This window comes from Lutjanus erythropterus, chromosome 19 (assembly GCF_056507025.1).
Source record: "Lutjanus erythropterus isolate fLutEry1 chromosome 19, fLutEry1.hap2, whole genome shotgun sequence".
NCBI classification, from domain to species: Eukaryota; Metazoa; Chordata; class Actinopteri; order Lutjaniformes; family Lutjanidae; genus Lutjanus; species Lutjanus erythropterus.
The window spans coordinates 22887652-22959740 of record NC_139335.1 but is presented as its reverse complement, the minus strand read 5'-3'; the positions used below and the strand labels follow the sequence as shown (position 1 = coordinate 22959740).

Sequence of the window (72089 nt, the reverse complement as noted above, 5' to 3'; positions counted from 1 at the left end):
AAAATAGATACATCCGTTTCAGATGATGTAATCGTCACCACCCACACACTGCTGAGAAGGAGGCAAAAGTGGAGGCGTAGAGGTGTTGTAGAGATCTGTGCAGCTATCAAACACATCACGACATATGGACAGAGAATTCTGTTCACTGACACATTGACCATGAGCATCATTTCCAGTACTTTCAGACTTTTAAAACTTCTTTGACGTGTCTGGCTTGAACAGTTGGCTACACTGGTACATTTACCCCAAATCTACTGGTGGTACTTCTCTGTTTCATCCATATCCATAAGCTTTCAGAAAAATTTATGTGGACAGACAGACACAAGGCTCCATTCAAATCCGTATCTAATGTTTTGTAATGTACAAAAGTTTACAAAAAGTATGGTTCATTTATACTAAATGTTTTCTGAAAGCTTACAGATATGGTGAACAACACTGTGGCTAATAGTTCAAGTGAGACACAATCACATGACGCACTACAGGATACGATGAGGAAGTTTTATGAATTAAAAAGTATTGGAAATTACATTAATCGTAAATTACTGAGTGTTAAGAATTCTCCATCCACATGTAGTGATGTATTTAATGGCCGCACAAATCAACACTTTTTCAGTCTTCACTGCTGCCTCTGCTTTTGTAGTGCCACCATGTTTGTTGTCAGAAACCTTTGTCTCTTCTTCTTTGAGGTCATTTTCGACTCTTGAGTGGTGCTTTCTAGTGTGTTGCTTAACACAGGGAACAGAAATTAGCCTGTATTATTTGTATATTTGTATATTATTAACATGATATCAATACTTCATTTTCTAGATATCACACTAGTTGTCAATACGGGTATATCGGAAAACCCCTTGTGTGTGTGTGTGTGTGTCTGCATTCAGTATGACCAATCTAATCGCTCCCTTTTACTGTTTCAGACTCCACAAAGAAAAGCCGGTACCAAACCCTTCAAAATACTTCCACACTCTACACTCAGAACACGGAGGAAATCTAAAGGTAAAAATAAATATTCTCCCCTTTTACCACTGCGTCCTACCACAGAGAACATTTTAACACGTACAGAGGCTGCAGGTGTTACAACCAAATGCTATTTATACACACAGGTAACATTCAAGTAGATGATCTGGTCACTTTCACTTCAATATTTATGCTGCTGCTTTATTATCGTAGACAGATTAAAAAATCACTATGCAATCAGTACTGTTGTAAGTCAGAAGTGTAAAAGCTTTATAAGCTTCCTTTCTCACTCAGCGTGGAAACCAGGATGTGACATAGTGTTGCTGACTTTCTAGCCACTGTACAGTAATGTAATGATTTTCCTGAAAATTATGCAAAACTTGACTATCATTACAAGGACTAATGTTTGGCCAAATTATAAAAGGCGCTCTCAAAAGACTGCTATTCACAGCCACTTCAAAGTCATTAATGTATTCACCACAATGCAGTCAATTTGCAGTGACACTGGGTTTGAACACCTGCAACGCCAGAGGGATTTTTTTTGTTTCTAATGTCTCCCCTCTCACAAATGGAGCACCCTAGGGTTTAATGTTTCAACCACTTTTATTCTCATTGTATTATCATTAACGGCTCAGTAATCATACACAAATGTTCCAGTGGGGAAGAAGTACTACAATACTACACTACAGAAATACTCCATTTCACTTTGAAGTCCTGCATGCAATATCTTACTTCAGTCATTTTAGCTTCTGCAAAGTCACTTGTAACTATATCTGCCAAATAAATTTAGTGGGTTAAAAAGTGCAATATTTCTCCCTGTAAAGTAGTATCAAATTCTGAAGTAAAGTATAAGTACCTCAAAATTACACTTCAGTAAAATATGTGAGTAAACATACTTCATTACATTCCAGCACTAAAACATTATTGGTGGAAAAAAAATCAGCTAATTAATGATAATAATATTTTTTAAACATTCATCTGCATTCACAAATTCAGTTGTGCTTCAGTTCTTTACCAAGCAATGTTAAAGGAGCACTCCACCAATTTTACACCATCTTGAGAAGTACTGTACTACTTCTAGTCTATGAAAACAGCAGTATGTTGTCTTCTGAGGCTTTGTCAAAGATGTGACCAGGATTATCTTAGATTGTCTTTGTAGACTACTAATTTATAACAGAAACCCTGTCTTACAAACAGCAAGTGTGTAGTAAGGAGTTAAGGAGATGGGATGTTAACTGTTGCATTATGGGTATTGTAGGGTCCAGATGGTGTAGAAGTTAGGATATCAACTTCTGCTTCAGTTTTAACCAAAATCTGTCTTGTTCGAGCTGCACAACATTATGAAAATGCAATACTACTGCTGTTGTCTTTTACTGGGCCTAAATCCCCTGCAGGCCTCCCTAGCCAAACAAGCCAGAAGGTTGAATGCTAAAGGATGTTGTTGTTACGGGGCCCTCAGCCATTGCCTGACCTCTTTGCCTATTTTCAGTTTGCAGTTCTGGTTCAGGTTAATAAGACGTGAGGGGGTGTCACCACTGATTACCAGTAAAGAGAGAGAGTCTTGCAGCCACAGTCTGTCCCAGATTAGAAAAATCCACTTTTAAACCACATAACAACAGGCCTCTTGGTGTGGTTTGTCTGTTGCATTTATTCCAAGCAAAACTGATAAACAAATTCACACACAGTCTTATACATAGCATTTTCTGAAGCTCAAGTTAGTTAGATACTGTTCACTTATGGTGGCGATGCAGTGCCTGCACCTGCACCTGAATTTGGTACCGTGCAGCGTTGGCTAACACTAGTAAAAATGCTAAGCTAACATAAACCAAGACAGTGAAAGTAGCCTAGTTCTCTCCAACAAAAATATATCCAATGAGCTAATTTATTGCCTGAAAATGTCGGTAAAGTTGTCTATGCTTCATTTAAAGTTTTGTTGTCCGTGGAGGTTTAGGTTAAACTTCTTAGGTGCTAGCTGCACGCATGCTAACATTAGCTGCACACTCTTCAGCTTTAAATATATTTTTTGTTTAGTTAGATGTGTTTCCCTCTCCAACTTTGTAATTCACATTACAAATATTGCAGTAAGTGTTTCACTGAGCTGCAGGGGTAACGCTGCTCTCAGACTTTATCTTTTTCTCCAAGATAGTGTCTCACTCAGAATTTGTTCAGTCCTTTAAAAGTACAGAGTTCAGTACTCTCATAACAGGACATTCATGACTACAAATTTCAGAAACAGATATGTCATTCTGGCGTATTTTCTGCTCTAAATATTTCTATTTCATCCTAGAAATGGCTGAATCCTCTGTCAGCTCCTCAGTCATTCTTCACGGTCCAGCCACGTGACCACATCTCCCCGGTTGAGTTGTGTGACCCCTCTAACTTGGTCCCCTCCAGCTCTCCCTCCTTCAGCTCCACCAGCGCCCTGCTTCACTTCAAGATCTACCCCTCGGCTGGTTCAGACACCAGCAGGGTCGCTGACAGTTCCTCTTCCTCTTCATCCGGCTTCTCTAACATGGGCTACTTCTTGTCCAGCTCCTCCTGCGGCTCAGCTCGAACCGACCCCAATCCTGCCTACTTCATCTATCAGGATGACAAGCTTCGCCTCTCCCTCTTTCCCTCCATCACCACCAACTGTCCAACCTATGAGACCTTGAAGAGGGAGCCGCAGAGCCCAGATTCCGGCTTTGGTGTCGGAAAGGAAGATGAAGAGGACAAGGAGGATAAAAATGTTGTGGATGTGGAAGGGGAAGAGGTTTCGGATGGTCAGCAGACCTCTCCTCTTCTCATCCTCCCTCTTCATCTTCCTTCCCGGATGTGCCCTCCCTCCTCCCCTCCACCACCTCCTAATGCTCCCAGTCTAACTCAGGCTTCCTGTGATGATAGTCAACAGGTGGAGACACCTGAGGCAGCTGCTAGTGATAGCAATGCAGCCTGGCTTGTAGCCGGCGCCATGTGCAGATCCTCCTCCATGCCCGTGGAGCCCTGTAGAACAGGGTATCTGACCCTCAAAGAGCTGCATACAACATTCAGCAATAAATCCATCTGAAAACTGGTCAGGTCTTCCAAAGAATGTACGATCATTTAACACTTAATGCAGTTACATCATAAGCAACCTGACTCGTTGTTTTTTTCTAAATCTGATTGTGGATGCAAGTTAGCTTGGCATCCTCAGACCAGTTTGCAAGTGCAAGAACAAGCTTAACACACATACAGTAACTGTAATGTTATGAAGTGAACAGTTGCCTATTTACACATCCAGCCGACACTGAGTTATAAAGGAATTTAATTTGAGTCACATGATGAATGTAAGTCCAATATTCATTCTTTTTGTTTGCTCTGTTTTGGTCTCCACCAGCTCCAAAGGGAAAAGCTGTCTCTTTAGCTGCAAAATGCTGCACTATGTTCACCAGCTAATCACTAACTTTGTCAGCTGTTTATAAGCTGCTGGACAGCTAGCGTACGGTGGTTTTAATGGAGCGGTTTTGCAGCTGCCACCTGCGGCGGGAAATGTTAATAAGAGCAGTAACGGTGAATCAAATTAGCAAAGTTAGGCTGCAAATCCAAAATAATGAGCGTTTATGTATTCCCAGTTTATGTAGCAGGAATCTGTCTTCTTGGTGTAAGAACAAAAGTGACTAGTTGTGTATAGAGTGTAGAATAGTGTATAATACCTCAGTGTTGAATGTGTACAATACTGTGGGACTCCTAACAAGTAATTTAGAGAGAAAGTTCCAAATCAAAAATGCAGATTTTTCTTCTGGCTCACAGTGCTATTTATCCATCCAGATTGTTTTAGAGATATCATCCATAGAGGTTTAGTGTTCAAAGAACCAATAAAATACTTCTGAAAATGTAACATGAATGCTTCTTTCCAGGAATCATGACAGGATTACACAAAATAATGCACAGACCTTGTTGTCAGTAGTGTCATGAAGGAACTGCTCTCCGTGATAAAGAAAATAGTTCCGGCAGATTTTACTGCAAAAAAAAAGTAGTTCCTACATGAAATTGCTCACAATGAGGTCTGTGGATTATCTTGAGTAACTGAGTCATGATTTTTAGGAAAGACACATTGCCGTTGAACTTTCGGCTCTTTGACCACCACAAGCTAAATGCCATCCAGTTCCTCATATTCAAGCAAAAACAGACATTTCTCAAAAAAAAATCTAGATGATTAAACAGCACTACAGGTCAGAGAGATTTTGGCATGAATTCTTCCTTTAAATGAATTTGTAAAAAATGTTTCTATGCGCTTTCTTTGAAATGGTCTTCAAACATATATGAAATAACAAAGCCAAGACGTTACTTTAAACTAAATGCTACTGTCAGTTACTGATGACACTGTCTTTAAAAAAAAATGCAGTTTTGGAGTTAGCTTTTTATTACTGTAACCTAAACATTACAAATACACGTTGCGAGAGCTCTTTAAAACTACTAATATCATTTCAGAATAGAAAAAATTTCGCAAAAACAAAAATTCTTCATTCCTGCAGGCAGAGCTGTGATTGTGAAAGCAGTGAAACATGATTTAAATGTTTTCTGATTATGTAAATACTAATGACTTACCTTTAATAAAGAGCATGTGAGCATTGCTTTAGAGTTGAATCATGAGGAGATGTAGTGCCTGATGTCTGTTACCGCTCAAACAATCTAAGATGATGCTGAAAGGTATGAAATGAAACAACTCTACAGAGATTCTGAAGCATTATATTTGTTGTTTTTATACTGATTTACTGTCAAACATAAGGCAGCTGGTTTGCCACTGATGTTTTTGTTTGTCAGTCTCATTTGTTTGTACATCTCTATAAATGATTTCATGTTGATTAAGAGGTCAAATCATCATTAATCCTTATTTCAGAAACAGATCATTCATCCTACAACATGGCTGCACCCGGTAAACTTTTTTTTTGAATGTATCATAAAGGTTGTGTGTAGAGTCAAAACTGATTTAATGTAATATGCTCTTGTCTCTACGTATGCAGTATATTTCCGTTGCACTCTGTGACATCTGTGCAGAGACCAAACAAAATAAAACCTCTGGTAGAAATGGGTCACCGTTTGACTTCCTGTGTCGTTGTGAAGTGAAGGCTGAGGGGTGGGCATGTGCGCTGACATGAGAAAAAGTGTAAGAGACAGCCTGAGTGGTGTGTGTGTGTGCGTGATATACGTGTGTGTGTGTGTGTGTGTGTGTGTGTGTGTGTGTGTGTGTGTGTGTGTGTGTGTGTGTGTGTGTGTGCATGTGTGTGAGTGTTTACATGTCCTGTCAGGTGGTCCTGGTGGTGGTGTGTGTGTGTGTGTGTGTGAGTGCGAGCATGTGTATTAGAGTGTGGTTTGACATTTAACTCTGACACAACCAGCAACATCCGTTCACCTCACAGAGAATTTACAATATTTAGCCATGTCAGTAAGAAACCACATAAGATGTTGCTTTTCGTCAGTGTTTCTCCAACTCTGCTTTACTTTTCACAAGAGCTTAACCTGTTTCACACCACACCATAAATTATGTCAACTAACTTCTCTGAATTACACTCAAAGGTAGCATTATTTGTCATAAAGAGAACATTTTTATGTACTTTCTTAGTATGCTGTTACTCAGAATGTATTCTGGTGGCCCAAATTGAAAAATTATGCAATCTAAGCAGAACTTGCATCCGTCCTGCTCTAGTTAAAGCAATGACAAGGAGTTTCAACTCTTATTGCACCTTAACTGGGTACTTTCATGGGTATTTTTCAAGTTTGTAATTTTGCATGTATTTAAATTAATTAAATTAATATCTAAAGCTTTCATCTTCATTCTTGTTGACAAGGCTAAGGCTAAACCAGGACATACAGATGAAAAAGAGGCGCTGAAGTGACTGTGACCACTGAGCAGAACAGTGCAGGAGTTTGGGGCAATTTAGTCTGAAGATTTAGAGAAACTGTATAGATAATGCATCAAACATTAACGGTTAAAATGTAACTAGATGAGTGGTAGAACTTTTACTAAAGTATTTTTAACACCAATAGTTTTACCTGTAGTTGTGTATAAATACAACAATATTACATACAATATTTCACAAAGTATCACTCAGTTAAAACTGATTCACCTTGAGTCAATATAATATAAATGCACTACTACATTGAATGTGTTGGAAACCACTGAGTCACCAGTCAAAGCAAAGACAGAATCACTTAGTCCCAGTGTTAAATTTATTTGTCTGTATTACAGTTGTGTTATTTACCCAGACTAAAATATGATTATTTTGACTCAGTGTGAGACACAACCAGCTCAAGTTTGTCTTGGTTTAGGGTTTTATTTTCTTGTATTCTGTTTTATATTAAGACCTTGTCTTTTGTCTTGTTTCTGCTGTTTTACTTCCTGTGTTTTTCCTCCTTTTTTGAGTACAGATTGTTTTCATTTGCCCCTGATTAGCCTCCCTGTCTCTGTAGTCTGGTGTCTGTCCCTTCTTACTTGTCAGCTTGTCTTTGTCTTCTATGTAAGGTGTTTTTGTGTTTCCCTGAGTATTTTTTAGATTTACCCCTCATTTTGGACTCTTATTATTATTATATTTGGATCTGTTTGCCTGTTAGACTTTTATACCTGTTCCAGTCTGACTCAAAGCTAAACTTTTTCTTCACTGACTCTTTAGTTAATAAATCACTGCACCAGTCTGCCTCCTTTCTGCATTTTGGGTTGATCCATGTGTTTTTCTCTGGTTACTTTGCTTGAATAAATCATACAGGAGTTTAGTTAAATCAAGTCTAGTCTTTTCTCATTAATTTAATGTAAACATAGGCCTAGTTGTTCAAACTTAATATTTCTAGTATTTATTTTCAGAACACCTCAGAATGTATGAAGATGAGTTCTTCTAACATGAAGTCTTTTGACTTGAAACGATGAGGGGATTGAATGTACATTATAGAATTCAACAAGCTCAAAAAGAGAAAATGTAAAAAGAAATTTGTTTGTAAACTTACTGAACATTTTTTCTCAATTAGAGCTGAATTAATATCAAATTTATTTGACAAGAAAAGTTTAATTGTTTTGAATCATCAAATCAAAATGACTTCGACTTGTAGGCAACCGAGACACTATCTTTTTTAACTTTTCTTTTTTTTACTTTTAGCACAGTGCAAAGTTTTACCTTAAAACTCTCACAATTGTTTAGTTATATACAAAACAATGTGCATGTGACAATGAAAACTATGAAGGATACACATTTTAACAATCAGTAACAAATAATGACATGCGAGTTAAAGAAGAAGAGATTGACTAGATTATAACGCTGGGCAAATACACCATATTTTAGTTAGCTGTGTAAAATAATGCAACAGTAGTATTAAAGAGTAGCAGTAACACTGCTACTCAAAATAATCCACTGGGGTGTTTTTCAGCATGATCTTAATTGATTTTTGCAGCATAACATTACTTAGGCTACATAATGCAACAATGCACAAAAATATAATCATATAGATGCCCCGTCCAATCAGGTAAGACTATATTTTCATGAAGTATACAAACACTGATTCATCAGTCTATCTAGCAGATGTAAGTGGTTGTTCATCTTTCACTGCATGGCTATGAAAAAAATCCACTGTCTTTTGTTTGATTAGTGAACAAGTGGTTTACTACTGTCCACCTCAATCTGTAATTTTTTTTAGTGAGAATGACTGTTTCCATTTCTCTTTGGTCCCCGAAGAGATGCAGTGTGGTCATTTAGCCACTAGGTGACATTAGAAAACTGAAGAAGTCTTCCTCTCCTGAGGTCTGTGTTGTGTTAATATAGGCTTATCTGTACAACAGAAAACCTGGCATCTTAATCATTTTACATTCAGTCCCTGAGCCCTGATTGAATAAATATGATCTTTATCTCCTGAGTATGCTGGCAGTGTCCATCAGGCCTTTGTCCAGCTGGATAGCTTCGCAGCCTCAGCCTATTTAGATTTCCTCTGCGCGTTCAGTCAATCACAAGGGAAGCTCTGACCCAGCCTGCCAGAGGAGAAGGAGAGAGGGAGACACAGAGAGAATGAGAAAATACCTTGTAAAATCTGTTGAAAAGCCACAGGGCTTGTTTTGGATCTAACCCACACTGAAACAGGAGGAAGTGGGGTCAGGCTGACTGCCTGTTCACCCAGTTTATGTGGAGTAGAAACAGAGAGAGAGAGAGACCACTGCTCAGGAGGAAGAGACACAGCAGTCACAGCCACCAGGGGGGGCACATCGCTGAGGGCCAACATATGAAAGAGGTTATATCAAAGGAATCAGGATAAACAGGAGACAGATCCATGAACTTGTTCTCAAGTAAGAAGACAACAGCTGTTGTTTTTAGCCATTTAGACAAACCCCAATTCCAAAAAAGGTGGGCCGATGTGTTAAACATGAATAAAAACAGAATGCAATCATGTGCAAAAACTGTCTGATCAATTAAATATAGTACAAATATGAGATAAATGTTCAAACTGATTAACTTAATTGTCTTTTTGTATATATACACTCATTCTGAATTTTAAATATTTGAGAACTGAGGACACTTACTGTTGAAATTTTAAAAGTGAAATTCTTTCTCATTCTTGCAAAAAAAAAACAACTTTTTTTTTTTGAGCATTTTGAGCATTTTATTGAAGTTGCAGGCATCAAATTCAGAAATAGAAGACAGCATTCAGGACGGAGTGCAGATCCAGGCAACAGATAGTGAAGCACCGACTGAAATGCCACCACAATACCAGATGCAACCAGAGCCAGTCAGCCCTATACGCACACTACGCAAGTTGCGTAGGGCCCCACAAGGTACACAAGGGCCCTCACTCTCCCTCGTGTCAAAGCTGGTGTCAGTGTTTACAACTTTGATGAGAGAATAAAGCAGAACTACAGAGAAAATAACATATTGAGAGTGATGTCATTTATTCCCAGTAACGTGTTGTTGATGCTCCTCCGTCTGTCTGTCTGTTTGATGTTAGCTGTGCTGCAGTCTGTCTGTCTGTGTCCTGCTTACAGACACATCCAGGGCTGCTCTCTCTTTGTGTCTGACAGGAGTGAGAATGAAACTATTTTATCACGTTTGATTTGAAGATTCTACACAAAATATTCTATTCAATAAATGTTGTTTTTTGTACCTCATTCTGTTATGTATAGATCTACTTAGTCTTTGACCGACAGTAGGAGCAAACTGTTGATGGAGGAGAGACTGTAGTGGAAGCACTGGGGTGTTAGGTGTGGCTCTCCAGTCAGTTCAGAGGGCCGCTGAGCAGAATTTTGCTGAGAGCCCCATGGAGGTCAGGTCCAGCTGTGGATGCAACCAACAGATTTGCAAAGACTTTGATACGTTTTTATAGGTTCAGCATAGATGTCAAATATGATTGATAATGTGGGACAGCATGCTTTGAGTAATCTGGGACAGTCATTTAAATGGAGGAAACATACCTTTAGGGACTTCCTGTTTTTGTCTTGTTATGCCTTGTTATGACTTTTATGCCTTTTTCTTTTTTCTTGTTACTTTTCCGCCTTTTAATGTTTGTCATGTGTGATATGCAGTGATGGCTACACCAAGAAACTGTCTTTCCTAGGTGTTATTGTTTCATCCATTTAGGTTGAAAACAGGCACGGTGTTAGGAAGGCGGCATGCAATGATATAAAATAAAAAATAATCAATAATTCCCTTAAAATGCATTAAAATAAAGTAACAAGCCTGTTTTGAAAATGTAATGAGTAGGAAGTAGAGATAATTAGGTTAACATGTAGCAAGCAAAAAGTTGTCAAGCACAGTAACTTTGTGCTTAGTTACTTTCCATCTCTGCTAATTAGCACCTTATACCTTGTACATGATTGATGAAAGCCAGGCTACAAACCAGATGTCACTGATAGCTTAATACTTCATTTGATCTAACCTTCTACAACTAAAGTGTAACTATTTGTGAGAGATCGTTATGTTATATCACAAAACTGTGTAAGGCTGCAGGACAAAACACACTTTGAATAGTTAACAATCATATCATTATAAGCCATTTAGGCAAGTGAAATGCATTCAAATTGATACAAATTTGCGACGTGGGAGCAACTGATAATGAAATGTGTGCGTGCAGACAAGGATTTATAACCATTTCATCACTCATGATGTGACCATCAGATTTGTCAGCCAGTACAGCTGTTGAAGACTCTGAATAGTACGCTCGCTGACCAACTGTCCATTCCTGTGTTGAACCATAAGAACGCTTTGAGGTCTGAAATGTCAGCTCTGGTCATACAATGCCCCATGATTATGTCAGCCACTAACGATGTGTTTTCTTGGGGTAAAAAAATGGGGCAGGGTTGTGAAAGGTAAAACTAAATCTCCAGTCATAGTTTATTAGAAAATATCTCTTTCTATTAATTAACTGGGAAATTTAAAGCCAGCCACACTTCCACTCCCTGTCTTCCTCTGAGGTATAAGTCAGTTTTATGAGCTGCTGCAGTCGCCGCACCCACAAGAGCAAATGTCTCACCTGGAGGGTCAAAGGTCAGGGGACTTTTCATTACTCTAAGGTCAGGGAAGGGAAGAATTAGATGTTTGAGATGCTGCTGCTAGAGCCCATAAACCAGATACCAAAGAGAGTGATAAATAAGACTTCTGATTTAAGGCCGCAGTGCTTCCAAATAAAATACCTCCTGAAGAGCACCACAGAGGAGGATTACTGGAGTCAGATCGACCGGGAGCGACGGCAGAATTATGAGCTCCACTGGGAAATGAGCGTCTGATTGCTAAAGACAACAGACAGTAAAGATTTAGGTTGAAGTGGTTTCAGATGAGTCACGTTGATAGTTTACATCAGCTGAAAAACCAGAGGAATGTTCTCCTGATGTAACCGGATAACAGTCAATGAAACCCTTGTGACCCAACAGTGGTGCAGTAATCTTCAACAGCTGTTGCTCATGCTACACGTGTGCACAAAGTCTGCCTCATCCTCCTCTTGTCCTCCAACAGGACGCGTGCTTTCTATATGTAAACAACTGCAGCAGGGAGCCCCCACATTATTAGATGCAGTTATATTGCTTGTACATCTCTGTGTTGTCTGTTTTGTTGATGTTTCGTTCTGCTGTTAAAGTGGAACGGTGTCCACAGATCTTTTTATTGTTGGTCATTTGTGTTTAATTTGTCTGAGTTTTGGCTCTTTTCTGGGTAATTATGTTGAGGCTGTACAGAGAAGGGCCATTGTGTGAGTGACAATCAGTGGTATGTACAGGCTGCAAACTATACAGACTGAATTTATTGTCAGTTTGGACATCAGGTCTAAGTTGCGTGATGTTGTTGCTCTTGTGTTGTTGGACGGGCGTTTAATGCAAACATACTCACAATAATTTCCAAAAGGTAAGGGGTACATTTTAACTGACCTACTGTTTACTTTTTAAAGTCCATTCTCCTTACTTTTCCTTTGTCTATCATTGTTTTCATTGGTCCATTTGCAATCAGATCACATGATTGGCTACAATAGTAAAATGCAGATGAAAGGTTTAGACATGAATTCAAATTGTACTTGGTACTCACCTCTGATTTTAAAAGTACCTATAAATTTGCATTTGTAATGCATACGTTAAAGTACAGAATTTACAAGAACCCCTCCCCCCCACATCACACAAGATTATTTCCCTCAAATGAAGGATATTTTTCTAAATATCTTTACTTTTATATCTTGTTTAATGCCCTTTTTTTTAACAGAGATGTCATTATTTGCATTTGTATCTATTCAACCCACAAAAATATTTGTATGTGTATTAGGATAGTACATTTCCCAAAATGTACTTATGTATGAAATGTACTATTCCTTTAAATCAAAAGCCAAAAAGATTGAGAGCAACTGCCTTAAAGTTACCCCAAAATCAAATATACGTATTTTTCCCATGGCCTGTAGTGCTACTTATTCATCTAGATTGTTTTGGTGTGAGTTGCCAGAGTTTTGGAGATATCATCTGTAGACGTGTCTGCTTTCTCTCCAATATATTAGGACTAATTGGAACTTGGTTTGTTGCTCTCAAAGTGCCAAAAAATACATTTGAAAAACTCAACAGCAAAGTCTCTTTGCAGAAATCACAACCAGTTACACAAGATAATACACAGACCTTCTTGTTAGAAGTACTACTTTCTTTCCAGTAAGAAGAAAGTACAGGTGTTTCATCCTAGTTTCTATCTCGATGGATAAATAGCACTACAGGTCAAGGGGAGAGATACGTGTTTTTGATTTTGTGGAGAACTGTCTCCTTAAAAGATAACACCAGTAAAATGTGACCCATTTGACTGTAAGAGTGAGGAATTCCACAGATTAAAGTGTGTACACCAGACACCACAGGATTGTGCTATACATCTTTTTTTTTGTGCTATACATCTTTTTCTCTACAGTTTCTATGAATATGTCCCTTACACTCTGTCCTATAATCATGTCTTTCTTTTTTTGTGTTTGCCTCTGCAGCACAACATTATAGTCTTAATTTAGATCTTAAAATCTAGAGATTATAGCCTTTCTTTCTTTCTCTCTCTCTTTCTGCAGCTGCAGCAGACAGGAGGAGCGAAGGAATTCAACACAGAGGAAACGCAGACCCCAGGGGGAATGACCAGGAGTTGAGTGACTTTGTGAATAGACGCTGGGGAGTGGTCCATCAGTTAAGCTCCACTGTAAACACTTATTGCTGATGGCGTTATCCAGGCGATTAAATCCAGCGTTACTAAACTTTAAAATCGAGATTGTTGTTTGGTCAGATGTAGGGAGACCAGGGGCAATTGTAATACACTCAGCTCCTCCAATCAGAAACAAGCTAGAGTGGTGACAGTCACTGTGCACACGCTCAGCAGGACTCACTCCCTGCCTGTGGAAAAGAAACAGGATCATTTTCACCTACGCAGAAGTTTTCAACAAAAAGCTGATTTTGAGTTTAAAAAGTTACTTTTTGGATGTACAGTATTTTTCTTCTGTCTAAAATTTAGATGACTGCAATATTTCCGTCCAATGAAATGCTTTCTCACTTATGATTATAAAATATTTTATATAGGTTCACTGGAACATATATAAAATATTTTCTGATGTCCTCTGGCTACTCAGCTTCAACTCTACAGAGTTTGCTGATGGACAGATGGCCTTAGCTTGCTAGTTGCTATAGTAATTGCAACTGTTAGCTGCTATTAGCAGGCGACAGCACCGGGCTCCGCAGCCTCCAAGACCAACAGGAAGTACAGCACCAAAGTCATACCGAGGTGGTTTTTCGGTTAGCTTTGAGGTTCTAGGAATCAAACACAGTAAGAACACCTCCTCAGTACTGTCATCAAACTGGCCTCTGTTTGTCTTAGAGGCTATTTTGGTCCTGGTACGGCTGTGATCCCAGTCAGCTAATGGGACCACTCTCCCTGCCAGTGTTACACCCATAGATCGCCATAGCTGCATGGTTGGAGCACCATAACGCACAGTGCTATAGCTACTGTAAATGCCAATCAATGCCTGCAACAAGTCCCTCCCTAGATGTCTATTCTGCAGGAAACAAATGCTGCTGCTTCATTCTGTTTCATGGAAACTTTAACTCAATTCAAATAATTAAAATGAAGTTATCTTTACAGTAGTTGCCTAATCTCTTAAAAAATATAGAAATAGGATGTTGCTTTGATTACGTGCAATGCAAGACATCTAAAAGATTTTGAAACATATTTAAAAAGTATTATCATACCACAACAAAACATGATTAGGTGTGCTTTTATTTGGTAGAGTGGGTTAATATGACATGTTAATATAAAAGGACCATTTGTAACACTTTGACATCTTGCATTAAATAACAAGTTTATTTTGAATAGTGTTGGAGTTATGAAGGAAAATGTAAAAATGTTACAATTGGCCCTGGTCTCCCCTACTATTTGTTAATTGCTGGTCAGGTTTGGACAAATTTAAGCTTTTCCCATCGCAGACCATGTGCTTTGTATCTTCTGTTCAGAGTCACTGATGTGCCTTTTACATCTCCTAGATGTGTCCTGTCAAATTAATGGACAAACAGACTTGTCGCTCGAGTCTGCGTGAAACTAGGAGTGGTCTTAAGGAAACATCTGAAGACTCACTGACTCCGAGACAGAGAGCGTGCTGCTGACTGTCTCTCCTCCGTCCTCTGTCTCATCCTCAGCGGACTGAAGCGGCTGCAGACACGTGAACGAGGTGAGATTCATTCAGATAAAAAAATCTCGGTGATCAGTCGGCTGAGTGGGAGCCTTGTAATGTCGCGTTATGCAACGATGAACTTCTGATTGCAGCTCCGTCTGCGCTCGAGCGGAGCGGCACCGCGCTGCACGAGACCACAAAGAGAAACAGACACAGAAACACGCGTCTACAGTCTAATGCATGAAAATCTGCTAAATGTGTTGTTTTCACTGTTGCAGCGCGTTGGATATCCCTAATTATTAGTTTCCAAAGTTGTACTTTTAAGATGCTCTGTAGAAATGCAGAATTGCAAGTATGTAGGGGAGACTGGGGACATTTGTAACTTTATTTTACATATTCATTCATAACATATGTGAGAATAATATATATGTGCATTAAAGCTACTACAAGGAGTTTTAATATGTTATGAAACAGTCTGAATTTAATACAGATGCCTCTACTTGACCTACATAAGCAAACTAGACCACCTGGGAGAAAATTGGCTGTATGCGAATAGTTACGTCTGCCACTGATTCTCCTTGAAATCAGATGAAACAGCTAGTTGTGTGTTTGCCAGTTAAATGGAAGCCTAGCTTCGCCTAGTCTACGCCTAACACCTTTAGTCTGGTTACAGTCCTGGTGCCTGGTTTGTGCGGTTCATTTGGGCTGGTGTGAAAGCTGTCAATCAAATCCTGATGCAGAGAAAAAAAAACAAAAAACTGAGACTGCTTGAGAAGGTGGGACTTGTCCCATTTCCAAAATAGACTGGTGTGTTTGAGGTGTGAAAGCAAACAAACCAACTGCAGTATTTAATGACAGCAGATGTGATTTAAGCATGATTTAAAAAACTTAACTACTGATAAATCCATCTGCTGATGGTGAAATCTGATCAGGAGGTGATCATACTTCGTATAATTGATCTGTTTAAGCCATGTTTATATTTATGCTAACCATATGGTAACACCTGTGCACATAAGTGCGGTATTTTTCCTGGTTAATTAGTCAAAAGCTCTTAAAAGTGCTGTGCTTGTATGCTAATCTATGACTTTAGTCATAGTCACTTTGGTGAGTCAATTAAAAGTGTGTGAAGCAGTACAGTACTATGTCACATTCATGAAAAAATCAGATGAAGGGCAGTATTTTTCAGATGCTCTCTCTCTTTTTCTTTCTCTCCCCCTCTCTCACTAACTGAGGGTAAAGGAAAATTACTTTGCTCTCTGGTTTTTTGTTTCTTCTCTTCACAGCTTCTCAGTGTAGAATGATATAGGGCTGGCAGACGTAACGCTGCAGCAGCAACACTGACTCTGTGTGGACACCACATGTGTAAGAGCTGCAGCGGTTCAACAAGGTGGTCATCACATACAGATGTGCAGTGTACTGTAGGCTACAGGACGCCTCCTTTTCACCCTATCTGTACCTATTGCTTATTATTTGTGACACATAGTGATTTGCTAAATAATACTTATAATTTGTTATGTCTTTGTGAGCTCTCTGGGACACCAGAAAATAAAAATAAACACATCAGAGGCTTTAAAGTGCTGAATAAATTTCTACCGGTCACCGGAATTTGATTTCCCCATGTCAGGATGACAATCACCCAAAGTGAATTACCTGTCAGTCCATATAACTTCTGTATAATTCTGGTTCATAAAAAGTCAATGTGAACACAAACTGGACTAAAAACCTAAAATGGAACAAAGTATAACTTTTTTTCCTCTGGTCCAGACTACATGAACCAAACTACATGTGTGAAAGCACCATGAGTTATATTAACCCATGCTATCTCAAATAAAAGCTCAAAGTAATGGTATTATTGCTATAGTATAAGACATTTTTGTATATGGTTCAAATTCTGTTAAATATATCATAATAATAAATATTAGGCATCATATGCATTCAAAGAAAATGTCTACTTTGCAGAAAAATAGGGAATTGGGTTCTAGTGGTAACTACATTTTAATTATTTGAAATTGGGTTAAAAGTAATTTATATTTAAACTAAAAACCTCTGCTGAGCTGAAATGATCCTGCTCCTGGTCCACAGAGAGAGAGTCCTACTGAGCATGTGCAGAGTATGTTGCAATTGGCCCTGGTCTCCCCCAACATATTTACAGTTGCCAGAGGACATTATTCTCTGAATGTAACCAATGAGAAGAGCCTGTGCATCTAGTATAGGCCTCTTTCATGTAGGCCTACAAGTTTCCAGTTTCCAGTAGGATTTTCCAGGAAAACCAGTTATGCAATATCCCTGGTCAGTGATGAGCACATCAGCACTCACTGAATGGTCATCTGCGGTTCGGTGTGGAATCCCACCGGAACCTTCACACAAGCCACAGATTTCCACTGCAAGATGAATTGCGCCAGATGACACACTATTTGGACCAACAATAATATTTTGACACGCAGTACACTGTGCAGACGATATTGCAAAAATTGTGTGATGGATTGTGAGACAACTAGGATTCCCATCCCATCACTCCCATCCTACATCTGAGCAAAGATCCTCAGACAGAAAGAGACACTGAATGGCTACAAAAGACACAGCCATGTTGTTTGTTGTCATTTTGTCTCTTTGTTGTTGTTTTGAATCTCTTCATAGTTGTTTGTGTCTCATTGACAGTGTGTTGTCTCTTTGTATTTGTTTTGAACCCTTTAATATCCTTTTGCATCTCTTTACAATTGTGTCTCTATACAGTCATTTTGTGACTCTTTGTAATTCTTTTGTCTTGTTGACCTTGTTTTGTATTTGTTTTATGTCTCACTGTAGTCATTCTGTGTCTCTTTGTACTTCTGTTGTAACTTTTTATAGTAATTTTGCATCTTTTGGGCGTCTTTTTGTTATTTTGTCCTTTTTTGTGGTTGTTTTGTGTCTCTCTGTAGTCATTTTGTGTCTCTTTGTAGTTGTTCTGCATCCATCTAACTATCTACATCTTCAGGAAGAGTTTTCCATGTATACATTTACTATTTCATGTTGTGTGTAGTTCCAATGCGAGGGAGGACCATCAATGTTTTTTAACATTTAGAATATCTGTGTTTGTGATGTTTTGTGGAGCTTCCATGTCCAGTTGTATATGAAGAATGTAATTGTCGGTATGGACACAGCTGTCCTGTATAAACACAGCAGCACACACTGTTCTAGTTACAGTACACAGAGACGGGCTGATCACTGAGAGTCTGGCAGACAGCCAACACTCTTTCCATTGAAAATTACTCAGTTTGGCTCTCTGTCCAAAAACAACCCACTTTACTGATTTTCTCTGTATAAAATAAACCGTTGTGAGGAGTCAACCCTCTTGAGCCAATAGTGATAAATGGTGAGAAATTAGTAGCTGTGTGCAGGGTAATCTTTCAGTTGATTGATGATCCTTGTTCCCCTGCCCGTTTCCATTATTTGGGAATTTACTTTAGTTTTGGGATTTGGATTAGGAATGCATTAGTGGGTCTTTGAGGCCCCATTTGACCTCTCACAGTCAGCTTGGTGGAAAAATATGGGCAGAAATCTTGTATGGTATTTCATTTAAGGAACCGGTGGAATGACGATGTGAAAGGCAAATATTCTTGTTTTGTTACGAGAAGGCTTCACTGTATCTGTTATTTCCACAATTCCTGACTCCTGTTTCTTTTTAAGGGGGGGAATAAATGTTTTCTCTGGCTCAGAGCTGTGGATTCCTCTTTCACTTTTCCACTGCTTTGAAAATGATGCATAATGATCTTCTTTTCTGAGCAGCCGCTAAACAACTCATATTTAGTTTTATAACTCTATTTTATAACTTTAAAACTATTTGTCCTTGTTTTCAGAATAATTTAAATGTTTTCAAATGTAAAAAAAAAACCAACCGAAATATACCAGTATCTCTACAAAACTGGAAATATTGTAGGGTAACAGAGATGTTTATTGAACTATGTGGTAAAAGGCTCACACAGTCTTTGCTTTAAGTGGGACGCCTCAGTCCACTGTAGGACTGACCCAGATCAAATCACTGTGGGTCAAGTAGAATAAATTGCCAAGTGACCAAGAATTTCTGCTGGTGGAGCTGAGATCCACCCTAAAGTACAAAAAAAATTACATATTTTTCCTCTGGCCTGTAGAGCTGTTTATTCATCTAGTTTGTTTTGAAGGGAGTTGCAGAGTTTTGGAGATATCGATGCAGAGAAAAATATAACAGAACTAGATGGCACTCAGCTTGTGGTGCTCCAGGTGCCAAAAAAAAAGCATTTGAAAACTCAACACTAGTTTCTCTTTCCAGAAATCATGACCTGGTTTCTCAATCCACAGATTTTGTTGTGAGCAGTTTCATGTAGGAACTATTTTCTATATCACTGTGCTAGCAATCTCGGTGGTGCTGATGTTACACCTCAGCCAATGAATACACCATTATTATTTACGTCTCGCACTGTCACAAGCACAAGACTCTTTCAATCATCTGGTAGTTTCCTCTGTTCATCATGTAGGTGCAGCTATGTTGGGTGTCCTGCTCCTTCTGTCCCTCACCTCCCTGGTGGCCCTGGTGCCTCCTCCAAGTGCTCCTCCAGTCCCCTGCAGTCGCTGCTGTGATCATCTGGAGCCAGAAGAGGGCAGCGGAGCCCAATCTCCCACAGGGGGTTTCATCCATGTCCCGGAGGTCCGCACCTACATCAATATGACCATCCTCAAAGGTACCATATCTACAACAGTATGGGGCATATCATGTGACCCTTAAATACTACACTATGTCCATTATAACGCTGGTATTTTCCATGTGACCTTTGTCCACCATGTATGCTGCTTTAAAAGTTCACAAGTGCTAATTGACTGACAGAGCTTGTAGAAGATTTCAGAGCACACTGCAGGTTTTCTAAACAATGCCGAAAGGTTGTGGTGCACCTGAGGTCACCCAAATCTAAGAAGGAATGTCATTTGTCAAACTGGCTCCCAAAGATTTTCTTTGGAATTTAGTACCATTATAAACACAGCAAACAAAAAGCTCAGCACCTTTTCTTGACATGTTTATGAAGCCATCTGGGTCAGCTGAGCCAAAGGCGACTCACCACCAGGTTTTGACAATTTATATAGCTTGAAGGTGCAGTAAGTGACTTTGGAGAACAATAGTTCATTGGTGAGTCTCTTTCCCAGGTCGGAAAATATCGATGCTTGGTTGGCAATTGGTTGGAGATTGTTTTCTAAGGCCAGAATGAAGGGTATTAGAATAGTCTAAGCATGATGAAATAAAAGCATGAATTATTTTTTCAAGGTCCACTTGCATTAAAAATTACTTGAAGCTGAAGAAAGTAGGTTTGAACGACTTTAGGGATTTGGCTCTCAAAAGGCAAATCTGAATCAAAAAAATATGCATATTGGCAGAGGAAGCAACAAGAACCATTTAGTTTGAGAAAGTTTTGTGACATTCAGCTCTTAATGTTTGAGAGGCAGGATAAAAATTGGTCAAATTGTCTGAGTCATTGGGTCTAAGAGTGAGATAAAGCTTAGTTTAGCCAACATAGCAGTGACGTTAATGTTATGGTTGTCCATGATGTGACCCAGGGGAAGCATTTAAAAAGAGTAAAAGGCCCAGAATTGACTCTTGGGGATGCTCCATAATAGGGGAGTCTTGGAAAAAGATGTTTTGCCAAATGATATTGAAAGATTTCTGTCTGTGAAGTAGGAGTGGAGTCATTCTAATGCTGAGTCTCTCATGCCAACCTATTACTCTGGATCTGAGTTAACATTGAGAAAGAAGATTAAAAGTGCATTAAAAGCATTACAAAAGCTGTCTAAAATCACACACTGGAGTGGCTTCATAGCAGCCTTGTTTGGTTCAGTGTAAAAACGCAGCATATTGAGCATACTGTAGTGATGCACATTTGTTGTGGCGGTATTGTGTGATCTTTGTGTAGAAGGTGCTGTAGTTTCTGTCTTCCATAAATACACATATGTCTTTATTTCTGATGGGGTGACTGTATCACTCTGTGCAGGTGACAAAGGAGACCGTGGCGACAGAGGAACACCAGGTAAAGCTGGACCTGAAGGCCCTCCAGGCTCCAGGGGTCCCACAGGCCCTAAAGGTGCTAAAGGTCAGGCGGGTCTTCCAGGAGACCCCTGCAAAGTCCAGTACTCTGCCTTCTCCATCGCCCGTCGCAAATCCCTCCACAGCCTGGACTCCTACCAGGCACTCGTGTTTGACACGACCTTCGTCAACCTGGACGACCACTTCGACATGTTCAACGGGAAATTCATCTGCCACGTCCCGGGGATCTACTTCTTCAATGTCAACATTCACACGTGGAATTTTAAAGAGACATATCTTCACATCATGCAGAACAACACGGAGCGGGCCATCCTGTACGCCCAGCCCAGCGACCGCTCCATCATGCAGAGTCAGAGCCTGATGCTGCAGCTGGAGCTGAGCGATGAGGTGTGGATCCGCCTGTACAAGAGGGAGAGGGAAAACGCAATTTACAGTGATGATGTAGACGTCTATATCACTTTCAGTGGATACCTCATCAAAGCTAGTGCAGATGGAGAGTGAGTAAGACAGGGGAGGCAAAGCTGAGGTCAGGTGTGTGGAAAGCAATTCAACTGACAAGGGAGCACACTAATATTCTTCTCTCCTTCATTTTATGTGTAGATCTTTTTAAAAAAGACAGTCAGCATGCTCCACCATGGCTGCTGGGGAATAAGCAATACCTCTTTGAAAAAATATGAAGAAATAAACTGAATACGGTCACCACCCCGACAGAAAATTGTATGTTCAGAATTTTGAAAGTGTATACAGCAGATTTGTTTCCTTTATACTGCATACATGTCACAAAAACAAAATAAGAGTCTGCACTGTTAAATGAAACCTGCAGTATGGAACTTCTGTCTCCCTCCTCTGGCAGTGAAAGTTACACAAACACATGATCTCGCCCCTGATACATCAGACCGGCACAAACAGGTACTTCGCCAAAACAAGGCCACGCCGCCTTTTGGTGGATAGAAAACTCAGGATCCCATAGACAACAATGCAATTTTACATGTTTTTGAAATACAGTTTTGACATCTTTGAATGAATTCATGTCAACTTAAACCATTTTTAATAGACATTAAATAGACATTTAATAGACGTAAGAATTATTCTTTGACTTTTCCTGAAACTGAGTGTTTGCGATATCTCTGTCAGCCATCATGCTCCTTCAGTCTCACGCCTTCCAACTGGATCAATGAGCCAACACAGTTGCCAGACACCAATTACACTGAATTGCCAGGTATTGTTAGTATAAATGTTGTCTGTAAATAACAAAACCTGTCAATAGACAACTGGTGATCTAAGCTAGGCTGAGACACGACAGTCTGATGCTGCTGTACTGTGATGTTATGACTGAACTCCAGCAGCCTCCCACGCAAGCTAGTGTTAGCTAATGTTAGCACTACATCAGTAGTAACAATTACCGTTCTCTAGAAGCTCAGACATTCTGGGAGCCGTTTATTTGTTTTCCAACCTGCTACACAGCAGCTTTTCGGGCATTTTCCTGTCGCTCCCATTATATAAAACTAAGTTTGTCCCCCAGAAGGGAACATAGCCATGGGATGATGAATTGTCGGTCTGATGTATGTCCCTTACCCCCTTGAGCTCTCTTCAAAAAAGAGGCTCATGTTCAGAAATTGTGACAAAAAATACAGAGAAATTCCCACAGATATACTGTTTTTTTTAACACTGGTTTTGTTCAAATGAAACAAATGAGATGGGAGATGTTAAGTCATGCAGAGCCAGAATTCAAGACTTAATCTTAAACTAAGCTAACCAGCTGCTAGCTGCTAGCACTCTCAGAAAAGTGAAGTGTATTTCCCAAAATGTCAAACAAGAGCTGCTAATGTTCCCTCGTCAGTCTCTAATGTGTAAAAACGGTTGGATTAAAGATAATAGTAGTATACGAGAGACTGAGCTCACAGAGTAGTAAAATTACTGATTTTAAAACAAAAAGAGATAATCTGTTCACTTTTAGTGACAGACTAAAATTTGAAGAAGACTGATATTTAGTATTCTCCCTCTGTAATAAAGTAAACAATGGTTTATGCAGTGAGATAGGGTTAGAAATTTTTTCACTGGTATTGTGTTTTGCATGTGGTGCTAACTAACATGGTGCTAACTGAACTTTTGTTGTGCGTAAACCTTGAGTTTGAGTTTGTGAAACTGCAGGAAGCATAAACGTTCTCACCCGGTAAGATCTGACGTCTTTGACTTGGATATTTTCTTGAGATTGAATCTGAGTTTTGCTTTTGAGGTGTTCTTAAATGTTAGGTGCTAAACAAGTTTGCCAGAAGGTGCTGATAATCCTCCCTCTCTCCCTCCCTTTTTATTATAGTATCATGTAAATATAAATATAAACTATGCATTGTACATAAACTGGAGGCCCAAACGCAACACAAAGCAGTAATAGGTTATGTGACAGGTCAAATAATATTAAATACACTCGTGTCAACTGTGACACAATTACTTTCAATTAATACAGATATTAGTAACACGAATGACTATAAGTGCCATTATTGAAAGGCGAGAAAAATCAGTACAAATACCTGTTGATGACTGCATTAACATGAACATTAATACCATTATTGATGCCACAAAAGACAATAATCGTTATAATTATGTTGTATTTTCTGTTTCTAGTCACTTAGATTTAATTTTAAAGTAGAATGAGTGGTCAGAGCCACTGTGACGGCACCCACTGCCACCAGCCCTGGGTTTGGCGTTATCAGGGTTGCCATCTTGGGTTTTTGCAACCAGAACGTGCACAGTACCACGGAGAATGTGGTGCTGGTGGATGACATCCTGCGACTTACGTGCTGCTTGGTTTGGCTCATCCGTGCAGCAGGAAATAATTGCGGCCTGCCTGGAATCTTTCTCATATTACAACTAAACAGTCGCTAAAAATCTGTTTCTGAAAACATTTTAAAGGAGAAATAGGCAATGCAGTAACACCATTTTGATCCATATTTGATTAGACAGTTTCATCTGTGTTTTATGAGCTCTGTTTGTTACACTGGACAGGACTTGTCAATCATATGGTACCATCCTAAAGCGTACCCTACATTATTGTCTATATTACTAAAAATAGGACCATGATTTATAAAACGAACATCCTGCTGTGTTGAAGACTTGAAACTAGCAATTGAGAACATAAACTCAATAGGAACCTTTTTTACTGAGGCCATAGATCAAATTAGAATTGGGGTAATTTTCTCATAAGATTCAATGCAATATGACTTATATATATTATATAATATGACAACCAGTGGATTTGCCCTTTGTGGCCTAAAAATAATGCTGGGTTAAGGCATGTTCACGTTGGCTTCGCTTTTCAGACCGAGACCTTCTGTTCACTTCTTCAACCATCAATTTGACATCTCGCTTTTATGTAGTTCCTCACTGTGACCTCTGGAGGGCAGCAAAGTAAAAGCAGAAAACAAAAAATCTTGATATTGATGCAGTTATTACAATTTTGCGATATTCTTGTTTGCAATAACAACACTAAGGCACTATGTTTGTACATGGTTTTACTAATATTGACTTTAACGTTCATGAATTTAAATGTCGTGTCACACTTACAGTAAAAACTTTAAAAATAAAACAAGCACAACAGACAGCTGTGTTTGTTGCCGTTGTTTTTCTTCAGGTTTATATTGCTATTAACACTATCATTGATACCTCTAAAAGCCAGAGATATGATGGTGGTTGTGCGTTTGTCTGCTTCTTATGCTGTTTTTCTGCCCTTTAGTCAATTAGCACAGCTTTGCAGTTGAGCTGTCACGATACCAAAGTTTAAAACTTCTATCTTATACTAGTATCAAAAAAGATACTTAATACATCTTTCGATATCAGAGCAAGAAGAAAAAATAACCTAGGCACACACATTTTTTTCTTTCTTTCTTTAAACTAACAACTCTAAACTAACTTCTTGAATGAACACTTAAATATATTTTACAGCTTAGGGACTTTCAACACTATATTTAACAGATATTATATTGTTTCAAACGTGGTACTGAAACAGTATCACTCTTTTGTTTACCTAATGTGATATGTTTTGATTTACTTAATTTCTAATAGTTTTGGCGACATGTTTGTATCAGTTCAGCCTGAATTAAAGTAGTTCAGCCTGAATTAAAGTAAGTGCAGTGTAAAAACCCTTCGTCCACCAGTGTGAAACACTGATGGATGAGAAGCCAGTGAGGCATCAAATCCAAGTTGCAGATCTTGCTGTTCTCATCACTTGCTCTGTCTACACTGTCTCTAAAAGGTCTTGAAGAGAACATTTTTTTTGATAAACATGAACACAGTGACACCTTGAGGAAGCCATGCAGAGTTGCTGAGTAATTAACTGGTTGCCCTCCCAAAAGGTCAGTGTTTTTGTGGGGTAACTTTAGGGTTTTTTCATTATCATTATTATTGTTGTTTTCTTTTTCTGTTTTCTTTGACCACATCAGCTTTCTGTTGACAGTTGTTTGGTGTCTCACATAAGATGAACATATACCACATCCACAGATCCAGATCCAGATCCAGAGGCTTCCTTGTTTTAGCTAAAATTTGAAGCGTTTCCTGTTAACATTTTTCTGGCCTGCGCTGATAGTTTTCTTATCCTGCTGTCCTGATTCAGCCCTCCTCAATTTCTACAATGTCATCAAGCCATCACCACACAAAGTGGCTTCATAGTTTTTAGACAATACTATGATTAATTCTTCTCTGAGGGACATCTCATAAAATGCTACTATAGCAGCTCAATATTAATCTTGTGCCAATATAGATTGTATAGTTTCATTATATCATTTAATACTTTTAATGAAAATACTTTAATCACTTACGAAAAGTGATTTGCACACAGAGAGACCATTAGATTCTCCACCAGGCCCCACAACCTTTATTTCTCTTGTACAAAGACTGATGATGCATGACACCCTAATACTGATGGAACAAAATGAATCCTTTGCATTTTTCCCATGTATGAGAGGAGGAACGATGCTGTGAATCTGCTCTTGTGACCTTATGCTTTACAAACACATGAATCACAAAAACAGATTTGGATTTTTTTGGGGCTGTGAGTTGGCATGAGGTCAAAATACAGGACAAGGTCTGACACTGCAGCTTCAACAGGCCTTTAAGCTGTTTAAAACATAAATGCTGTTGAAGCGTCAGGTCACTGTGGACAAAAAAAAAAAAAAATACACATCACCATTCAAACTGTAACCTTTGGAAAGAGCCATTAACACTATGAGACTGATTTTCCCTTTACAAAGGCAGCGTGTGCTCATAGGTTTTATTCTGCCAATAAATAAACCGTTTCTTTTTGCCTTACAAAGATTTTCCATATGGTGGTGTTGTTTGCAATTTCAAAGAAAAAAAAAACAGCCAAGAACATATTTGCTGACATGGTTAACATCTGGACAAGAACATATAAATATAGAACAAAAGAACATGACAAAAATAGAAAAAGGTTATAAAGATCTGATTGACTGACAGTCCAAACACTGGTGAGGTGGTAGTGCATGACGACTAGGTGTGTTTTCAATTTTTATTTTATGTTCCTTAACATAGACCTGCTTTACTGTGTGTACATTTAGACTACATGGAAAGAAACGCATTAAGTGACAATGACAGACTTTTGAAAAACGGCCACTGATGCCAAATGATTCCAGTCTATCCATGTGAGAACTAAGCTATCAAGGAGTTGAATTTTGATTAAAGTAAAGATCAATACAGTAAAATACTGTACACTTGCACAAAACAAATAAACCAGAAGGTAATGAGACAACACAGAGTCAATAGAGAAAATGTCTTAGTGACTTGCAGATTAATGTGGCACAGAGCATGTCCATGACATCACGTAACAGTACAAACCACACAGAAATCCTGCGTGTTAAATGATACACATCAATTCACTGGACACATGCACACTGACAGAGTCCTCATAGCATCACAAATCATACAAATTCCCATAGACACAGTTCTGCTGAAGGGCTCTGTTATCCCCTTTTTTCTTTCCACGTAGTAATCACACATGAGAAACAAGGCCCAGTATATCAAATATACCTTGTTGTGGCTTCATACAGCTCTCACTGTATTATGTTCTACATAAAAATTAAGTCCCCTCTACAAAAATACTTTTTTTTTGCTGTGTAAACTTTTGCAACCAAAGGCACTATCTTATCTTTCCTACTCTAGTCATATAAAACATGCAGCCTAATCCATGCCCAAATCATTATGTGATTAATTCTGACTCTAACCGACATCAAACCTTCATTTGGAATCTCACTAACACTGACATTAGCCTCATCTTACGCCAACTTTACGGCTGTACTCAATATGCCAACATCTAGAGTTGTCATGATACCAGAATTTTAAACTTTGATACAATACTAGTGTAAAAAACAATACTCGATACCTTGATATCACAGCAAAAAGAAAGAAAAAAGTCCTAGGCACACAAAACAGGATTATCATTTCTTTCCTTAAATTAACAACGTGCATATAGTGCTGGAAAAAGAAAAACTCACTGAACATGGTTTTGCTGCAAGCCAAATTTGAACAGGACAGTGAAAACTGAAGTGAACTAAGGTCTTGAATGAGCACTTAGGTTGTGTTTTTTAATAACTTCTTTTAATAACTTCTGATACTATAATGAACAGATATTGTAGTGTTTTATTTTTTTTAAAAAAGTATCTATGTATCAATATTTGACAACTTTACAACAACCCTGCTTCCAAAAAAATTGGGATGTTGTGTAAAATGCAAATATAAAGAGAATGCAATGATTTTGCAAATTCATTCTACCACGTTAAGCAAAAGCCATATATCGACGTCGTTCAGAAATGGCTTCTTTGGGCCAGAGTTTATCTGAGATGGACACACGTAACGTGGAAAAGTGTGCTGTGGTCTGACGAGTCCATATTTAAACATTTTTTTTGGGAAATCAATCAAAAATGTCCTCTGGGCTAAAGAGGAAAAGGACCATCTGGAATGTTACCAGCCCCAAAATTCAAAAGCCAGCTTCTGTGATGCTACGGAGGGTGTTAATGCCCATGGCATCGTGGGTAACTTGCACATCTGTGAAAGCACCATTAATACTGGAAGGTACGTACAGGCTTTGGAGCAACGTATGCTTCCATCCAGATGTCTTTTCAGAGACGTCCCTGCTTATTTCAACAAGAAAATGCCAACAGTGTGGCTTCAAAGTTAACAAATAAGGGGACTAGACTGACCTGCATGCAGTCTAGAACTGTCTCCCATTGAAAATGTTTGATGCACCGTGAAGCACAAACTATGACAACAGGGACGGCTGAGCAACTGAAGTCATATATTAAGCAAGAATTCTGCCTTTCAAAACTTCAACAATTAGAGTCCTCAGTCCCCAAACGCTTGCTGAGTGTTGTTATAAGAAAAGGTGATGTAACACAGTGGTAAACTGCGCCAACTTTTTTGGGAAATGTTGAAGGCATCAAATTCAGAATGAGTATGTATTTTGTCCTTGTACTGTATTCAACTAAATACAAGATGAAAAGTACTTGCAAATCATTACACTCTGTTTTTATTTACAAAGCGTCCCAACTTTTTTGGAATCAGGGTTGTAGCATCAATCCAACTTGTGGATTGATGTATCTTCGTAACAGCGCAGTAGCAGCAGTAGTAACACTCCTTCTTGGCCTCACATTATGTGCTCCACTCCTCGCTACCACATACCGCATTCCATAAAAATAGTGCCCTCAAAACCTAAAAGAACGTTCGTTATGTTTGGGAGAGGGGACATCAACACTGCTGCAGTCTCCAGGGTTACCCAATGAAGTTCAGTGTGTATAACTGCTCATCAGACACCGATGATGCAACCGTCACAGGAACAACAAGCAACAAAAGAATATGTTCCCTTTTCCTTAAACACACAGATGGTCACCTGTGTACATCCAGCTGAGATGAAAACAAAAGAATGTTGAAACTCCAGATTTCCACATCAAAGACAAGACGAGACATATCCAGCTATGCAGTCTGGTGCTCACTGGAGCTGCTGTGCTTCTACATGATACAGCTACAGCATGGTATGAATATCATGCTCTGAAACTGGCCAAATAAAGCTGTTAAAATGTTGTCTGAAATGTTTCTATTAATACAACTTAGTGGATTTCTCCATGCTGAGACCGGAAGGTCTGAAGAAGTATGTAGTGTATGGTTTGCTGTTAACGTGGTGCAGTATGTGTTATGTAACATATGAGTATCTTCTTAAAAGTATAGCTCGGTTTATTTGATGTAGGGTTGTATGAGGTATTTGATAGTCAGTGTATTACCTGCAGTAGGTGGCGGTCAGCATGCCTCCAATCAGGAAAAGCAGCCAAGAGCACCAGCATGGAAGCTAAGACCTGCTGTGGACAGGGTGAGCAACAAAAGGTGTTTTAGCCACTTAAAAAAAGGTCTTTCTAAAAAAAGAAAAAAAATCAGTTCTCTTCTTCTTCTAACTGATGTGCCAACAGCTATCTACTGTAGCTAATAGTCTGTCAATGGATAAGTGCCTCACACAACCCCACATCAAATAATCTGAATTATACCTTTAATGTGTTAATTATGAGGTATAAAATAATTCTGTTTCTGATGCTGATAGCTGTCATAAGTATGTATTTAACATAAAAATCCCTTTCATGCTTAACGTAAACATTGCACTTACATTTATGTGAAATAAATTAGATGACAACTAATATTCTAGTGCAACTACACTTAAGACTAATCTAGTAACACCTTGTTTTAACTAATCGCCCCAAACTTCCCGACCATTGCATCCATGTTGGCGTCACAACCAAAAAGCGTTTCTATGACATCACAAACATAGGGTATGGCTCTGTGACATCACTTTGGCAAGGTGCTACAAAGCCTGTGCGATCATCACAGTCAGTCACGACGCAACTGTGGCATCACAAAATGACAGGCGTGGCGCGACATCAGAGTTGGGAGTTTGGACTACACTGAATGTGCAACACGTTCGGGACAATTTCTGTTTGCAGTATCCACATCTCAACTGTCTCAGTCTAACTTGTGTGCTTCTTTGTGATTTAAAAACTAAAACAATATTGGATAATAATTACCTGTGCTTCCTTAGAGCAGTGAGTGTCCTTAATTATGTGCACATTCAGTGTAAAATAAGACAAAAGTAGAGAATACATTTGCAAAACCCAGAACAAAGGGAGGTGTCACCGTTGTTGGAGTGTAGCATTATTTCATGACATAAAAAACATTGTCTGTGTGTGTGTCTGGGTCAGTCTTGTAGAAACGTCATCACTCATTGAGGATTGAGTCTGGTCTGTCGTAGCCAAAGAGCCTGAAGTCAGGTTCATACAGCTTGTAGAGTTCTCGCCGCGCCTCGACAGGCACTGTGCTGAACCAATCAGCCTCCCAGCTGCTGGCTGTGAGGTTCCTATGTGAGGTGGGGAACTCCACCACATTGTCAACACGCAGCTGTCGTAGTAGGTGCTCGGCGTCCTCCTCTGCCGTCTCCAGGTGGCCCACAAAGTCATACTGAATCTGGCACGGATGGCAAAGCCGGTACACCTGCCGCCAGTGCTCATTAAAGGGCATCTCCTTCTCGGTCTGAGGGTCCAGGAGGTACTGGATGAAGTGGGAGAAGGAGGGATGGATACCCACCCTAAACGCCTCATCCACGGAGGCAGGAGGTGTTGGCTGGTTAGCATAGCGGCGCAACATGACCTGTGCAAAGCGCCGATAGAAGTCCTCGTTGCGAAGCTCAAATTTATTCCGGTAGGCGGATATGAGGCGCACAAAGGGGTCCCGCACAAAGAGGAACTTGGTGTACTTCTTCAGTTTCACCTTCAAAAATGAATAAAATTGTGTTAACACATAAAGCATTATTATCACATATTAAATGGACAATTAATAGAGATGGTGAACTTAAGTGAACATGATAAATGGAGCAATAATAAAAAATAATGAAAGAGGAAAGAGAAAGAGAAATTCTGAGGCTAAAAGCACATAGTGCCAGAGCTGGAAACAGGTTTTGTGATGGAGAGAACAGTCTAGTGCAGTTCCACCAAAAAACATAATGAAACTGATCCTGGCACTTGTGTGGGAGGTACAGAGTGAATTAAAGCTGGCAGGTGTAATACTATGATATCATGATGTGTCACTATCAAAAGCAGGTTAAAACCCAAATGCATCAGTGCTGAGGTGGCGATCATAGTGAGATTCTTTGTTGGATGTGTCTGCATCAGAGATGTGTGCGAGGGTAAAATAGTTCAGTGAGTCTGAAGCCTCTGAGCTCAAGTGTGATACAGTGATGCAGTGCCAATTTAGCTCTTACCGTGTAGCAAGTAAAGCATCAGGCAAAGGCAAAGTATGTTCCAAGAGAGGAACACTGCGTAACGGTTTAAGCAGGTGTCGCAGTCAATTTCAAAGGATTCCAAACAGGTGCGGCCGTGAACCTCATCGTGGACCATGCAGTACTTTTTACCAAAAAAATACAGTAACTAGAGGAGCGCACTCAGTAAAGTGCAGATCATGTACACACACACACACACAAGACCGCATGATCCCCACCAGGCTTACATCTGACAGTAATTGAAATCCAATAGTTACTGAGAAAACATGTAATTAAATTACAGTTACAAATCAAAATGTTGGTGATTACTAATAGATTACATCCGAACATTATTTTCTACTTGCCTGGCAAAGATCTGCACACTACTGAGTGCACTGTTCTAATTCTGTAATTGAATTACACGACTAGTTACACGTGCACAAAACATTTTAGGCTGATGGTTCCACTAGTATGCCAGATTAACTCCAGCCACGTTGGTCACACACACACACACACACACACACACACACACACACACACACCATCACATCATCTCCTCCAGGCGTACACCTGGTGGAGATGCTTGCTACATTCAATTAATCATCCATATTGTGACTTTTATTTCTTCTCAACGTTATCAACATATAGTGCACAGTATAGTATAGCATTTGAACAGACCTTCATAAGGTGCTTCGCAAATTTGCCGTAACGTTTCCAGAACTTGTTGAAGGTAAAGTGCATGCTACTGTTGTGGACCAGGTCCCTGGGGATGGCCAGCGGGTCTCTCTGGGGAACGCCATCCCTCAGCAGGCTTTCACTGAGGACTATCATGATACGCTTCCAGTTACTGCACGCCACCTGAGAGGTACATATAAACATCTACAGTAACTCTTGTGAAGGAACTATAAAGGCTAATAAAGATGAAAGAAACACTTTTGCATCATAAGTAAACTAAATTTAAAGTCAGCAAAGATGTTTCTGTACCTTGGGGACATAGCAGTAGATAATACCATGCCGGTCATCCACAATAAGGTGATCCAGCTCCTTGTTGGGAATGTCATCGAACGAACGGTTTTTGCCGGGAAATACCACACTGTCATTGGTGCACATCTCCTGAAGTAACCTCCGCCGCTGCTCCTGGTTATACACACACATTCATCACTAGCAGTTATAAAAAGTCCATCATGTATATTTTTCTTACAGTGCCAAAACACATGTATACAAATAATATTAAAGGATAACAAATTAAAGATGACATTCAGGAATTCAAAGCCTTTCCTCTTTTATGTAGAAATAAATGTATTGGTATCAAATGTCAGATTCATCATCTTGTTTACATTAATCAACAGACACATTACTGGTATGAAATAGGGTAAACACAGGTGTTATTGCTGCTGTTGCGCATGTTGGCTCATGGGAAAAGCTCTGCTACACTAAATGGAAAGGGACCTTAATTGATAACACCTGTGTTTGTCCAACTATTTCATGTCAATATGGCTGCTATGAATAAGGTTCCTGACTTTAAGGCCCTCTACACCCACAGAGGTGTTTCCTCTTATTCTGGCTGATTAGACCTCTGCTCATGATTAAACTGGGTGGAGCTCTGTTGTTAATAAGAATGATAAAGGTGTAAATTCTCCAACCCAAACGGGTGCAATAATATGAATTAATCATGATAGAGAGATATCAATAGGCTCGTTCGAGATGAGTCGGGCCTGTGCGGAATTGATCACTGGCCATCGCTACGAAATGTATGCCTGTTAGATTTGTGTCCAACTTGATTCTGGCTTGCTCTGATGACATGTACACGCAGACAACAGCAGCCTCACAACATCAAGGTGGACACAGTTTTTAGAGGCAGGCACTGCAATTGCTCCCCACCAACTGCAAACTATTGCAAGCGACTATAAGCGCCTCGCTATAATAATAATTTAACAGTAATAATAACAATAATAATTTCAGATATTAACCTGTCTCTCACGGAGCTCTGCTGCCACTGGAGTCAGGTGAATCTTCCACTCCCGCCGTGGTATATACCGTTCTTCTGCTTTCTCTGATTGGTTACTTGTGTCAGCGGGGGCGGGGTCTGTGGGCTCACCAGTCCCCGGCTCTAGGAACTGGTTCACAAAGGCATCGATGTCAGACAGGAAGGACGGGGTTCGGGAGGTCTGAGGCCGCTGCTGCTGGGGAGGTGGGTTGGGGATCTTGGGGCCCGGCGAGACAGGAGTGTGCAAATACAGATGGGACGCTCCGACATCGTCCCAGTAGATGATGATCAGGAGGATCATGAAGGCCGAGCCCAGGACGACGAAAATGCGGAACATCCTGGACGTTCCCATGGTGACTGTTGCTTGCTACAGGATCACCATAGCAACAGACTATGACTTTACGGGCGTCTCTACAGCATCACCATGGCAGCAGATTGAAAGAGTTACCTGGGTCTTTTTATGTTATCACCAGGACAACAGATTGGAGTTACAGGGTTCTTGCTACAAGGTCACCATGGCAACAGAGTCAAGGTCCAGGAGCTCCCTCTCTCACCATGGCAATAGATAGATAGATGGCAGCTATAGCAGAGTCTGTGGTAGGATGGAGCTTATCATGATGTTGGTGCACTGCAAGAGTGGAACTGGCCATCCATGGATTAACTCTCACCTCTGCTCCATGGCTGCAGCTCCCTGCAGGCGCACAGACAATCACTGTTATTATATAGTCCCTCTTTCTCAGAGTTAAATAACCTCCTCTATGTCTAAAATCAGATTATGTGCTTGTCTCAATGTTGGCTAGCATATCAAACAAGCTGACACACAGATGAGATAAGCTCATAAAACAGCAGGGAATTCAGCAGTGTAGAGAGCAATGACTCTAATGATAAACAAGGCTGAATGTAAAGTGCAATAATAGACCAAGTGGTGCTGAATTCCTGGTGGTTTTCAGGTCCTCTGATTCAAGCACCACCTAGGTGCAGCACTGCATCTTAAAAAAAAGCACATAGATTTCAAGGCAAAAGCAAAAACAAAGGAAAATCTTTCCTGTGAGCATGTGAGTCAAGTATTCTGGCTCCTGTTGATAATACGAGCTTGAAAACTAGAGCAAAGTGTTTAAATCTGACAGTTTATTGGCTTCACAGTTTTGACGAGGCATGAACTGAATTTCTCCTTCACCTCTCTGAGTTGACTTTGCTCCCACTCCCAGCAGTAAAATCACGAGTGGTTGTCAAATGTCTGCATGCCAGCGGGCTCTGCATACCATACAGCACTAACTTCTTCATTGCACAAGTATCCCGCTGTACGCATCGCAGGCTTCCTATGGATTATGGTACACCATCAGCACACTTCAATACTGTGCACCTCTGAAGTAATAAAAGCCCCTATGTTAGCAACCTTTGAGAGAGGGCCAATAGCACATATTTTACACACCTAACCAAGATACGTTCTGCATATACAAAAATACACTGAAGCCTACTGTACTCACGGAATGCAAAAAAACATCATATTACTTTATGGAGAGATGGAGCATGATAAGTGGTCTACAAGACAAATACACAGCTTCTGTTCTACCTAATCTCAACTACAATTCATGTTTCTTCTCCTTCTTCTCCTTCCCGGCCAGTTTCAAAGTCGCAGGGCGTCACTTTTCCATTACGACACTCTTCTAAATTCAGAGCTCTCGTGCAACAGTCCTCATATTATTTCCTCTTTCCTGAAGCTAAGAGGGGACCATTGACATGGAAAATCATCATTCCCCTCTCCAGAGGCTGCAGACTACACTCCTCTTCCTGTCTGAAACAACAAATTTAATTTACTGCTGCCCTATAGTATACTAGGTACTTTTATACTACTCTATACATATAGTCCACTACAGTTCAGAGGAAAATACTGTACTTTTTTCACTACTTTACTTTTCTGACTACTGTTGTTAATAGTTACTAAGTTAAGATTTTAAATAGAAAACCATCGAATAAAATCTGATGCATTCTTTTGGATTACTATCTAACATTATATTAAATAGTTCAGCTCCTATCCACTTAAACCAACTATAATAGATAATCAATAAACAAACAATAAACAAATGCTACTCACACATTTATGTGCACAACAAAACATAACATAATTACAGCTGCAGATAAATCCTTTTCATTATTGATTCATCTGCTTATTATTTTCTTGTTTTCTTCCTAATTGTTTAAGAAATATTAGAAAACTTTCTCATCACATTTTCCTACAGCTGAAGCTGACTTTATTAAAAGGTCTATAAAGTGATTATATCTGTCATATCAGTTATCAGTGAATTTTCCCCACTAAAACTGTTATTGCCATCAGCTTCAAAAATACCGTATCTGTCAGGCTCTAATTTCTACTTTTACTGCGGTTAAGCATCTCAATTCCTCCTCCGTCACTGTGTCCCGTGGACAGAAGCCTGAAGCAGTAAATCCATATTTGGTATTATGTATGACCAAATAATATTTGGTCTGTGTTGACATGAATATTTTTCGATGTACATTCAGAGTCTACAATACCTTTTACAGTGAAACCTCTGCACATTTCATTTGAACATCCAATAACTGGTGATGGTAAATGTAGTCAGTTGATGCAATAAATTCACAAGCTTGTACACAAGGGATCCTAATACATGTTAGGGCTTAACAATTTTGAAAAAAAAATATATTTGTGATTAATTTCACTGATATTGCAGTTGTGATATAGAGTGAATCATAAATTTAGATAAAAACATATTAAAATGATTATGATGTGTTTTCAGTGTGGAGCTGTACCAGGACTGTTACGACAGAGTTTCACGAAAAGATTATCAGGGCCAAAAGAATTTAAGACAACAATATTTTGATATTTACAGAAAATCTGAAAAAAAAAAACATTTTAAATTAATGGAGAATGAAAAGGCAAGATGCACTGATAAACAAAAGAAATGGAAAGAAATGTAAATGATTTAAGATTCAAATTGCATACTTTTTCTTTTTACTTTTAGTACGTACTTCAGCTGCCCTTACAAGCATGTACCGTTGTTTGCATACTGCATACAATGGGAATCTACTTCCTCTTAACATGGCATCTTGAACTTTGACCCTCTTGCTCATACACCCATCACAAAGTATTGTGTGTCAGTATAGGCATGCTGGCTTGCATACTATAAAATGTGACGTGATGCAAAGGGACATCCTGGTATTTTTGGCATAATGCATTTGACATACTGTGTATCGGGACATACTACTTTCAACGATCACAGTTATCATCAGTACCTAACGGCATAGGTCATGACAACCCTAACCTGTACCAAGCAGAGATGTTTTCTTAACTCTGCAGAATAAAACGTATAGACCAGAACATTTCTAAATCACTACAATATTTCATTTAAAATGGTATTTTGACACACATTTAGGGCTGCAACAAACTATTATTTTCATTGTCAGTTAATCTGTCGATTATTTCCTCAATTAACTGATTAGTTGTTTGGTCTTTAAAATAGCACAAAATGGTGAAAAAGGTCAATCAGTGATTCCTAAAGCCGAGCGTATGCCCTCAAGTGTTTTGCTCATAACCCAAAGTTATACAGTTTATGTCAAAAAGCTGTAAAGCCACCAGCAAATATTTAGCCTTTATTGAAAAACCTAGAATCTTTACATTTTGACCTATATTTCTTTAAAAAAAATCACCAAACTGATCAAAATGGTTTAATTGATAATCGATTCCTATTTGATTAACTGATTAGTTGTTGTAGCTCTACACACATTTCAGCTTTAACAAATATTGTACTTCTTGCTATTTGAAAACTGCAGTAGGTCATATTGCAATTCTGAAAAAAAAAAGATTCATTGTTCAGCCCTAGTACATGTAGGCAGTTTTCTTGATCAATATAGCAGCACTGAGGAATTTATTGCTTCAATTCACTACATTCACCATCAGCACTGATTGCACATCCGCGAGAAAAGTGCCCAAGTTTCCCTTTAAAGTCACGTTATAGGCTGTTATAATAATAACTACATATCAGTGGTTAGTTGCCTCATAACTCACCACGTTTATTGTGTTGACCACCGGTGTTCACGGCATCAGCTGTGTAAACAACAGATAATAAAAAGCAGCCCGAGCTCAGACAGATAAATCACACCGTCCTGTCCGCAGCAGCCGCCAGCGGATGCCAGAAGACCGGACACAATGTAGCCTTTGACGGGGAGAGCAGCGCCGCGGGAACGGGCTGTTCCTCGCACCGGGAGGCTCTCGGCATGTGGCTCGGCTCATTAAAGCGTGGCGCGGTCTCTGTTGGTCTAACGTACGTGGACACGATGCGGACAAGAGGAGGAAAACAACGAGCTGCCTCCTTGTGCTCTTATCAACATACGCTGTGCCTCTGTCAGTGTGCCTACAGCGGTATCTAGGTGTCAAAGTAGCGCTCAGCGTAAGAGCAACGCTACATGCAGAAAAAAGTTCTCGCTACTCAGAGATGACGCGTCACGTTACTTTAAAGCTTTCTTGTTAATAATAAGAACAACTAGTGGAAAAACAACACCTTCTCACCTCTTTTTGTGCCCGCCAGCTCCCAGCGCCGCGTCAGCTGCCTGTGATGAGACAGAGCCCCCTTTTTTTTCCTTCGCGGAGATGGAGCGGGAGCACACGAAACAACGCGAGAGTTCAGGAGGAGGAGCTGGGGTTTCTGCAGAGTGAGCTCATGAGGGGAAAAATTCACTTTTCTGGGTCAGCTCCAGCATAACATGTCTGTAGTCTCTGGGATGATTTATGTAGACAGTCTCTTCCCCCCACGCCCTCCCTCCCTCCGTACCCTGTTGCCTCCCACAGGGCGCTGAAAATAACCTGCTGTACCTGCAAAACAAATGTCATCTTCACTCAAGAAATTAAGACAGAGAGGATGATGAGGAGGAAATGTGGCTGTGGGGGATCTGTGTCTGTTTCTGTTGCCTCGGGCTGATGCGCTTAAAATCCTGTTATTTGTGAACTCTCTTCATCCTGTGACATCAAACAGAGCGAAGAGCCCCCACAGAGCAGCTGATTCACACACACACACACACACACACACACAGAGAGAGAGAGAGAGAGAGAGAGAGAGAGAGAGAGTCCTGTTTCCATCACTTCAGAGGACATCACATTGACTTACATCCATTTCCTGGAGAACTAAACCCCCCTACCGAAAACAACCGCTTGCCTAACCTTAACCCTGAACCTAGTTAGTATACTCTAACAGCCCAAGTCATCACCTTGCCGCCTGGTCCCCGTAAGGAAGGCAGGTCCCCACAATGTGAGTGTAAAAACAGGTTTATAATCCCACAACATGAATAACAGATTTCCACACGTACGTAGACAGAGTTGTGTTTCCATCACTTCAAAGGACATCACATTAAATTACATTAATTTCCTGGAGACTTACTCCAACCTTATCCTTGCCTAACCCTCACAGATTTATGTCCCCACAACATGCGTTATACACACACACACACACACACCATCATCTGCTTTCCATCAGCGTCGCAAATTTCACCCTGACTCCTGATTTTACTCTCAGTGCTGTGTTCTGTGAATTTGCTTAAAATAACTTTCTACCTTGGCAGTCATACTACTTTGAACACACACGGAGAGCATTAAACTCCAAGTAAAAAAAATATTAAAACGAAATTCTCAAGAAAAGGAACAGAAAGTGCAATTGAGTTTGTTCCTCACATCATTTTTTAGGCACGAGAAACATGGATGGTGAAATAGTTGACACATTATGTATAATCACAGTGCCTTTTATTGTGTTGAATACTTTCATGTACTTTATTACTTTTGATGATTATTATTATTCTGACATCTTTCCGTGCAGAGGGGTGGAAGTACAGTTGATGTAGTGCATAAAAATGCAGTGCTACTGACTATAGCTACAAAGATAATCAATTAATAGATTATTAATCAACTATTTCTTTTTATTATTATTATTATTATTTGTGATTAAGCATCAGTCAATACTGAAATTACTATTTCAAACCTCATCATACAGATTGCACGACCTACATGAATCTTGGCCAAATGGATAATCTCACCTCCAAAACTCACTCAAACCACCAAAACACCCCATACCTGTCTCAAAATAAGCTAAATCGACAATATAATAAGGCAACATAATATATATGTATATATATATAGTATGGCAACAGTCAGTCCTCACTAGAGCTGCACAATATATTGTTTGAGCATCGTCATCGCAATGTACGTGTGCGCAATAGTCACATTGCAGGTCCTGCAATGTAGGAGGCAAATGAACTAAACGTGTTCTCATCTAATTTCAAGGGTACCTGACACACATTGCGCAGTGATCCACCAATCACAATCGTTCTTAATCAATTTGACAAAGCAGACCACGCCCCTGCATATGGAGTGATTCGCAAGATCAGTGCAGGTTAATTGTCCACAAGATGGCAGCAGTGCAGCATAATATAAAGTGCTATTCAAGTCATCTGGTGAAAATTCCTGTATTTTTTCATATCGCAATATATATCGCAGGGTTAAAAAAAATCGCAATGTCAGTTTTTTCCAATATCGTGCAGCCCTAGTCCTCACTCAGAAAGCAAACATCGTCACTCATAACACTTACCTAAAAACATTAACAACAGGGAGCATTACATATATGATAAACTTTTATATTTGAAGTTTGAATGATTTTTCCCATAAATTGGTATCTCATTATAGAATTAGAATAACACATTTTCTCTTTATTGACTGCACATAAGTATATGTAACAAGAATGAATCAGACATGCAACAGTTTGTTTCAATATTTTTTCTATATCTTTGCATATAGTAATTTACTTTTGAAAAATTAAAAATTGAAACACAAAGATAAATTCCTGAAATTCCAGGGCTGCAACAATAATAATAATTAAAAAGAAAGAAAACAGAAAACATCAATAATATGTATAAGTATAATAATGTATGTGTAAGTATAATTAATCACTCATATTGTACAGTACTGTCCTGTACGATGAAGGTTGAATGAGCAAGGAGTTCATGAATTTTGGAAAACATTGTAATTGGATGTATTTTGTCTAAGAGCAATGAAAACTAATCTATAGTTTGGACCACATTGAGTTTTGTCTCACTGACAGTGTGAAGAGTTGTGGCAGTGTGATTTCAGTTTTTGAGCAATGCATGTTAGCAATAAAAAAAACCCCTGTAAATTAGTCAGTAACTATTTTGATAATTGATTAACCGTTTTGTGAAGAAAAAAAGTGCAAACTTTCTGTTTTCAGTTTCTCAAATGTGAATGTTGTCTGGTTTCTTTCGTCCTCCATGACAGTAAACTGAAGACTTGGGGTTGTGGACAAAACAAGACATTTGAGGACATCATCTCGGGCTTTGGGGAACAGTGATCAACATTTTTCATCATTCTCTGACATTTTATGGACCAAACAACCAATCTATTAACTGAGAAAACAATCAACAGATTAATCAATCAATCGATCGATGATGAAAATAACTGTTAGTTGCAGCCCTAGTATTGACTAGAGTAAGGCTAATATGAGCATTTTTGGGAATACTGAATATTGTGCATGTCTCTCCACACTGATGAGGAGATTATCTCGCAGCCTTATGAAAGCGGTTACTCTAGGCCTAAATCCCCCTCTGGCCTGCCCATTTTTGTCAAATTGAACCTTCTGGTGTGCTTTGAAAAAAATGTCTAAACACTGATTCATAAGTTGCAGGAACCAACAGTGACCAGAGCCCATGCAGGTTTACTGATGAGTAAACTGAGAAAACACCTTTTTGTAGTCCAAGTTTTAAAACCAGAAGGCTTGGAGGATATTTTGCAACATATTTAAAGCTTAAAATAATGTATATTTGCTTGAAATACAGTGCTGCCAAACAGCAGCTTCAGTGCAAAAAGACATGAGCTTCAAATGTGGAATTATTCAATGAATAACAAGCCATTAAACACCACACCAGTCAACAACTCAAACTTGAATTAATTTATAAAAAACATGCATTATCTGGTTTACACCAGTGCCCCAATCAAGGAGTCTGCTACACAAACCTATATTTATTCTTCAGCTGTTTTTCTAATCTTTTATTCTGTGATTTTAAGTGCTTTATTGTTTTACCTCTTCAAGACATTGAAGAGTTATATTAGTACTGCTTATCTTTACTTTTAGACCCTTAAAACATAGCATTTTCCTGGTGCTTAATGTGGTGCAAACTAACACTTAATTCTACAGATCCCTGATTTCGTGGTTAGTAGGTGGTAATTAGCAAGTAACTTATTTGACATTTCTTTTAAATCACCTCAAAATTATCTCAAAATGTTATGATAAATTTTCAATAATTATCAACGCATTTCTTTGAACATTTACCCCAAATTTCACGATAAGTACATTATAATTAGCAAGTCACATATTTGCAATTTCTATGAAATTACTCCAAAATTAGCCCAACATTTAGCCCCCCAATTACCTCTGTGATTACTTTTAACAAATTATTATTATCATTATGGCATGCTCAGGCCAGTGTGTTGACCTGCAGAAACTAGACAGAATCTAGTTGGAAATTAAGCTGCAACAACTCACTTCAATTTAGTTTCCTGGTCACAGAATTTAGATGGAAGTTGGCATGATTGGCAGAAATTAGTTAAGCTGTAATAATTCAATTACACATCTGTTATACAAAAGATTTCAGGGTGAAAAGAATTTCAGGGTGATTTTAAAGAAATCAAGAAACTTCAAATATGTTGGTTGCTAATTACAACCTACTTACTATGAAATAAGGGACCTGTAAAAAGCATTACCAAAGTTATTATCTAAATAAAAAGACTGATATGATATGATCTATGATTTGATTTAGTTTTTTTAGTGTGAGAATCCAACATCAGCCACTAGAGGACAGTATAATCAAAGTTAAGCTCACAGAAGTGCACTTCAAACAACTTCCTATAAATTTCTCTGAGTCAAAGGAAAGGCACATATTGACAAAATTTATAATAATGCATTTATTTTGGGTTTATAACAGTGTCCACGTGCATTTTTGCATCTGAGCATAAATATAATAATATGCATGAAAGTGTGATGTACAAAGTGTGTTTTGTGGTGCTCAGTTACACATGTACAGACCATTGTGTGTGTCTACAGGAGGTCCTGCTCCACCCACACCATCTTCTTCTGTTCCTCCAGTATTCGATCTTTGATGACCCTGATGAGGTCGTCCGTTCCTGCCCAGGCCTCGGGCTCCAGGCTGGCGTAAAGACAGGGAATGCCCTCCAGCTCCTTCTCTTTTGCCCGACACAGCCTCACAAACTCCTCCTCCGACTCCACGCGCAGAGGCAACTTCCTGTGAGGACAGGAAACAGGAAGGAAGCAGCGCTGCGGCAGTGAGTGTGGTAATGTTTGGAACCTAGCACGTTTGATGAGACACTTTGCAACAGTGGTTTGTCTACTTTGTTGTGATTCTCAGAAAGACTTCGCTGGCAGCAAAAGGTTCATATACAATGTGTCTATTTAAAGGCACAATACACCAGAAAATCCATCAGGCAACAGGTTTTGTTGACATTCATCAACAGAAACAGTGAGAAACAGAAGAATCTATGCCCACTGACATCATTCAGCCACAGGATGTATTTTATTTTGACTTAGGCGCCTACTTCCCTGATCTACATTGTTTTCTCACCTGTGTTTACCACTTAACAACTGGTGAAAATAAAGCTTTGCTCAGATAATCTTTCCAATTTTTTTAAAAGAGTAATACGTAACAGCTGTGAGTTCCAATAGCAAGTTGGAGCTAAAGACTGTTTATTAAATAGTTGAAATAAGTTGAAATCCTATTTAATATACAGTCTAGGTTTGAAGCAAGTTGTTTTCCCCCTCTCTCCCCTCCCCAGAGTTGAGGAAACTTAGGATCAGGTGTGTTTTTGAGACACTCATTTTGGCCACAAAAGACTGAAATGCACCACTACCCCATGTTCCATGTCTTTCTCTTGGCTAGAAATTTCCTTAAATCAGCGCAAAAAATCGGCAGCCAAACGAGATACATCACAGTTATGTCGCATAACTTGCTAAGACACAATATCTGTATGTTTAGAGTGCATGGAGAAATTAAAATTCACCTAGAAGAAAACACGCTTTTAATTTTGTTTCAAACATGATTTAGTGGTGCAATTCAGTCTCCTGTGGTTGAAATAAGTATTACAACAAACAAAAAATAAAAATAATTTTCACTTGCATGAACTTGCAAACTTTCTTTTCTAGAAATGTTGTCCCGCCAAGACCTTTATTTCGCCCAATATTAAGTCACAAACACAGGAGAGAAAACATTTAGATCAGACTTAGAAATTCTTCAGAATTCTTTTTTCTCACTTTCCTGTCAGGGCTTCTGTATTATTCTCACAGGAAACTCACAGGAAAAAGCTCTCATTCTTCTATCACTGATTTAAGTTCACTACTATTGTCTGCAGGATGCTGAATTTCATTGTGCAGTAAAAGTCACATATAAATGTTAAGTTTAAGAGAGTGAAACAGTGGACTTGTCCTATAGCCAATTCAGTCTAATCCCCTGCTTCTGTTAAAAATCTAATGCAAGGATTGACGTATATTTGTGTTCGGAAAAGGAGTTGTGGTTTGCAGCTGTGGGTAAATGTGTAAGAGTGTGTGGGGTTCGTTAGACCTACCGTAACTTCTTGAAATTTTTCTCACAGATCTTGACGTAGATAATTATTGGGTAGATTTCTCTCCGCAAAAGGTCTTTGACGCAGCTCAGCTCAGCCTCCAGCAGACAGTGTTTGCCCTGGTGACGGGTGGAAAATATGGGCCTTACAAACAAATAGAGATCTATACTGTGTAATGCAAACATGTGTGTACATGATTAAACACTTAGAGACTGGAGGAAAAATATAACCTTTTCAGAAAGTGTTTTTCCTGCTATATCAGACCGAAAAGGACAAAGTGGTCCTTTTTACATTATACCAATCAAAAGAACAAAACTAATTCAGGAAATCACAACCAGAGATGGACAATAATTGAATACATGCATTAATCTCTAAATTCAACAATAACAAAAATAAAAGAGTTATACATAAAAGGCAAAAAAGGAATAGTTTGGCAATTTGGGAAATGGACCAATTGGCGTCTTGCGGAGATTTAAATGAGTAGATCGATAATACTCTTACATCTGTACAGCAGCCTTAATATGAAGCTAGAGACAGCAGCCAGCTATCTTAGCTTAGCTTAGATTAGCACAAAGACTAGAAACAAGAGTAAAGAGCCAGCCTGGCTCTATGTCTGTCTAAAGGTAACAAAATCTACTAGCATCTCTAAAGGTCACCCATTAAAATGTATCTGTGGACAAACCAAGGCTAGGAATTTACCCCTCTTTCCAGTCAGATATGCTAAGGTATGCTAAGAGGGTGCTGTTACATATGTTGTTATATGTGCACAAGTGGCATTTCAAACTCTTAAGTGCAAACCCTTCTAATTATGAGGGACATTTTTAAAAGGACACATAAGCAGATAAATGCAGGTGCATATATATATATATATATATATATATATATACACACACACACACACACACACACACACACACACACACACACACACACACACACACAAATAGTTTACCTTAGAGGCGACAGCCTCTATGTTTTCTCGGGTGATGCATTCAAATGTGGCGTGTTTCTCTTTGTAGTGAATGAAGGGCTCCACATTCTGTTTCAGGTGAAACTCTTCTTTGGATAGGGTGTCTAAACAATAGAATACATAATAGAGTAAAATGTAAAAGTATGTAGAGAAAAAAAAAGAAAAAAGAAAAAAGAGTCATAGAAATATACTGTTTGTCTTTTTTTTTACTGGTCCAAGTCTGACCAACCAGTCATCATTAGCTAGCATGTAACTGACTGATCACAGAGACTGTGCAAACAAGAGTCATCCAGGTTCTCTGCTGGTTCTGTAGCAAGTGTCACTGCTGTTTGAGTCAGATATAACTAGCTGAGCAGAACAGACATTAGTTTGCTAATTAATTAACAACCTTAACATTATGCTTCAAGCCCAGCAAAAAGTGTTGGTCGACTCTTCTCTCCAACTAACAGTTAAGTTGACGGTCAAGGGGGCAGCCCTAATGATGGGTGTGTTTTGGTGGAGGGGGCTTAGTGGAGTGATGATACGCAGCAGAGAGACAAGTGGAAGGTTTTATAATGTGTATGTTCAAATTGCTTGCTGCAGCTTTCACACAGAAGGAACAGAAACCTTTGAGGTTCTTGCCCTGGGGAATCTCCACGTAGTCAAGACATCACACAGTTTCTCATCTTGCCAGATGTTCAACTCTGTACACCGGCCAACCTGTTCGACCCCCTGTCCTGGGAGCTTTTGGTTTGTCGTAGGAGTGGAGAGTTAATTCTCTGTGGGCTTGACAGTGCTAGCAACTTTTTCACTTTACAGGAAGGCAACTGATTTCTGCACAGTATTTAAGGGCCCTTTCACACCCACCTCATTTGGTCTGGACTTTCAGACTTCTCAGTTTGATCCAAACTAAAATTGCAGGTGTGTGAAACCTCCCGATGACAACAGTTCAGATAAAACAGCCAAAAAGCCATTACATAAATGTTAAAATGACTAACAGGTAGAGACCATAAAGACAGGACGAAAAGGAGGCTTCTTGTACAGTAATGATTTGGGGGTCATTACTGTGGGACCACTGTCACACACTTTTTAAACTGACGAAGTATACACAGTAGTATACAAGAACAGCAGTTTTAACAGCTTTTGATCTATTTATTAAGGAAAATACCCATGCTTATGTGCATATATGTTACCATTGTTACTAAATGATTTGCATAAATATATGCAAATAATAAATAAGATAACTTCCTGAACAGATTCCATGATCAGCAGATAGATTTATTAATGGTTTAGTTTTTTCAAATCATGCTAAAATCATATAGCTGCTGTCATAAAATCCTATGGTTGGTTCCTTTGTTTTCATACCATAAATGAACCACACCAGCGTCCACTTGGAAACGATTTCCACACCAGGGTGAGTCTCTACAATCTAAATAGGGACTTTTAGTCCGTTTAGAAGACCGAGCTGAATACAGTCTTGAGGCAGTTTTATGGATCCATATGGACAAACTAAAGAGGAGCTATATCGACATAACATTTAGACCTACAAAAGTAGCAAGCTAACTAACGTTAGGGTGCAGGAAAATGTTTAAGTGTTACCTGGCGACAGTCCAGTCGCAGTCCTGTTGTGGAACTGTTTGTACTGACTGAGCCAAATAAATGAATAAATAGGCACGACTTTGATTATCTATGACCAAATCATGGCTGTGATATTACTTTATTGGTCCAACAACTTTATTAATTGTCATTTGGATAAAACTCTAAAAATTATTTTATTATTATCTTAATTATTAATTATTTTCCGAGCAGAGAGAATTGTAGTGAATTGAACTGACAGCACACCTGTCTACAAAGCACGCACTTACAAGTACAGGGAGACACAGCTTACGTAGGTGATGACGTCAGGGCGTAGGTGTGTCAGGTATAGTTCTCTAGTGCCCTCACATAACTGCAATGCGAAACCAAAACTAACAGGCTCAAACGTGCACAAAGTAACAAAAACATGAACTTTGGTTTGGACATTCAAGTGCATCATCCTCCTAATTATCAACTAGGCCATCTTCCGTGCTGTCCCTGGCATCTCTCCGGTTACACTCCCTAACATTTACACCATGGTGCCGTACAATGCCTGACCTGAATCCCAATGGTAGCTTTCTCCTCTCTCATCACCCCGCTTAACTACTGCCTCTATCTTGGATGCCCAAAAGGTGAATACACTGGGAATACGCCAACGCGGGGGAAATATTCCTTGTTTTGCAATGACCTTTCTTGTAATTCCCATCGTACACTGACCTGGTTTGCAGATATTGAAGTCCATGGCTCCTCCCATGTTGAGTATTTTCTGGATAATGGGTTTGGCTAGAGCAGTGGGAGTGAACAGGACCGGTCTTCTCCTCTGGGTCCGCTGGGGGGTGACGGGACTGTAGGGAATCAAACTCTTGCTCAGCTCATTGTCTGGATCAGCAGCATCTGTTTTATACCCAAAACAAAAGAGGTGACACGTGATGATACATGATGATACACCCAGCAACGCAGCAAGACGTTTTTATTTAACCAAGGTTCCAGTCTTTTTTTCTGTCAAATTCCTGAAAAATTTAATGTTCAGCTCATTTTTCATATTTCTTTTCTCTTTTTTTTTTTTTTTGCCCATTCATGATATCAAACTGCTTACGCAATCATAATCTTCTACTCAGTTTACCACCATGTCCTCTAGAGAAAAGAATGCTTCACTGGCTAGAAATTTCAACATTACTTTGTCTTTAAACCAGAAAAGAGGAACAGTGTCACAGCACAGTGACACAGTTCTGAAATCATCAAAAGACTCAAAATCTAATTTTAAGAAATATTTACAGGTCAGACCTGAACTGTTAAAGTGACACAGACTAACAGCTAAGTCACACAGAAATGCCTGTCAGTATCTTCTACTGATATTAATGAAAAAAAAAAATGGGACTGTAACAAAATATTAGATTAGGTTGAACAATTTCACCATATTTGGTTTAGGTATTCCAAAAGTAACAGGAAGTAATCAAGTTACATTACTTTAATATTAAATGATACTTTGTGATTTGTGCTTACTGACTAGATTTTTAACAAGTACGAAGTAATTGTATCAGAATACATTTTTAAAGTAATACTCCCAACCACAGTCATTAACTCACCTGTTAAATGTCAGTGTGGGACTCGAATTGATTTTCATTCTTTGATCGACACTTGAACTACTTTCAGATCTCATACTGCAGCTGAAGTTTCCACTATTTTACCATTCACAAATCAACCGACAAATCACCTGCTTTCACTGACTCATTACAACTGTTACATTTCACCTCTTTAATTTTTTAGTTCTTAAAAGTGTGTGCTTTAACGACAACACGTCAACTGACATTTTAACTGCTTTTTCCAGCACTTTCACTTCAACTTTTCAGTGCTTACATGTAAATTCACTCTTCCAGCTTCATTAACTGCTTACGCTTCAACCCGAAACCTTCAGCACTTCCATTTGAACTGCTAATTCAACTAGTTTCAAGTGTGAATTTTCATCAGCGCGCCCACGTAAATGTCTTTTCAGATATTTTTGCCAGTTTTAGATGTTTCTTCTGGTGGCTCATGTGCGGTTTTGTTCCCCTGCGTCACTTTGTCTGCACTCACCTTCTGGTCTAAGCGTCTCAAAACCTTGTCTGGGTAGTGTTGTGCTGCCTGAGTTGATTATCCTCACGCGCTCGCTGCTGTTCATTCGCTTGTACTTGATATCCACCCTGCTGACAAACTACAAATCAAAGAAAGCACAAAAACAAGTGTTATTGGAGACATCTTAGCTATACTGCTTCATTCTGCAATGCTGCACTCTCATTTTTGCCTGCCAGCACTAAGGTTGTGAGATTATGTTCATTTTATCAGTAATTCTAACTGGGGAAAACATTTTTTGCTTGAAACTAAATTATTTATTGCTATGCCTGCTCACTTCTTAGTTTCCTTCAGGTCACACTACATCATGCTAGCCATGATGAGCTGCTCAGGATCCCTGCTACTGAATATGTTGGAGAGTTTCAGCAAAAATGTTTGTGTTATTGTCATCATATCGCTCTGATGCCACACTCATCAGAAAGCTCAAAGGTTGTACTGCTGTTTTCCTTGTTGTTGGGCATATATTAGTGTAGAGAATCTGACAAATTATCATTTCATCGCTTCCCAGTTGATCAGAAAGTGAAAAGACATTGCCTTTCTTTCTCTCTCTCTCTCTCTCTCTCTCTCTCTCTCTCTCTCTCTCTCTCTCTCTCTCTCTCTCTCTCCCTCTCTCTCTCTCTCTCTCTCTGATAGCTCATTAGCCAGTTGTCAGATCCTGTGTTGTTACACTGAACATCCGCACTGACAGTCAGGGCACAAAATTAGCACCGCCACCAGCACAATGGTGGTAATATATGCAAGTTGCTGGTATTTTTGCTTCACTTGTTGGCCAAAATAACAAACAAAATCCTTTGAACATGTGTCTCTCCAGGGCTGACACAGTAATGTGGAGATACACATCTGGCTATATCTCCTAATTAGTAAAGCTCATTCACTAACTTTTGTAATTTTGTAATATATCTCCTCTTTCCCTCTGTTGAGAGCTTCTCTTAACAGACGTTTGTTTCTCACACATACTTTATGCATTTTCTGATGATGAATGATTGAGAGATGACAAATCAGCCGGTAACAATGACAGATAATGACAACCATGTGCGCTATCCTCAAAAGATGGTGACGCCTCAGAGCGTTCTGAGATTCCCATTCCCAGTTCATTCCAAAACAAAATGTGTTATTTTAGCTTGAAATACAGCCCTCCAGATTTTCCCCATCCATTGTCTTTTCAGTTGCTGATCAATGAGGAAGCAGTGAAATGATGATGATTTCTCAGTTTCCCAACATTTATAAGACTTTTGCAACTTGGAACATAGCAGTCCACCTTTGAGCTTCCCACCCTGAGTGTGATGTCAGCAGAAAATTCTCGCTTTGTGAATATGGTAAAGGCGGAGTGTAAGTAATTCATTAGAAAATAGTAAGGAGACTGTGTGCACCATTATACTGAAAAGACTAAAGTCTTGTTCCACAGCAGGACGTTTTGTTTGCACTTTATTACCTGTAGTATCTGAGTGAGGAAGATGCTGGCTCTAGACAGGCGCGGGCTGGCTTTAGGATCAGGAGAGGGGCTGACTTCTTCTGGCTGCAGACTGAGCTACACACACACACGTACACAGCTTATATTTCAAACACACTGACAAACACACAAAAACACTTCTGCTTTTGTCCACAAGCGCCTCCAAAATTGCCTCCAAAAACACGATATGAAAGTCCATTATCTTGTCGTTTTAAAAATAGATAAATATAGGAATATTCCTGCCTAAAAAAAAAGAAGAACCAGGAATAAATAAAAGTGTGTGTGTGTGTGTGTGTGTGTGTGTGTGTGTGTGTGTGTGTGTGTGTGTGTGTGTGTGTGTGTGTGTGTGTGTGTGTATATGGCAAAAAGATACATTTGCTCAGGAAGTCTCTTACCCTATTGTTGCGGTGACTTTCATTCTCTTCTTTCCCTCCTCGACTCACAAACTTCTGAATCTTTACCAAGAGCAGCTGCTGGGCCCTGCATTCACACACACACACACACACGCGCATTTCATAAAATTGTAACACTTATGATTTTAACAGTTACAAAAGCAAAAACAAAATGTAATATCATTTAAGAATCTGTCCTGATATTGAGCTCCTTCCTGTGCCTCTTAGTGACAACAACAGAGGTCTAACTCAGTGTGTGTGTGTGTGTGTGTGTGCGTGTGTGTGTGTGGATATTGCTGCTGCGTTGGGGAGGTAAGTGAGACTTTGCATCCTGAAAGCAGATGTAGACCCCTCAAGACCCCTGCTAAACTCTGCATGGTTGCTCAACTGTTACATTATGTTTGCATCATGCTCAGGATCCTGCAGTGCTAAAGCAGAACAGATACATGTTCTCAAATGCTTCCAGGACGTATGTGGTCTTTGACACCACAGTGGAATTGTAGCGTGGACTTTTAAGGTGCTGCTTTCATATCAGGGCTGACCCTTGGCATAGGTAGTACAGGCGAATTCTAGGGCTGTAATCAGCCTTTCTCCCTCTAAAAGCGACACTCCTGTGTTAACGTATGGGGATGTAGTGAAATAAGCAACGAGAATTGCTTGTTCTTTCGCTTCCCAGCTGATAAAAGGACCAGGAGTTCTTATGTAAAACACTTAAGGTATGATAACGTCACAAGGGACGGCTAGACGAAAGATGTATCTTACTGAGCAGTTTCACCCAAAACTAAACCATGACAAACCTCCCACAAACTGGGACTTTCTTGACTAGTAAAATTGTCTTTTAAATTGATAAACATAATACGTGTAATTCATGATACAGTTCAACCAGAATCAAAGAAATGTTTGTCCAGTGGTTTCCGATCTTTTTTTTGCTTCTGATGTCTTACAAAAAGCAGCTTAGTCTGGATCACATTTCAGATGTTTAAAATTTAAAACAATAATTGCAACTGACCCATCTAAAGTCCCACCCTACACAATGAAAAGGGGAGGAAGGTTGAATTGGCTACAGTGCAAGGGGCATCTAGTCAAATCTTGCCTAGGGTACCAAATTGGTGACGGCCCGGGGCCGGCTCTGCTTCATGCCCTAAACAAAATGTTTTATCAAACTCTAACTCTTAATCTCAGCGCTTTTATTTTTAACAGAAATTTTCCATACCGTGAGTAGCTGGGTATAGTGCCACGGTCAGGCAAGTCAGAACCAGTGTAGGGGTCGACACGAGCGCACAGCCACTCACAGCGGCCCTGGTGCCTGGTGTCCAGGACGTGCACCACCTCATCACAGCGCACGCTCAGAGAGCAGTTGTCTGCCTGGCCAGAGATGTTGAGGTTGACCCGTATGTGGAAGGAGTCGCCAGAAGCCAGCGTCCCCTCCGCTAGGTCCCTCTGAAGACGGCGGAAGGCTGGAGCATGCAGACATTTGCATTTACAAACAGTGTAAGTGTACTACACAGATATATACAAGTCCAATAAAAACAACCCTTACAGTCAAAGTTGGCTCGATAGTGCAGCTTGACTGGTCCAGTACAGTGCTGCAGTGTCCAGTGGGCTTCTTCCTGAGTGCTGGTATCCAATGAAATGCTTTGGTTCTCTCCACGTATGCATCCCTCAAGCTGGTCAGCCAATCACAGCAAAAGAAAGATGAATGACAGATTAAAACATTGGCATTTTTGGTGTTTTATCTCTACTTTTGGCATTTTTGCAAACTAGTCCCTCAGTAAGTAAAATGATAGATATTAGGTTATTAAGTAAGTGAACAGGAAAAACAAAACATCTCAAAATATAAAAAGTGTTTTCTATAGTATATTCTCAGTGCCTCTTTAAGATGCACAGAATAATGTAATGGGCACCCTCAGTTCATTTGGCTGTTTAAACTTAATAAGGAAACAATGAAGTGAGGCATCCAAACTTCTCAATTTAAAGCTACTACAAAGAGTTTGTAACTGGTAATGAAACCGTCTCAGTTTAATACCGATGCCTCTACAAAACCTACACAAGGAAATGAGACCAGCCGCGAGAAGATTGGCTGTTTCTATATAGTTATTCTAAATGCCTGCCACTGGGTCAGATCCTCCTCAAAATCATATGAAACAAGCTTAAGTTTACATTTTCCAAGGCAAAATTACAGTGAGCAGAACGATGAGTCTGTTAATTTGAAGCAAGAGGAGAGTTCTATTGCTATAGTTTTATTTTTGACTTCATATTTTGTAGTTATTAAAGTAGAAACAACCACTTTCATTCACAGGATTAAAAAAAATAATAATTTTAGTGGATCATAATATATCAGGTATGGAATTGGTTTAAAATGAATCTAATAAAACTTTTATACAGATGTCAGTTTCTGAGGTATGACAAAGGACAAAATGTGGCCTGCAACAGACAAGGTAAGCTTTGTTTTTAGCAGAGAGTGAGCAGTTGATAGAAAGCAGAGTTGTCAATAAAAAAACAGATTTTCACCATATACCAAACTTTTGAATTAGCGCAGCCATGACAGGCCCTTGAGCAGACAGTCATAAATGTGAACAAAATATGTTAGGCTGATAGGTCCAGTAGTATGTGAGATTAGCTGCAGATAAATACATGCATGGACACTCAGAAACAAATGGAAGTTCCCCTCCAGAGTTCCTCCTGGCAGAAATAAATAAATATGTGTACGTTACTTGTGCTTTGTTGCTGTATTGCTTGATGCTGCCATCTGTTAGACACCTGCCCATGTCAGTCTTTCAGACTGTATGTCCTTTATGTAATGCTTGCTGTCTGTTAACTTTTGATACCCTTTCAGTCCATACCCACTTTCCTCAACAGGCTCTTGCCTCTTGCCAGGCCACCATTTTAAATAAGAAATTGTTTTTAATGACTTGCCTGGTTAAGTAAAGGTACTCGTTTTAAAAAAAATAAAATAAATGATTTTAGCTTCTGGATTTATTACACTTACTTCTGTACATATATTTGCAAGGTTCCACCAGTACAGCTGGCTTTAACTGGATAAATGTGTACTTTACTGAAGTTCTTGTCATCTTACATGTGAACGATTTATTTCCTGCAGTAAACTACATACCAACAGGAGGTGGTGGCCCTCTCGTAGCCCCGCCTTCTCAGCGATGGAGCCCAACTGGACGGATGAGATGAATATCCCGCTGTCGTTGCCGCCAACCAGAGTGACATCCTTCAGCAGGCTGTCGCCTGGCAACGACATCTCCTGCACTGGCTTCAGGGAAGAGCTGATCCTCGAGAAGGAGGACAGAGACGGCCGGAAAGGCCTGCACACAGACGAACACAAATTCATACACTCAAATTCATTCAAACGTTTTAAGCCCTGCACCAAGCCAACCAACTATGAGCTTTTGGTTTACCCCGGATGGTTATGACATTATGACTAATAATCTAAATCCTATATTCAGAATATGAATGGGGTTTTCACTTCCAGAACCTCACTGTTGAGCACTACAATTCTTGTGCACGCGAGTGTGTGAGTGTCCTCACTGTACCTCTCCAGAGAGAGTTTCCTGAAGATACTGTTGACCTGCTCCAGGTCGTAAGTGTCCATCCCTTCTGACTGATGGGATGAAGAAGATGAATGGACAGAAGGTGGACCTCGCTGTACTTCATCTTCTATGGAAGGGAAAGACAGAGAGATTAACAAAGAGATTGAAGAGACAGTTCACTCCAAAATCAAAAATACATCTTTTTCCTCTTTCCTGTAGTGCTATTTAAGTCTGTCTTCTCTAGAATATAATGGAATTAAATGGAACTTGGCTTGTGGTGCTCAAAGCACCAAATGAATTCATTTGAAAAAGTCAACAGCAGTGTCTCTTTCCAGCGATCATGACGCGATTACTCAAGAAAAGCCACAGACTTTGTTGTGAGCAGTTTCACGGAAGTGTTTTCTGTCCACTGAAACACACCTGCCCACTGCTTCACCACCAGCATCTTCTCATGGACAACAGGTTATGGCTCAGAACAAGCCTGCATTCTCACAAGCATAAGCTTCTCTTCTATGAGTAGATCCATACTTTGTTTTGCACAATGATATGGTTTTTCAGATTTTTTTTCTTTTCCTTTGCTGCTTTGAGCTAAGTGCCCTCTAGTTCCATTGTATTCAAGAGACGGCAGGCATCTCTCTGGTCCATATCTATAAAACTTGGCAACACACACCAAAACAATCTCAATGGATAAGTTGTACTACAGGTAAGATTACAGAAAACATATGTACTTTTTATTTTGTCGCAGAAATAAATACAGTCAGAAATATAATTAGTTCATTTTTTGGAAACGTAAAAATATACTTTACCAAACTCCATTTCCATGTTGTCACTATCAAAGTCTGAGAGGCTAGAAGAGAACAAACAACAGACTATTTTTGAAGCAATTCATAACAAGAAATTAAATACAAACCAACCTAAAACAGGATTAAATAATGCAGCACCTAACCCTCTATATCTACATGACTAATTAATCACTTTTAATAAATAGCACAGATTAATTCACATGTTTAATTTTGTGTGGGGCTGCCACTACCTGCGGGGGTGGAAGTCATGTTCCTTCTCCCTCTCCCTCCTGTAAAGCGATGCTTTCTCCGGTGGCTCAGGGAGCGTGGACAGGATGCTGTCGTTACGGTAACGGAGCTGGAGAGTTTACAAGTGAACATAGCATAAGGTTCAATTACACACTCAGAAACTGAAGTTTGTAAAGTCAAGTCAACAATATATTAGAGCTTGGGAATCTATTCAGCTTGTATAAAGATAACATATTAGCAAATAATTTTTACCAAACAGAACAAAGCAACACAACACTGAAGTTTACTGGTATTAAATAGCCTGTGAGATAAAACTCTGGATTATAGCAATGTTTTACGAGAGTAGACCTCACCATATTTGGTCTGTTGCACTGTTCGAAGGGAAGTGGGGATGGGGATGGGGAGAAGGAGGAGGAGAGGGGCGGAGCTGAGGAGGGCGGATATATGGGAGACGTCGGGAAGCTGGGGGAGGCAGGGAGGGAGTGGCTGTTGACGTGTGAGTTTGGCATTTGGATTTCCAGACAGTCTCCTAGGTTGACTGACAGAGCTGAAAGTCGGAGATAAATGTGGATGAACTTACACATAGAAATGTTATGGAGGAATGTAGTGTATGAATGAGTGTGTGTTACCTGCAGGTTGAGTGGCCTCTGAGTTGGCCTGAGTGTCTTTGTGTACACAGACTGGAGACTTGACTCTGTTCTAAAATACAAAATATAAAGGTATTTTAGTTTCTTTTAAAAACATTTCACTTACAACAGTCTATATGGTCAATATGGGAAATGACTGTCAACACAGGCCTGTGTTCATTAAACTGCTGAAGTGACATTTTGGACTCAAGTGAAAGAAAAAGTAAAAATCCTTCCTGTATTCTTAGGAATAGAACTTAGTATCAAATTAAATAAAATCTGAAAAGGTGCTCCACAGGTCACTTAAAGCAAGATTAATGGATCTATTGTGCTTTAAAATACAGTGGACAGTGGCTGACCGTTGCTTTGAGGTTGGGTCTGCGTTTGAGGCGAGGCTCCTCAGATAAGAACTTATCTTCTGGCGACTCATCACTGGACCATTCTGATTGGCCCTGATTGGATTTAAACTCCTCCTCAGAGATGATGGTCGGAGGCAGGTCCCTTGGCAGAGTCGGCTGAGGCAGCAAGTGCAGCAAGAGATTCAGTGTGAGCATTTATCATACACAATAACTATATACGTACACTGAGTTACTCTACTGTGTCTGACCTGATCTGAGATGACCTTGGACATCCGCCGTAGGCGAGACTCCAAGGTGACTAGCTTGGCTTCTTTGCGTACTATCTCAATTTGGAGTTCATCGCTCTTCTCCTCCAGCTCTCTGATCTGCTTGCGATATTTGTCTTTGTCAATGAGACTCTGGGAGAACTGGTGCTGGGCTTCATCTCTCGCTCGAAATGCCTGTAGCAGAGGGGAAGTGGAAGTAAGTAACAACGACAACAACAACAACCATCGCTCCAAATGGACGCAGGATACACGAGGCAGCCATGAAGTGTAGGGATGCGTTTGTGTGTGTGTGTGTGTGTGTGTGTGTGTGTGTGTGTGTGTGTGTGTGTGTGTGTGTGTGTGTGTGTGTGTGCTTTCACCTGGTCCCTCTCCTTCTCCACCTCCTCTAGCTGGATGGTGATGGTGTCCATGCGGTTGCGATACATCTCACAGTCCTTCTGCAGCGTGGAGCTCTTCAGCTCCAGATCCTCCTTCTCCTCCAGGTACTACACACACATTGCATACACACACCACATGAGGTATGATTTATTCGTTTATTTAAAAAAGGCAGATACAGGAAGAGAAACACAGAGGTAGAAAGAACAAAGACCAAGTTAGATAAAGAGGCCTGAGATGGGGGTTTCTGCACAGGGCGTGTATCACAGATGGTCTCATGGGTATTTGAATCGCTGATCAGGTGTGTTTCTATTGTGTGTTTTTTTTTAACCTTTGTATGCCCCATCCCCACTCTGGATCACTTTCATACAGGCAAGCAAGACCAAGTATCTCACTTCGCATAAATTATCTCCTATATGAGTACTGTATACATGTTGTTTGTGGCATGTGTGTTTGTCACCTTATCTCGTAGCTCCTCTGCCTGTCTGACTTCTTCGTGAAGGTTGTAGAGGCGGTTGACCAGATCCTGTCTGTCTTCTAATGCCTCCTGTCTGTCATGCTCCAAAATGTCAAGGATGGCCTTGTCTGATGCAGGTAGGGGACCAGGCTGAGAATTAAAAAACACACACATTGGGTATATATTAAGATTGGGCTGAGTGATGATCATCAACCACTAAGCCACTGAACCGCTGACCTTGATTTAAATTCTAATTCCTGTATTTGCTGTATTAGTGTGTCCATTCAAAGTTACCATAGAGTTGTTGCCTAAGTTCCATTTTTGGCATGGGAGAAAATAAAAAGATGCTGTTGCTGCTGTAACAGACAGACTGTCACAGACTTGTAGTAACAACCCTACATAGAGTTATCACCAGACTCTGCTGTTTAGTTCCTTTAACTCATTGTTTTGGTTCACTCTGCTCTTTAGCTTCATTTTATCCACAGGCAGCTATTTCAGCAAAACAAAAAAAAAAGGTCTTATAACCTCACTGTTACAACTTATCCAGCACCAAAGTACAGATATTCTGCATGTAGTTAGCAGCTATCTGCTGAACATAATGGAGGATTTAGCAGTTTAATAGTGAGATATGGTTCAGAGGAGTTGGTGGAGACCAAAACAGAGCCAAAAAAGTGTATAAATATTGAACTTACATTTGCTGGATAGCCAGAGGCACAAACCCAAATGAATACTAATGTTGCTTTGTGTCTACTGGATGTGTCAATAGAATGCAGACAGTTAAAATTACCCTAAGCTTCTTCTACTTTACCATGCAGTTTGCTGGTCTTGTTCCTGTAAATCTACATATAATAAAAGCCATATCATTAAACACTGTAGCCGCTGACAGCTTGTTACTGGCCCACTCTCTGAGCTTACATCCTCCTTCAGTAGGATGCACCGCTTGTTGACCAAAGCTTGGTAGGAGCGAAAGTGGGAAGCTGCTTTGGTCTAGCAGCTGTCTAAACAGAAGTTCTGTTTTACTGCCTGTAAAACACTGGGCAATGGGCTATTGCGCAGTGTCTTCTATCGCTTATTAATCTGTATTTTTGAATGAATGTCTTAGGCAGGCCGTACCTGAATGATGGACTGTAGCTCCTGCAGTTTGATCTTGAGCATTTCGTTCTCTCTTTCCAGCTCAAAGATCTGCTCCCTCTTTGGTCGGTTCTCAATGTCATTCTTCAGTTTGAGACTCTGCCTCCTCTCCATCTTACACTCTTCCTCTACCTTGTTCAGCCTGTGCTTCAGCTGATCAATCTGTACATACAGAGAGGACGCAGGAAGAAAAGCAAGATAAACTGTAGATACTAGCATGGAGCAGAGAGTGAACCTCAAATCCCCACACTCTCAACTCATTACTAATGTTTCATAGTTGTCATTTCTGACATATTTTGGAGGTATACTGTGTGGTTTACATGCATTCACATGTCCATCAGTACCTCTAGCTGCAGGTCTCGGCTCCTCATCACGGCCATGTTCTTCTCCTCACTCAGCGTGGCGTACCTCATGGCCAGTTTGTAGTTTTCATCCTTCACTCTCAGCAGCTCATCACTATAGGTGTTTCTCTCTTCTCTCAGTTTATTGTACCCTGGAAAAGCAATCATTGACATGTATACAGTCATATGTGAGTGTGTTGTCAAGGGCTATTACATGGAAACCAGCTGCCAGTTTTATCAGCAATTGCAAAATGTATAAAAATGTTATAATAAAAGGCAAATACATAAACCTATTTAAGGAAGTCCAGTTATTTAGTATTAAATAAATAAAGACTATGAAATAATCAGAATAATTTGTGTGAACTGAGAAATTATACAAAGAATTTACTAATTATTATGTAAAGTTATTTAAAAAATCTTTTTGATAATTATAATAAAAACAATGAATTATTTAAACATTGTTAAATTTCTAAATATTATTTGGTGTTAATCACACCAGCCAATCACATATCACCTGCCTGTTAAGCTAACAAGCTCAACAGCTGCTGAAAGATTTGCTGGTTACCTCTCGTTAGCTTGTCACACCCTTGACTTCCCTGCCTTCAAGCCTGCAGTAAAATTCTGCAAATTCACCCTGACAAGGAAATTTGCCATGCTGACTGTGTCTTCCTCATTCGAGTGGTTATGTTTATTTTGGTCATCTTCAACTTACAGCTCAAACACACGTTAAAAAATATATACACACATATACATATATGAGAGAGAGAGAGAGAGAGTCTTTATTCTAGAGTCCATATTTATTCTGGAGTCCATATAAGGCTGCCAAAGAGACGTGAGCTGACCTGGCCTGAATAGTATCTCAAATTATTTTTAGTATTTGTTTAAATGTGAATGTGCTATGTGTGTATGCAGCTGTGTGGGACATGATAAGAAACGCCACAGTGTCCCAGTGTCATGAATAGACTTCAATATAAAAGCAAAGTGACTGGCAACACAGCCATAGTCTTAATAAACCCAACAGTGGTGCACCAAGCAGGGTAAACCGAGCCTTTGTGGTGGGCAGTTTCGGTATCTATGATTAGTGATTTTACCATTTTATCTTGCATGTTATGACGAGATAATATCTCCAATAATAGCGTGTATTTTTACTTTGTTGGAAGGCCTGAAGCTCCTGATTGGCCAGCCGTAGCTTCTTCTGCTCGTCCTCCAGGGTGCAGTTCTTCCTGCTGAGCTCAACATGTTGCAGGGTCTTGACTTTGGACTGCTGCTGCAGCTTCACCACTTCGTTCATCAGGAACTGGGTCAGACCCTCGTGACCCTCCTCCACTGCAGTGAGGAAACAGACAGGATAGTATAGGGTATATGCGACATATCATCTACTGTCCGTAGTGTAACAGCATTGCACTGTGAGCTAATTTGGATTAATCTCTGATTGTAACCTAAACCAGCAGAACAGGACCTATGAAAAGCATTGTAGGACTAGACTGTGTCACTGATACGACTGTTACTCCCTGAACAGAGCTACAAAACCAGCTGTATAACCACAATCCTACACTGTATAAAAATGTAAAAAACTATTAATTTCAAGGCAACTGTCTTTGAATTTTGAATCAAATACACTAAAAAAGTTTCCTCTTGATAAAACCTTAAATCTTTGAGTTTTAGAATGAAAAAAATCTCTTTCAAAAATGCAGTAAATTATTTAAAGAACAAATGAATGATGGTTAATGGTAATACAGAATGTTTGGTTTTCTAACACAAAAAGTTTTTACAGAGAACAAAAGGTTATACGTCAGCACAACTTGTTTAAGTTTATTTCAAAACATAACTGTTTGAGTTTGACTTTAAACTAGAAAAAAAGTGAAGTTTTCTCAACTGGTTTTTATAGTGTAATTTCTTTCTTTTTTTTAACAATCAAGAATTCAAGATTGCCTATAACGTTCAAACTTTTTCTTCACTTTATGTCTCTTAATTGTCAGCTTATGTCAGTTTAATGCAAATAGAACATAAAGACATTGAAGCATATGATATTGGTGGCTGTTAGTAATACAATATGAGGAAAGTGTGAGTAGAAGCTGTGCGTCCATGCATATATGTGCCTTTGTCGGAATTTAAAGGTGTGAGTCTCACCTACGATGGTGGAAAAGCGTCGTGTGGGATCCTTTCCTGTAACCAGCTTGTACAGGTCAGGGTAGTAAAACTCCAGACTCTCCAGAAATGCCACATAGCCCCGCTCTGCTTTAGTGTGGAGGATGTCAAGTAGACGGCCTGACAGAGAAGTGATTAACATGCTTAAATCTGAACGACAAAAGCACCTGCTTTCACAGCGCACACTCTCAGGTTAAGAGGAAGAAAATTATTGGGCACACAGTGAATCAAAACGTTAATTGGTTTATAGCCTCAGGTGAGAAAAATCTCTACCTACTTGTGCGGTTTGCTTTGGAGACAAGCAGCATGGAGTTGAGGACCTCATCCTCATCCTGTTCATCCAGGACTTTGCACTGGCGGAGGTAAGGGGTGAGCTTTGAAGGAGAGATGGTGCGACACAGCTCATACCTTTTGCACTCGACCTTCTCCCACATTGCCTCCACATCTTCAGATGTCCCGTTCTCCATCTCAGGCACACTGAAAAATAGTAAAACCACCAGGGGCTATTGGCCAGGCAATGTCATTTTACATAGCTGAAACAAAGAAGGGCGATGCAAGGGAGATAAGAACTACAATTGTACGTGCGTGTGTCTACACAGGGCTGCAGCACTTACAGTATAAAGTGTATTAATGTTAACTGGATTTGGATTGGATGGCTTTCTCATGTGTAATATTTAAACACAATAAGCTGACACTGTGTTGTCTTACTTTATTTGTGGTTAATTGCCTGCAACACTGAGGAAGACGAACCAGATCAAAAGATTGGCCCTGAAACACAATATTACAGATAACTGCTCTTTTTTTTAATCATGCTACATCTGAGGACTTTTTCTCTTCCTGCTTCAAAGGAAAGCAGACTCAGTTTTTAATGCAGTTTTCATTAATGCCACAGTGAATATTTATAATGAAAGTAAGGAACTTTGGCAATCAATCATTTGGTAATCATTAACAAATACTATTTTTATTTCTACTATTGTTTGTTAACGGTGAAATACTATTAACTAAACTTAAATCAACTATCATTTACCATTTATTAATGATGGTTATTATATCTCTTTAAAATGTCTGTTTGTTTGACAGCAGCTGGCAGGCTGCCAGAGAAGCAGTGTTACACAGAGAACGTGAATCAATTCGCACTGTCGCCGACATTTCATGGGCAGCATGTTGGTAGTGGTATTGAAGAATATGTGCTGCAGCAGAGCAAGTAATGAGCTACTAATTATCTACTGCAGCTTTATTTGGTTGCTCATACAATAAGCAAAAGTGCAGTACAAGATGTGTGTTCATGTTCATGTTAGTTTGGTCTTTCTGCACTGCAACGTCCACCAACATACACACAGATACTGATGTATCTGCAAAAAGCACTGTGATGTCTCTCTTGGTCTTTCTTTCATAAATGAGAAGGTTTCATGGTGAAGTGCAGGGTGAAAATGTCCATTTAAATGTACACTGCAGGTATTCAGATGACGTTCCTGCATTACATTCCCTAGATATTAAAACGACAAGTTTTTCTGACATAAAACTTGCATTCTGGGAAGGTTAGTTGAATGACCAGGAAGGTAACTTGAACATTTTGGGAACGTTTCTTTAAACAAAACCATCTACCAGCAGGGAACCTTAGGGGAACGTTAAAAAAAAAATTTACCCCAAAAATATTACTTCATGCGGTTATTAGAAAGTTTTGGGAATGTTTCTTTAAACAGAAACATCTGCGCAACATTCTTAAAATGTTGTGGAGGTTTACCAAGTAGAAGCCTGGACGGAATGTTCTAGGAATTGTATAGGAACGTTATGTGTGCATTCGGTGGGTAGATCCCTATGAGGTACAGTAGGCTACTGTGGATGGAATAGGTATGTATAAATGAATGAATATATAAACTGAACAAATAATAGAACATGATCACTATGAACAGTGATATGTTGTGGTTGAATAAATAAATATCCATTACAACATAACTTTTTATTTAAAACTGATATGATGAGACACATGCATACACATATGTAAAAGAACCTCGCTGGTTCATGAAATTTAACGTCCAGGTCACACTGGCTGCTTGAGCAGTGCTTGTGTGTGGTGGAACCTGGTGGTCTTTATTTCAGCGTCCATAATTGGCTCTTTGCTAAGCCCCGCCCTCTTAGATATGATTGCTATGCCTGTTGCTTGGGAGTAACTGTTGGAACATGTGGTCTTTGATTCCACAGAGACGTCACCCAACCAGACAAGGAAAGCTGGGATAAGAGCTAAGCTAACCCGGCTTAGACCTACGAGAGCAAGCCAAAAAGATGCATCGTCATTGGCCCACTTTGATTCTGCACCAGCCCACATCTTCTTCCTCAAACACCCCACATAACAAACGCAGATGCTGTGGTAACGAATAAGTTTGACTGGAGGTAACGTTTCTGCAGCTAGTAAGGTAGCATTAATTAGCTTGACATGTTAAAGTTTGCAGCTTACATTAGGGCAGATAAAGACAAAAATTAATCTGCATCGCTAAAATACTGCAGCTGCCTAGTTATGGTTGCTCCTCTTTGATTGGACAGTTGCTGTTCGCAGGAGGGGCTTAGGGAAGGGCCAATTAGCAGGTAAGAGCAGCTACACAGCCGGCGTGAACGGCGCAAATCACACACGTGTCAGGCAATATGGCCTGTTGACAGTCACTGACATCAATTTAGCAACATGACACCTCTCGCTACAGTTTCCGTGTCTATATCTGTAGAATATATTGTCACAGACATCAAAACAACATCAGGTGATGGGCAGGATTTTTCCTGTGCGATCTCTTTTTCGTTCTCTCTTTCCCCCTCTTTGAACGATGGGGTAAAAATCGCACTGCTTTCTGGTTACAGCTCTTTTCTTCTCTTCACAGCTCCTTTGCAATCTCAGCGTAGAAACATGGGGCTGGCAGTAGCAGCCCTGCAGCAGAAGTGCTGTTTGTGTTAGGTAACACACAGGTACATGCAGTCAGTGTGGCTCGAACGTTACAGGTCCCACATATTCTCCATTTCATCTGCTTCCTTTATAAACACATAAACCAACTGACATCTTTCCATTTGCCTCTCCTTAAAAAACTTTTCTAGAGACATTTTTTTACTCCTTTTATCTTCCTCCCACTTGATTTCCTTTCTCTATCATTTCACTCTTTCGCACACACACACACACACACATACACAAGCACACACACACACACTGTCCATGCATCTCTGGGATTTGCATGCTCTCTGGCTAGTGGGTGTTATCCTACAATCCCGCTTTGTGACTTGCAGGCTTCAGTTAGGCAAATCAAGCCTATCTGATACCATTGCTCATGTAAACACACACTTTTGCATACAACTGTCACCTGGACCGTGCATGTGACAATTTTAACTTGTGCCTTCATGCTGCAGACCAATACACACACACACACACAAACACACACTGTGGGTAAATTAAAAGATGCAGTTGCAGCATAATAACTCTGATCGTCACTGAAATCTGGCTCCTTTAAGTGACTTTCTCTGTGCTGTATAGTCTCATTGCATTTTCAGATATTTAGACACTCAAACAGGCACAGAAGAAAATCAATGATAAGATACTTTTCGAATGCAGTCTGAGGCAGACAGAAATATCACACCCTCAACACTTGAAGCTATTATTTAGTGTGTATATACTGCCAGAGCAGATGATAAAACCACAAACGCTCACACCAACACACACCCATGCACTCATGCAGAGGTACACAGTGCATGCAGACACACGTTTAAAACACACACAGATACACACACACACACGCACGCGCGCACACACATGCACACACACAGACCCCTTCAGTAACCACATACATGTTTCCTCTTCTCTCTTCTCTTATTTTGGAGTTCATTACCGAGAAAGTTCATCCTTGCTTCCTCCTTTTCAAACCAGATGTGAGTAGTATCTCTCTTCCTGTGTGCTGTTTTTGTCCTCTCAGTCGGTCGGCCGCTTTTGTTTATAGTAATGTGGTCAGAGGAGCTGATTGGGTTTTTTAGATCAGTGTGTATGTGTGTGTTAAAACATTGCATTTTCCCCTTTTTTTCAGCAACTTTTTGCGGCAGGCCTAAAAGAGACAGACACAAACAAACGCACCTACATACTGTCTCACAGGACTCCCTGCTCAGTATTTGAACTGTTTACCACCACCATGCTCTCTGCCTTTATGTCGCTTATACATCTCAGCTACGTGGTTACTACTGAGGACGCTATCGCTCTCTTATCGCTCTCAGTTATCTTAATTATCAGTCTTTTTAGAAGTAGAAATTCATATGCCAAACTCTTGTATTTCCATTTTGGAGAAGTCAAGTTAGTTTTCAGGTTAACATTTATATTCGGTGCAAAATAAGTGCTGTCAACCACCATTTTGTCAGCATAGGACCTCATCTCACATATCATGTGAGTGCATTATGTACGGTATGATGACATCTAAATTAGCTGATTCCATGTCTGAAAATGCATCAGTATTGTATATCATTATTGTACAGTTTATTTAATTAATGCAGATTTTGTCCTGTTATTGTATGTTTTTCTTTTTATTCTTATTGCTTAAATTACTATTATTTTCTGATGGAGCTTCCCAGACAAAGTTTTTCACATGATTGTATTAGTATAACCAGTGTGACAATAAACATCTTGCATCTTGTTGTGAGAAGTTCACAAACATGTAATACAGTGTATTTGCATGTGCCATTTAAAATGAAACTAAGGGTGAAATACTTTCGCACATTTATACATTCTCCAAAAAGTGAAATGAAAATTAAATGATTACAATTTAAGTTTAATTTTATATTCCATAGTAGATTAATCAATTAGTCAATCGAAAGAAAATTGGTTGCCAATAATTCTGATCATCAGTTAATCATTTCAATAAATTTTCAAGCAAAAATATCAAACATTGGCTGGTTCCAGCTTTTTAAATGTAAGGATTTGCTGCTTTTCTTTGTCAGTTCTGGGCTTTGGGGCTGTTGGTTGAATAAAAGAAGCAATGTGATGACATCACTGTGGCCTCTGGGAAAGTGTGATGAGCTTCTTTTTTTTTTTTTTTTTGCATTTTATAGAGTAAACTATCAATCAGTTAATCATTAGTTTCATCAGCAGGTTAATTAATAATGAAAATAATTGTTAAGTGCAGCCCCATACATAACACAATGAACACATTACATTTGATATAATGATGTCTAATGAGTACAGTCAGCAGCACACTGACTACTGTCCTCTACAGTATCGATAAGGTCACTTGGGGGTCAGTTTGTCAAACTGAAATTTAGTTTGCTTTCATGCTGTCTAGCGTCTGAATATCCCCCTCCAGATATCAGACATCAGCCTCTGTAACTGTAACTGACATTTACTGGAAAGCAGTAACGTGCTGAAAATATGACTTTATATCTGTACAATATATTGGAGCAATAATAATGACAAACATGCAAGTATTAACTTGGACTATATGGAATTGTCTTTTGATCTACATTAGCTTGTTGAGACCACGCTCTAGAAATACAAAGATATTGATAAATCCCCTAAAGGTTTTCAGTTTGGTCATATACACTCACCCAAATCAAATCTGTGCATATGAGCATTTTAAGTGATGCTGCTAAACTGTGCAAACATTAGGAAAAATCTTAAGATATAAAAAGATTTTCAAACATTTATTTTTCTCATCCTTTTGAATATACATGTTTGAATCAAACAAGATACTTTTTGTTTGGCGTATAATCTTTTCTTGAGATAATTTACTTTTCTTCTTTAGATGAAGTTGAATCTTTTGAGTTTTAGAAACCCCCAAAACATTTGGATTTTTAAAACAATGTTCAGTGAGCTGTGAACCTGATTCATCATTATTTGTGTACTTGAAGATTAATTGTTGCAAATGAAAATATCAATTTTCACGTCAATAAGTTTACTCAACGTTTTTTTTGACAAACTAATGTTTTTGGGTTTCTAAAACTCAACTATTCAAGTTTATCTAAAGAAAAAAGTAAAATATCTCAATAAAACATTATTAGTTGGTAAACCTTTTGAGTTGGGCTCAAAATTCAAAAGTCTATTGAAGTAAATTGGAGTTTTCTCATCTTTTTTGTTTTTACTGTGTATGGCAGGACTTGGATTTATGTATGAGAAACCCAAACATTTCCCACTGGCACTATTTTTAAAGTAATTTTGCTTCTTGTCTTTAAAGGGACTTAGATTTCTTTGCTACAAAGACATAAAATGATGATATGCTAGCCTCACTGGTGCCTTGCACCTTGATTTTCATCCCCATACAGCATCTGCATTCAATTAAGTATTTATGTATGTCATGGTCTTTCATATGTATTCTTTTTATACACCACAATCACTACATATTAATATTTATTATTTATCTATTTATTTATTACTTACTCATAAAAACAAGTCAGTAACTTTTATACTGTTGGTTTAGTTTTAAAGAAGACTTTAAAGTAGATTTAAAGGTTTGTGGCTCTCTGTTAGTGATGAACAAGCATACAGTTTTGCAAATAGTTCAGTGGAAATGGAAATTGATTTTCACTGATTTTCCATTATGCTGATATTATTTTCTGCAGCTAATCTAAATATCTTTTCATCCAGCTGTTGCATCATTTAAACATAACAGACAGATATTTTATGACAGCTCTGTTTCATCTGATGATTGCTGTCAATTTAACACAGTGCGAGGAACCTAAAATGGTCTGTGTGGCATCAGTTTTCTGTTTTCTTTGAAATGACAAACTTGTTCCACAAAATGAGCTTCATTATGACCCAGATTTATTAAACTCTCAGCCAACCATAGCAGCTATACTCTGCACACCCACAAACTGTGTGCCACTGATCCACAGACTATAGGGGATTGAATTATGATTATAGTGCAGTGCAATCCAGTATCAAATTGTGTAATGTTCCTGCACATTCCTCTGGCACACACAGTGAATAATTATGTTTTTCAGGGTCAATAATAGTGTTTGAGCTCTTGTAAGCTTCGTAAGCTTCAGTCAGTTCAAGACAATTCAAACACAGTCTGTGTCAGGGAGTCAAGGCTCAGTGATTCTATAGGAGCTGTGACCAGGCTTCCTGTTAGCATTCTGGGCTGAGATTGGCTGCAGACTGATAAGCAGATATGATTGGTTCAGGTGTACAAACCATCATAAAGGCTCCATTGTCCAGCAGAATGGCTGAAGCTTATGGGAATTTGATATGTGAGCTCTGTCCACAGACAGAGGGAAGAGAGACAGAGGGTGCAGTATTTCTACAGGCTCACGTGTGCAGATTTGCACAGTTTAAAAATGAAGAACCGATGGCTTATTTTTAATATCATATACACAATTATGAAAACACTGCAAATCATGATGAAGATTAGTACTGGGCTGAGTTTCTATCCCCTTACACTAACATTTATGGGGGTAGAACAATTTTAAATTGAATAAATTCATCTGGAGCTGTTTCACATCTTGTCTTTGTGTCAATGCTGGAACAAAGTCGCTCCAACGGGTATGTTCTTCAGTATGAATTAAGAATTGTTGGTTCAACTTAATATGTTAAACTTAATGAACATATTTTCTCAAGTACAAATGAATTTATATCAAGTTTACTTGAGTAGAAAAGCTTATGTGTTTTGAATCATTACAAAATTAACTGAATTTGCCTTTTCAAATTTAGTCAACTTAACATTTTAAGGCAGCACAGACACACATTTGAAAAGTTACTGCACAGGGGTGGGAGGTGGAATGGAAGATAGTATATTTAGATCTTTCTATTTCATAAATCATATTGCCATACATATCATGTCATGTGTTAGGGCTGGCCAATATATCAATATTATATCAATATTGTAATATGAGACTAGATATCATCTTAGATTCTTGTTAATGTTATATCATGATATGACATGACATAGATTTTTCCTGATTTTAAAGGCTGCATTACAGGAAAGTGCTGTAATTTTCTGAGTAGACTGTTCCAGCTGTTCTATTATTCGCCTTTACCCACTGAGTCATTACATCCACATTACTGATGTTTACTACTAATATGTTGTGAAAGCATCAACAGCCATTCCTATAGTTTTGTCTTTACATCAACATTGAGGTATTTGGTTTAAAAAAAACCATGTGATATTGTATTTTATTTGCTACGTATCACCCAGCTCTACTGTGTAGTTTGTTCTACAGCTGTGCACCAGAAGATAAGAAAAGATCATCACATGTTTGCACTAACTGAGATTCTATGTGAGATTATTTTAGGGGTAATATGTATATCAAAATGTTCATTGTGTGTTGCGACATAGCCTAAAAATATTAAGATCATTAATTGTATAGAAATAACATTTATAATTCGATTCACCCAACCCAATAAGAGGTCGTATTAAAACATATTTCAGCAAAACAATGAAATTTAAAAGGCTGAGATCAGTGCATTGCAATGACTGAGCAAACTGCAATCACATTAGACTGACAGCGCTGTACATGACCTCCTGTATCTCTGCCTCTCTGATCCTCCTTCACTGGATCTCATTGTCTCCTGCACCTGCTGCTGGAATCCCAAACATTTTGACAAAAGTTCAGCTATTGTGTTACCACGGTGATAACTTTCTTCATTTACGTGCCAAGAAGATGTCAGACAAGGTGAAATATTGTTTTTTTTTAACCACAGGATATGCTGTTAAACAACATTTAGATAAACAGAGTACTGATTCACATGACAGACTTACTCAAATCTTAATTAAAAGATTTCATCATTGTGCAGACTGTATGAATCAGTTCTTTGAGCGACTTTAAAGGGACAAACATGCAGTTAATAAAGTTCTTCTGAAAGTCTAGGTCAGAGGTTCTCAATTTTTTCCTGAACCAAGGACCCCTACAAGATAGAAAATGTTCCCAAGACCCCCTCATGTATATCCCTGGAAAAGTTGACTATTTTTTTTTACATTTCTACTTAGTTGTCAAGGTTCCCGCAGCTTTTCCAAAGTCAAATTCAAGCACTTTTCAAGATTTTTCAAGGTGCATTTGCAAGTTTCTCCACCATACAGCATATTCATACTCATACTCAAAATGGTAATTTAACTTTCTCATCACATTAAATATTGTGCTATAAACAACTAAAATTTTGATAGAATTCTACAGAAAATGTCTTACTACTCAGTCAGCCATTTATTATGAAGGCACTTCATCCAAAATCCAAAAACTTTTTAAACCTTGAAAACACTGCATTAAAATTCAAGCGATTTCATTTACACCACCCATATGAACTCTGACTTTGAAGACATTAGCACGATATTAGATATGTACTGAAAATATTTGCACTGTGTCAAAATAGAATACCCATACCACACGTGGACACACATCAAGAGAATGTGTTTCTCTTTTTAGCACATACATATATAATAAAATGTAGAATCTGATTGTTAGAGTTGTAAGGTTGGATCATTTTTACTATAATTTAAACTATAAAGCCTGATAATTTAAAGCTACTATAAGGAGTTTTTGACAGGTTATGAAACAGTCTTTGCTTATTACTGATGCCTCTATATAACCTACGTATTAGCAAAGGAGACCATCCGTGAGAAGACTATTTTTTAAATAGCTGTTCTTAATGTCTGCCACCGGGTCGGATTTGCCTTGAAATCAGATGAAACAAACCTGTGTTTACATTAACCCATACAGTTCGGTGAGTAGTCCCTTAAAAGGAAGCAGGGGGAGATTTTTATTTAAAAAATGTTATTCTTGACGCTGTATCTTGTGCTTATTGCGCTGGAAACACTTCTGCTTTTGTGCACATGTGCCTCCAAAATCAGCACAGTTTTAAAGTTCTTGTAGCAGCTTTAAGTAACTGAATCTGGAAACACGGACCCGCTGGCAGAGCGCCTCGCGTCTCCGGGGTCCCCGGAACCAAATCTGAGAGCCAGTGGTTTGTGCGTCTTGCGTTTGGACAGGACGGAGCTGAAGTCTTTCAAATCATGACACCACTGAAGCTGAAGCACGCAGGCGTTCAACGCTGCGGTGATGTGATGTGAGGTGTGATATCACGTCTCAGTTTTTTCCATTCAAACTGTCGCACGCTAACAAAGCGGATCGGCGTCTTATCTGACAATTATCCTCATTGTTTCTGGGTGCATCAACACTTAAATGCGTGCATAAGACAGAGAAGTATGATTAGAGTTATTTTACTTACCTGAGCTGTGGCGGATGAGTAGTCCCAAGAGTGGAAGGGAAATTAAACCTGGTCAAGGTGTGGTGGCCTGCTTGTTTTTTTGTTGTTTTGTTTCTTTTTTTTAAATCACCAAACCGGTTGTTTCACCATAAATCCCAGGGGCTCAGGTTGTCTCCATTTATCCAAGACAGAGAGAGAACTTTTAAAGGAGCTGAGGAGCGCTTTGGAGCTGCGGCCCCGCAACACTGCCCTGAGATAAAGACAGAGAGAGAGAAATAGACAGAGAGAGACAAGCAGACAGAGAGAGAGAGAGAGAGAGAGAGAGAGAGAGAGAGAGAGAGAGAGAGAGAGAGAGAGAGAGAGAGAGAGAGAGAGACGGAGGCGTGAGCTCAGAGGGAAATAACAAGCAGACTGCAGAGAGTTGAGAAAGTCTTTGTGACCTGTCTCTCTTTGTGCTGTCTGTCATCAGATAGGCTGTGCAAGGATGAAAGAGCTGAAGGATATTACAGGATATATTCAGTCAAATAGAGACTTGTTCTAAGTTTAGAATTGGTCAGTAGGTACTCAGTTATTCAGAGATGGCAAAAGTACACACTTCTGTATTCAAGTATACTTGGTAAAGTGAAAAGGTACGGGCTCTGAAATGTACTTAAGGTATAATTGTAAAAAGTTGTCCTCTGAAGGACATTTCTACCAGCTGTTTCTGTGCAAAACTAAGTGAACCTCACCTTTTCTCCACAGTTGAGTCTCCCACTGTCTGTTTCTTCTTGTTACATCTTTAACATAATTTTCATCTTGTTATGGCATTTGTCTTGTTGCATCTAAACTTCAAACCATCAGTTAAAGCTTCAAAAGTACTGAGAGCTGAACACACAGACATTAAAAACGTCTTTCTGTCTGCTCTCCTGCACCCACAAGTTGAGTCCCGACTTTCCAGCACAGATCAGTTAAAAAACACAGAAAGCCAAACTTTTTCATCCACACTAACCTGCAACGTCTTCACTTTAAAATGCATACATTTTATTATATTAATCCTAACTACTTCAGTGTTTTTGGAGACATTTGGAAACACTGCTGGTTCCTGTTTCAGTTTTAAAACTCCAAGGTTGCATTTCAGTCTGGGCCACTGACATAAATAAAGGTAGATGCTGTATCTCCACTTTTTCCCACTGTACAAAAA

General features: G+C 39.3%; 4 protein-coding genes across 4 annotated transcripts in view; 2 read left to right on the top strand and 2 right to left on the bottom strand.

The window, feature by feature from the left end:
• The window catches only part of il2rb (interleukin 2 receptor, beta), a 10477-nt gene extending 6339 nt beyond the window's left edge, over positions 1–4138 (top strand). Inside the window, exons 9-10 of the mRNA XM_084744684.1 lie at positions 915–993; positions 3242–4138. Of these exons, the coding sequence (XP_084600810.1) occupies positions 915–993; positions 3242–4000 (838 nt within the window). The 3' untranslated portion in view covers positions 4001–4138. The remainder of the gene's footprint in view (positions 1–914; positions 994–3241) is intronic.
• A 10808-nt stretch (positions 4139–14946) lies between these two features.
• Positions 14947–21892, top strand: c1qtnf6a (C1q and TNF related 6a). The gene is made up of 3 exons (XM_084744030.1): positions 14947–15090; positions 19524–19727; positions 21024–21892. The coding sequence occupies exons 2-3, from the start codon at positions 19532–19534 to the stop codon at positions 21575–21577; spliced, it is 750 nt and encodes a 249-aa protein (XP_084600156.1). The 5' UTR covers positions 14947–15090; positions 19524–19531; the 3' UTR covers positions 21578–21892.
• Positions 21893–30270: 8378 nt separating this feature from the next.
• Positions 30271–37969, bottom strand: LOC146309854 (carbohydrate sulfotransferase 12-like). Its single transcript, XM_084745091.1, has 5 exons — positions 37901–37969; positions 33341–34048; positions 32355–32507; positions 32049–32228; positions 30271–30883 (listed from the first exon to the last, which is right to left on the bottom strand). The coding sequence occupies exons 2-5, from the start codon at positions 33707–33709 to the stop codon at positions 30335–30337; spliced, it is 1251 nt and encodes a 416-aa protein (XP_084601217.1). The 5' UTR covers positions 33710–34048; positions 37901–37969; the 3' UTR covers positions 30271–30334.
• A 4365-nt stretch (positions 37970–42334) lies between these two features.
• On the bottom strand, positions 42335–71246 carry card11 (caspase recruitment domain family, member 11). The gene is made up of 25 exons (XM_084744457.1): positions 70931–71246; positions 61043–61242; positions 60748–60885; positions 59767–59943; positions 58621–58769; positions 58259–58438; positions 57149–57295; positions 56673–56798; positions 56296–56487; positions 56048–56203; positions 55692–55761; positions 55416–55609; positions 55065–55171; positions 54838–54878; positions 54035–54158; positions 53605–53806; positions 52033–52159; positions 51706–51949; positions 50496–50580; positions 50083–50178; positions 48615–48732; positions 47259–47435; positions 44970–45091; positions 44021–44136; positions 42335–42687 (listed from the first exon to the last, which is right to left on the bottom strand). Exons 2-25 carry the CDS (start codon positions 61230–61232, stop codon positions 42483–42485), a joined length of 3483 nt encoding a protein of 1160 aa, XP_084600583.1. The 5' UTR covers positions 61233–61242; positions 70931–71246; the 3' UTR covers positions 42335–42482.
• Positions 71247–72089: the final 843 nt, after the last annotated feature.

What these genes read in the sequence shown, in the direction of transcription:
- card11 (XM_084744457.1), bottom strand. Translation starts at nt 61,232, where the DNA reads ATGGAGAACGGGACATCTGAAGATGTGGAGGCAATGTGGGAGAAGGTC. An exon ending in AGGAAACTCTCTCTGGAGAG is followed by an intron (nt 53,807 to 54,034) that starts GTACAGTGAGGA and finishes GTCTGTGTGCAG; the next exon opens with GCCTTTCCGGCCGTCTCTGT. An exon ending in CTATCGAGCCAACTTTGACT is followed by an intron (nt 51,950 to 52,032) that starts GTAAGGGTTGTT and finishes TGCATGCTCCAG; the next exon opens with CCTTCCGCCGTCTTCAGAGG.
- LOC146309854 (XM_084745091.1), bottom strand. Translation starts at nt 33,709, where the DNA reads ATGGGAACGTCCAGGATGTTCCGCATTTTCGTCGTCCTGGGCTCGGCC. An exon ending in CAGAGCTCCGTGAGAGACAG is followed by an intron (nt 32,508 to 33,340) that starts GTTAATATCTGA and finishes GTGTATAACCAG; the next exon opens with GAGCAGCGGCGGAGGTTACT. An exon ending in TCTACTGCTATGTCCCCAAG is followed by an intron (nt 32,229 to 32,354) that starts GTACAGAAACAT and finishes TGTACCTCTCAG; the next exon opens with GTGGCGTGCAGTAACTGGAA.
- c1qtnf6a (XM_084744030.1), top strand. Translation starts at nt 19,532, where the DNA reads ATGTTGGGTGTCCTGCTCCTTCTGTCCCTCACCTCCCTGGTGGCCCTG. An exon ending in CAATATGACCATCCTCAAAG is followed by an intron (nt 19,728 to 21,023) that starts GTACCATATCTA and finishes CACTCTGTGCAG; the next exon opens with GTGACAAAGGAGACCGTGGC.